This window comes from Salvelinus fontinalis, chromosome 10 (genome assembly GCF_029448725.1).
Source record: "Salvelinus fontinalis isolate EN_2023a chromosome 10, ASM2944872v1, whole genome shotgun sequence".
Classification (NCBI taxonomy): Eukaryota; Metazoa; Chordata; class Actinopteri; order Salmoniformes; family Salmonidae; genus Salvelinus; species Salvelinus fontinalis.
The window spans coordinates 1,895,696-1,967,784 of NC_074674.1; the positions used below are offsets into that span (position 1 = coordinate 1,895,696).

A 72,089-nucleotide genomic window follows, 5' to 3' on the forward strand; every position below is an offset into this window, starting at 1 on the left:
ACCCTGTTGGAAGGTTGAACCGTCGCCCCAGTCTGAGGTCCTGAACGTCCTGGAGCAGGTTTTCATCAAGGAGCTCTTTGTACTTTGCTCTGTTCATCTTTGCCTCGATCCTGACTAGTCTCCCAGTCCCTGTTAATGAAAAACATCTCCACAGCATGATGCTGCCACCACCATGCTTCACCGTAGGGATGGTGCCAAGTTTCTTCCAGACGTGATGCTTGGCATTCAGGCCAAAGAGTTCAATCTTGGTCTCATCAGACCAGATAATCTTGTTTCTCATGCTCTGAGAGTCTTTAGCAGAAAAAGTCAAATCAAACAATGAATTTGCGTGCAGCAAACAACCTAGCCTGGCTACCCATCTACATCGTTTCGGAAAAATGGACATTCCTTCTCCACGATGAGTCTGGATTTGCCTCCCTCCCATATGATTTGTAGAACACAAAGAACATTCTGACCGTTCTGATTGGTCCCAGAATCCGATGGATTGGGCCAGAGCCGGTCTACATGATGACTTCATCAATTTTGATACTCTGATTAGTTAGATTTGTTAGAGACGATCCAATCGTGGATGAATTGGTTTTGTAGAGCGCCCCTCATTTTAACGTTACACAAACGTCTACTAGGATGGCAGATTCAGACTGAATGTATGTAGCGATTGATAGAGGAATTGATTTAGGGTGAGCTCTGGAGTAGGTTTTCATCAAGGATGTCTCTGTACTTTGCTCTGTTCATCTTTGCCTCAATCCTGACTAGTCGCCCAGTCTCTGTTGTTGAAAAACATCCCCACAGCATAATGCTGTCACCACCATGCTTCACCGTAGGGATGGTGCCATGTTTCCTCCAGACGTGACGCTTGGCATTCAGGCTAAAGAGTTCAATCTTGGTTTCTCATGGTCAGAGTCTTTAGGTGCCTTTTGGCAAACTCCATGCGGGCTGTCATGTGCCTTTTACTGAGGAGTTTCTTCCATCTGGCCAATCTACCATAAAGGCCTGATTGATGGAGTGCTGCAGAGATGGTTGTCCTTCTGAAAGTTTCTCCCATCTCCACAGAGGAACTCTAGAGCTCTGTCAGAGTGACCATCGGATTCTTGGTCACCTCCCTGACCAAGGCCCTTCTCCCCCGATTGCACAGTTTGGCCGGGCGGCCAGCTCCAGGAAGAGTCTTGGTGGTTCCAAACTTCATCCATTTAAGAATGATGGAGGCCACTGTGTTCTTGGGGACCTTCAATGCTGAAGAAAATGTTGGTACCATTCCCCAGATATATGCCTCGACACAATCCTGTCTCGGAGCTTGCAACCTCATGGCTTGGTTTTGCTCTGACATGAACTGTCACGGTGGGACCTCATATAGACAGGTGTGTGCCTTTCCAAATCATGTCCAATCAATTGTATTCACCACAGGTGGACTCCAATCAAGTTGAAGAAACATCTCAAGGATGATCAATGGAAACAGGATGCACCTGAGCTCAATTGAGTCTCATAGCAAAGGGTCTGAATACTTATGTAAGTAAGGTATTTCTGTTTTTTATTTTTAGTACATTTGCTTTGTCATAATAGGGTATTGTGTGTAGATTTCTGAGGATTTATATATTTTTTATCAATTTTAGAAGCCTGTAACGTTACAAAATGTGGAACAAGTCAAGGGTTCTGAATACTTTCCAAATGAGATGTATGTGTGCTGGTTAATGGTATAGCCCAGGGTTTCCCCTATACTCATTCATATTGTTGCCACCGCTGCAGAAAATATGTCATTCTTTATATATACAGTATATATACACAGTATATATATATATATATATACACAGTATATATATATATATATATATATATATATATATATATATATATATATATATATATATATATATATATATATATATATATATATATATATATACAGTATATATATATATATATATATATATATATATATATATATATATATATACACACTGCTCAAAAAAATAAAGGGAACACTTAAACAACACAATGTAACTCCAAGTCAATCACACTTCTGTGAAATCAAACTGTCCACTTAGAAGGCAACACTGATTGACAATACATTTCACATGCTGTTGTGCAAATGATAATGATAATGATAATAAGATGGCGCCGACCGAGATGGCCGCCTCGCTTCGCGTTCCTTGGAAAATATGCAGTATTTTGTTTTTTTATGTGTTATTTCTTACATCGGTACCCCAGGTAATCTTAGGTTTCATTACATACAGTCGGGAGGAACTACTGAATATACGATTAACGTCAACTCACCATCGTTATAACCAGGAATATGACTTTCCCGAAACGGATCCAGTGTTTTGCCTTCCACCCAATACAATGGATCTGATCCCAGCCGGGGACCCTATGCCACGCCGTAAAAGGGGCAAACGTAGCGGTCTCTTGGTCAGGCTTCGGAGACGGGCACATCGCGCTCCACTCCCTAGCATACTACTCGCCAATGTCCAGTCTCTTGACAATAAGGTTGATGAAATCCGAGCACGGGTAGCATTCCAGAGAGACATCAGGGATTGCAACGTGCTCTGCTTCACGGAAACATGGCTAACTCAAGAGACGCTAACGGAGTCGGTGCAGCCAGCTGGTTTCTTCATGCATCGCGCCGACAGAAACAAACATCTTTCTGGTAAGAAGAGGGGCGGGGGGGGTGTGCCTTATGATTAACGAGACGTGGTGTGATCATCATAACAACACACAGGAACTCAAGTCATTCTGTTCACCTGATCTAGAACTCCTCACAATCAAATGTCGACCGCATTATCTACCAAGGGAATTCTCTTCGATCATAATCACAGCCGTATATATTCCCCCCCAAGCAGACACATCGATGGCCCTGAACGAACTTTATCTGACTCTTTGTAAACTGGAAACCACACACCCTGAGGCTGCATTCATCGTAGCTGGGGATTTTAACAAGGCTAATCTAAAAACAAAACTCCCTAAATTCTATCAGCACATCGATTGTGCTACAAGGGCTGGAAAAACTCTAGATCATTGTTATACTAATTTCCGCGACGCATATAAGGCCCTCCCCCGCCCCCCTTTCGGAAAAGCTGACCACGACTCCATTTTGTTGATTCCAGCCTACAAACAGAAACAACAAGCTCCCGCGCTCAGGTCTGTTCAACGCTGGTCCGACCAATCTGATTCCACGCTTCAAGACTGCTTCGATCACGCGGATTGGAATATGTTCCGCATTGCGTCCAACAACAATATTGACGAATATGCTGATTCGGTGAGCGAGTTCATTAGGAAGTGCATTGACGATGTCGTACCCACAGCAACGATTAAAACATTCCCAAACCAGAAACCGTGGATTGACGGCAGCATTCGTGTGAAACTGAAAGCGCGAACCACTGCTTTTAACCAGGGCAAGGTGACCGGAAGCATGACCGAATACAAACAGTGTAGCTATTCTCTCCGCAAGGCAATCAAACAGGCTAAGTCCCAGTACAGAGACAAAATCGAGTCGCAATTCAACAGCTCAGACACAAGAGGTATGTGGCAGGGTCTACAGACAATCACGGATTACAAAAAGAAAACCAGCCCCGTCGTGGACCAGGATGTCTTGCTCCCAGACAGGCTAAACAACTTTTTTGCCCGCTTTGAGGACAATACAGTGCCACTGACACGGCCCCCTACCAAAACCTGCGGGCTCTCCTTCACTGCAGCCGAGGTGAGTAAAACATTTAAACGTGTTAACCCTCGCAAGGCTGCAGGCCCAGACGGCATTCCCAGCCGCGTCCTCAGAGCATGCGCAGACCAGCTGGCTGGTGTGTTTACGGACATATTCAATCAATCCTTATCCCAGTCTGCTGTTCCCACATGCTTCAAGAGGGCCACCATTGTTCCTGTTCCCAAGAAAGCTAAGGTAACTGAGCTAAACGACTACCGCCCCGTAGCACTCACTTCCGTCATCATGAAGTGCTTTGAGAGACTAGTCAAGGACCATATCACCTCCACCCTACCGGACACCCTAGACCCACTCCAATTTGCTTACCGACCCAATAGGTCCACAGACGACGCAATCACCATCACACTGCACACTGCCCTAACCCATCTGGACAAGAGGAATACCTATGTGAGAATGCTGTTCATCGATTACAGCTCAGCATTTAACACCATAGTACCCTCCAAACTCGTCATCAAGCTCGAGACCCTGGGTCTCGACCCCGCCCTGTGCAACTGGGTCCTGGACTTCCTGACGGGCCGCCCCCAGGTGGTGAGGGTAGGTAACAACATCTCCACCCCGCTGATCCTCAACACTGGGGCCCCACAAGGGTGCGTTCTGAGCCCTCTCCTGTACTCCCTGTTCACCCACGACTGCGTGGCCATGCACGCCTCCAACTCAATCATCAAGTTTGCGGATGACACTACAGTGGTAGGCTTGATTACCAACAACGACGAGACGGCCTACAGGGAGGAGGTGAGGGCCCTCGGAGTGTGGTGTCAGGAAAATAACCTCACACTCAACGTCAACAAAACAAAGGAGATGATTGTGGACTTCAGGAAACAGCAGAGGGAGCACCCCCCTATCCACATCGACGGGTCAGTAGTGGAGAAGGTGGAATGTTTTAAGTTCCTCGGTGTACACATCACGGACAAACTGAATTGGTCCACCCACACAGACAGCGTCGTGAAGAAGGCGCAGCAGCGCCTCTTCAACCTCAGGAGGCTGAAGAAATTCGGCTTGTCACCAAAAGCACTCACAAACTTCTACAGATGCACAATCGAGAGCATCCTGTCGGGCTGTATCACCGCCTGGTACGGCAACTGCTCCGCCCACAACCGTAAGGCTCTCCAGAGGGTAGTGAGGTCTGCAGAACGCATCACCGGGGGCAAACTACCTGCCCTCCAGGACACCTACACCACCCGATGTCACAGGAAGGCCATTAAGATCATCAAGGACAACAACCACCCAAGCCACTGCCTGTTCACCCCGCTATCATCCAGAAGGCGAGGTCAGTACAGGTGCATCAAAGCAGGAACCGAGAGACTGAAAAACAGCTTCTATCTCAAGGCCATCAGACTGTTAAACAGCCACCACTAACATTTAGCGGCCGCTGCCAACATACTGACTCAACTCCAGCCACTTTAAAAATGGGAATTGATGGAAATTATGTAAAAATGTACAACTAGCCACTTTAAACAATGCCACTTAATATAATGTTTACATACCCTACATTACCCATCTCATATGTATATACTGTACTCTATATCATCTACTGCATCTTGCCATCTTTATGTAATACATGTACCACTAGCCACTTTAAACTATGCCACTTTATGTTTGCATACCCTACAGTACTCATCTCATATGTATATACCGTACTCTATACCATCTACTGCATCTTGCCTATGCCGTTCTGTACCACCACTCATTCATATATCTTTATGTACATATTCTTTATCCCTTTACACTTGTGTGTGTATAAGGTAGTAGTTGTGGAATTGTTAGGTTAGATTACTCGTTGGTTATTACTGCATTGTCGGAACTAGAAGCACAAGCATTTCGCTACACTCGCATTAACATCTGCTAACCATGTGTATGTGACTAATAAAATTTGATTTGATTTGATTTGAAATGGAATAGACAAAAGGTGGAAATTATAGGCAATTAGCAAGACACCCCCCAAAACAGGAGTGATTCTGCAGGTGGTGACCACAGACCACTTCTCAGTTCCTATGCTTCCTGGCTGATGTTTTGGTCATTTTTGAATGATGGCGGTGCTTTCACTCTAGTGCCAACATTCCAAAGTATCCCTTTAAGTTTCAGGGAATTACAATGAATTTAAATGTGTCTTTGAGGCTGAATGTTAGAGTATAACTAGCATATGTCCCCATACAAAAAGAATGACCATATTTTCAGATAAAAGAGCACAGAGGTGCTACTGTACAACAGTTAATGTGACTCAGGCTCACACACAGGTAGTGAAGTCAAGCCCCATTACTGAATAACACAAGGTTACAAAGAATTCTGTGCTGCATCTTGCAGTGTTGTATTCAAACTCAGCGTTCTTACTCACACACTCCCACATAGAGGGTGTGAAGTAGTGCTCATTGGGCAGAGCTAATATTCTTTACTGTCAAAACACATCCACTAACGCAGAAGAATCATACAGAAAATTGCCATGGAGAAAATAGCTACGATTTGCAGGTATCAGAGATCACTGCAGTGGTTCTCAGTGAAACTCAACCAAAATTGCACATCTGTCAAATTGCCACTTCAGCACCTAAGTCAGGATATGCAAATTGCCCAACTACATGAACAAGCATTCTGAAAAGAACTGGAGTGATAATGAAATACATTCCGTGGTGTTTTTCCACCATTGAATTGCTGAGATTTCCTTAAAAGCATCCTCCAACGCAAAGACCATTATAAACTACAGTGCAAAGTGTAATTCCATCCTCGAAAAAACCGCAACACAAAACAGGACCGTGTCAAGTTCCTAGAATGCAGAATAAGCCAAATCTAACAATGAATTTGCGTGCAGCAAACAACCTAGCCTGGCTACCCATCCACATCGTTCCGGAAAAATGGACATTCCTTCTCCACGATGAGTCTGGATTTGCCTCCCCTATGATTTGTAGAACACAAAGAACATTCTGACCGTTCTGATTGGTCCCAGAAACCGATGGATTGGGCCAGAGCCGGTCTACATGATGACTTCATCAATTTTGATACTCTAATTAGTTTTGGTTGGTTTTGTAGAGCGCCCCTCATTTTAACGTTACACAAACGTCTCCTAAGATGGCAGATTCAGACTGAATGTATGTAGCTATTGATATCAGAGGAATTGATTCAGGGTGAGTTGTCAGATAAACAACCCTCATCCTGTCTCACACATCCCCTCAGAGTTCTGCACCACAACAGCAGGGGAAAACGTTTGGCTACGGCATCGTAGCCAGAATCTGAGAGCCTTGCAAGGGATCGGTGAGCAGTGACATCGATGTGCTACGGAGGATCTACATGCAGGCAGGACGACACTCGAGACAAGCTGCTTTAGAAGAGACATCCTAAGGGAGGGCACAAGCATTTTTTTGCAATGCGGCATAGGGATGGATTTTTCTGTGCGTATACTATTCCAAATCAGCATGAATCTCTCTACCAGGGGAACAGCTGTAGAGACAGACAGTGTGAATTGCCATATAGGAGTGTGCTCCAGCTTTTACCAGCATGGGCCCCGCACAGAGCAATGTGATGGATGGACACCCAGACAGCTGCTAAACATCTCAAGATTTACACATTGCCTGATGCGTCACTCACTGACCGATTGCGCCCAAGTAAGTCGCAGGTCTGGCATCAATGTGACACGATAAGCAAGAGGGACTGGGGAAGAAACAGCAGACCCTTCTTCTTCTTCATCTTATCCCAGGTCCTTGTTTTGTAAAAGGTGAATCCTTTCTCTGCCTCCTTTCCCTTCAATCATGCTCTTATTCTACAGAGCCATTCTCCTCCTGCTGCTTTCTGTCAGAGGAGACTGGGAGTCTTTATTGAATGATGGCTGTGTTTGGCATGGCTTTAATACATCTGATCCCTAGGGTGACTGGCCCTAACAACACAGTACTGATGGGTCCTTTCTAAATCTGCTTTACAGCAGCGGGCCAACATTGGTGCATTTCTGTTGGGGTTGCCATTTGTTTCCATGGACTACTAGGTGTACCTGCATAATGTATTATCCTGACAGGCTGATATCCTGTTTCATATCTCTAAGGGCATAGACTACACTGGCCACATCTTATTTAACAGCACAGTTGGAGTATTCTGCCCTCCTGTGGGTCACAGAGTAACAGTGTGTATCAGCGGAAAGTTTCAACGTACCGTTCCACTTCCCAGCGTGGGAGATAAGAGACAGGACTTCCTCCACACAGTATCTCCACTAGCTTCTTTGCTCCTCCGACTATTAGCTTTCCTTATCAGCCGATTACACAACTCATGGTGATGCTTGACACAGTTAACATGTAATAAACAAAAATGTGTGAGTTCACAACACCTGTGCTAAATCCATGTACAAACTGTGCCTTGCTGTATTAAACTTATGCAGCAAAAAAAAAAGTATTCTATTCTACTGAGCCATTTACTTTATGTTCCTATTCTTATAATTGTGTTATTTCTTATTGTTGTTCCATTGTGGAGAAGGACCCTGCCAGTAAACATTTCATTGGATGGTGGGTAGCATGCATATCTTGTACATACGACTATTAATGCGACTCATACAGGACTTTCCTGTGTAAACTTACTGAAAATGCAAAGTCCCTTCCAATACTCACTGCATTGGGTTATGACTTGTTATGCAAATTGGACTAGAAAGACAAACTGACTCATTACAACAGGCTGTGTGGCCAGCATATCTAACATAGCATTGTGATGTCTAGCTCTCTCTGGTTTAAGCTCATTTAAACATGGGCTATTCCCAGAGAGCCACACACTCCCACATCCAAAGTGTTGCTGCATCCTGAGAACCACTAAATCTTCTGCTCTCGCTCCCTCTCTCTTCTCCAGATCTCCTCTCACTCTTTCTCCAGATATCCTCTCTCTCTCGCTCTTCCACAAATCTCCTCCTCTCTCCCTCTTGCTCTTCCACAGATCTCATCCTCTCTCTCTCTCCCTCTTCTCCAGATCTCCCCTCTCTCGCTCTCCCCCCACCAGATCACTTACAGATCTCCTCCTCGCTCCTCCAGATCTCCTCCTCACTCACTCTCTCTCCTCTAGATCTCCTCCTCGCTCATTCTGTCTCTCCTCCAGATCTCCTCCTCACTCACTCTCTCTCCTCTAGATCTCCTCCTCGCTCATTCTCTCTCTCCTCTAGATCTCCTCCTCGCTCATTCTCTCTCTCCTCTAGATCTCCTCCTCGCTCATTCTCTCTCTCCTCCAGATCTCCTTCTCACTCTCTCCTCCAGAACTCCTCGCTCTCTCTCTCCTCCAAATATTCTACTCTCTCCTCCTCTCTCTCACTCTCTCCGCCAGATCTCCTCCCTCGCTCTCTCTCCTGCAGATCTCCTCCCTCGCCATCTCTCTCCTCCAGATATTCTCCTCTCTCTCATCCAGATCTCCCCCGCTCTCTCCTCTTTGCTCTCTCTCCTCCAGATCTCCTCCCTCGCCATCTCTCTCCTCCAGATATTCTCCTCTTTCTCATCCAGATCTCCCCCGCTCTCTCTCTCCTATTTGCTCTCTCTCCTCCAGATCTCCTCCCTCGCCATCTCTCTCCTCCAGATATTCTCCTCTTTCTCATCCAGATCTCCCCCGCTCTCTCTCTCCTCTTTGCTCTCTCTCCTCCAGATCTCCTCCCTCGCCATCTCTCTCCTCCAGATATTCTCCTCTTTCTCATCCAGATCTCCCCCGCTCTCTCTCTCCTATTTGCTCTCTCTCCTCCAGATCTCCTCCCTCGCCATCCCTCTCCTCCAGATATTCTCCTCTTTCTCATCCAGATCTCCCCCGCTCTCTCTCTCCTCTTTGCTCTCTCTCCTCCAGATCTCCTCCCTCGCCATCTCTCTCCTCCAGATATTCTCCTCTTTCTCATCCAGATCTCCCCCGCTCTCTCTCTCCTATTTGCTCTCTCTCCTCCAGATCTCCTCCCTCGCCATCTCTCTCCTCCAGATATTCTCCTCTTTCTCATCCAGATCTCCCCCGCTCTCTCTCTCCTCTTTGCTCTCTCTCCTCCAGATCTCCTCCCTCGCCATCTCTCTCCTCCAGATATTCTCCTCTTTCTCATCCAGATCTCCCCCGCTCTCGCTCTCCTCCCTCACTCTCTCTCCTCCCTCGCCATCTCTCTCCTCCAAATGTTTTCCTCTTTCCTTCAGATCTCCTCCTCTCACTCCTCCTCTCCTCCAGATCTCCCACTCTCCCCTCCAGATCTCCCACTCTCCCCTCCAGATGTCCTCTTCCTCCCTCTCTCTCCTCCAGATGTCCTCCTCTCGCTCTCCTTCTCCTCTCCCACAGAACTCTCTCACTCTCCTCTTCCTCCTCTCTCCAGATCTCCTCCTTCCTCCTCACTCCAGATCTACTCAATCGCTCTCTCTCCTCCTCGCTCTCTGCCCTCTCTCCTCCAGATTTCCTCACTCTCGCTCCTCCAGATCTCCTCACTCTTTCTCTCTCGCGCCTCCTCGCTCTCTCTGCTCCAGATCTCCCTAGCTCGCTCTCCTCCTTGCTCTCCTCCCTCTCCTCCATATATTCTCCTCGCTCTCTCTGCTCCAGATCTCCATCGCTCTCTCTCCTCCTCACTCTCCTCCCTCACCCTCTCTCCTCCAGATCTCCTCCCTCGCCATCTCTCCTCCAGATATTCTCCTCTCCAGATCTCCTCCCTCACTCTCTCCTCCAGATCTCGCTCTCTCCTCCAGATCTCCTCCTCCCCCTCCTCCACCTCTCTCTCGCTATCTTCCTCTCTCCCCTCCAGATCTCCTCCTCTCTCCTCCAGATCTCCTCTGTCGCTTTCTCCTCCAGATCTCCTCCTCTCGCTATTCTCCAGATCTCCTCCCTCGCCATCTCTTCTCCAGATATTCTCCTCTCCAGATCTCCTCCCTCACTCTCTCCTCCAGATCTCGCTCTCTCCTCCAGATCTCCTCCTCCCCCTCCTCCACCTCTCTCTCTCGCTATCTTCCTCTCTCCCCTCCAGATCTCCTCCTCTCTCCTCCAGATCTCCTCTGTCGCTTTCTCCTCCAGATCTCCTCCTCTCGCTATTCTCCAGATCTCCTCCCTCGCCATCTCTCCTCCAGATATTCTCCTCTCCAGATCTCCTCCCTCACTCTCTCCTCCAGATCTCGCTCTCTCCTCCAGATCTCCTCCTCCCCCTCCTCCACCTCTCTCTCGCTATCTTCCTCTCTCCCCTCCAGATCTCCTCCTCTCTCCTTCAGATCTCCTCTGTCGCTTTCTCCTCCAGATCTCCTCTGTCGCTTTCTCCTCCAGATCTCCTCCTCTCGCTATTCTCCAGATCTCCTCTCTCTTGCTCTCTCCTGCTTTCTCCTCCAGATCTCCTCCTCTCGCTATTCTCCAGATCTCCTCCTCTCTCTTGCCCTCTCCTCCAGATCTCCTCTGTCGCTTTCTCCTCCAGATTTCCTCCTCTCGCTATTCTCCAGATCTGTTCCGTCTACGTGGCATCTAAGCAGCCTCTCAGGATTCATAACCATTTGCAGTTATTTTGGGCTGTTATTCTCTGTTTTTAATAGGTACCAATCAGATACCCTTTGTCAATCAGCTGTTAGTGCTGCTTGTTTTCTTCAGTAATTTCCAATGTTCCCTCTTCCTGGATTTTAATATTATCCTTCTGGATATAAATACAATCAATCAATCTCAAGTGTTTCCTCAAGAAAATAGCACAGAGACCCACATGGGATTTCCACCATAATGCCTTGTATTCCACATAATGCCTTGTATTACTGTCATGTGCACATGGGAACCTACGGCATAAAGCAAATCATTCCAGTTAGTAAGCAAAGTTCAACAGAGCCAAAGCCCCAGAATGAAATACATAAAGCAGTGATCCCTGAAGGTGTAGAGAAACAAATATCTCAACAGTGACCTTTTTTCCTCTTCGTCATCCAGGGAAGCGATCTCTGTTTGGCTGTATGTACAGCTGGCATGCGGCTGAGTCACGCGTCAGGCCTGATTAAAAGCAGCAGTGCTCTCCGGGCAGGGCCCATTTCTCTGGCAGGGCCAGGAGTGCAGTGGGCCAGGGCCACTGTGCTCAGTCTATGGACATGACCTTGGTGGGGCATGATGGAGAAGGAGACACACAAGCCAGAGTGACACATGATGTTTATAACCCCGCCAACACACACACACACACACACACGTCATCTCCAACTGGGCTCATCATCACCTCAAGCACAACTCCCTGTCTCCTTCACTGCATATTGACTGATATGCTTTGACTGAAGCATTTCTGAAGAGAATCAAATCTACTTACAAACCAAATACTGCTGCATTAGTTAAGTCTCTACAGCTGTCATTCAAATATTACAATTATATTAACAATGTACATGATGGAAAAAGGCTATCCAGTAGCTTCCATTTAAAAAAAACTAATTGCGTAAATATATCTATTTATTTTATCCCTCAACAGGCAACAGTCTAAGGCTGAGTTTCCCTCATTATAAGTACAACAGAAACAGTTCCAGTGAGATGAAGGCACCACTCTGTCGGCTGTGATGTGACAGAGAAAATAACATCAGGTCTAATGCATCACAGCTCTGGAGCAGGAAGCAACCATGTTTCTTAGGACAACAGACGGTTCAATGTTCACTGCAGTAAAATCCTTAGGGTGGTAAACTAAAGACATCCAGCAGCTTTCAACATACAAACTGTTGCTTATAAATAAGCTTTGTTCAAAGGCTGGGACATACACAAGTGTGGTGCTGAAATTAGATACCATCTCACTGAGTAGAGCAGCAGTCATCTCATCTGCTTCTAGATAGAGATGAATAGAACTAAGAAATCAGTGTGTTTTACTATTGTTTGGATTCACAGTATGGCAACCGAAAGAGAGACCAGTGGAAATCAGATCATTCTTTCTACCCGCTCCATCATACATTCACATTTTAATAATTTAGCAGTTGCTCTTATCGGGTGATTCAAACCAGAAACCTTTCGGTTACTGGCCCAACGCTCTTAAACGCTAGGCTACCTGCCATCCCTTCCCTAATAACTCATTACCATTAACATGTTGATTGTCACTGGCCATTAGACAATTACAAGGTAATCTCTGTCACGTCTACACTGTTAATTTGCTCCCTTCTCACGGCAATTAAAACACTAGCACTAGGCGAGAAGACATGTCATTAGTGGCACTGTGAGAGAAGGAACATGGGGGAAGGAATCCAACAGTCATCCTGGTCCTTCCAGAGCCACCTCCTCACATGCACTATATGGAGTTGTATGACACATCCAGATTATGGGATTGTTGTGTTGTTTTTATACTCAGGCTGCCCTTCTGGTCAGGCCTCTCACCAAAAAAAGATAGGATTTTTATCTCAAGTGACAAATGGCTAAAGAAAGGATCAACACAAACAAAAATATGTAATTGATGGGAATAAGAAGCTTCTTCTGTATCCGATAGGCTACCTCTTTACTCTGTTTGAACAGGGCTGATTATCAGGTAGCTGTAGGCTACCTCTTTACTCTGTTTGAACAGGGCTGATTATCAGGTAGCTGTAGGCTACCTCTTTACTCTGTTTGAACAGGGCTGATTATCAGGTAGCTGTAGGCTACCTCTTTACTCTGTTTGAACAGGGCTGATTATCAGGTAGCTGTAGGCTACCTCTTTACTCTGTTTGAACAGGGCTGATTATCAGGTAGCTGTAGGCTACCTCTTTACTCTGTTTGAACAGGGCTGATTATCAGGTAGCTGTAGGCTACCTCTTTACTCTGTTTGAACAGGGCTGATTATCAGGTAGCTGTAGGCTACGTTTGACCACTAATCAGATGGCCCAGAAAGACACAAATCAAACAAATCCCATCTGTAAGCTATTTAAACATAACATGTAAATCAGATCACCCTAGGAGGCTAATCGGTCAGTGCGGTGCAGGTCCAAGTCTGAGTGGGTGAGGCCCTGCTGCTGGATCAGTTTGACCACTGGGGTGTGAGGTGCAGGTGGGATGATGCTACATCATTAAAACGAGAGAAAAGTGAAATAAACAATATCTTTGTTTATGATCTAGTTCGCTTGCATTGGTAATGTAAACATCTGTTTCCCATGCCAATAAAGCCCTTTGAATTGAGAGAGAGAGCTGTGGACAGTTGGTAATAAAGCGCATCACACTAGGACACCTCTACCGGCTGACAGTAAGGTGCCGATGGTGTGTTACCCTTAACGGGGAGCTGAGAAGATACACCACCAGAGGCCTGAAGTGGCCTTGTGTATTTAAGTTCTCACAGACAGGGAGATGCCCCCAGGTGTGTGTTAGAGAGAGAGAGTCTCGCCAATGTCTGGAGCAGAAGCTTACTTCATTCCAGAGGAAACAAATGCGGTGAAATGACAAAAATGGTCATGATTATATACTCTACATTATTGGAGGGACTGTGCGTCACCTAAAACACAGAGCACCACCTTGACAATAGTTTCGCCAAGTGTAAAACTGTCCCGTTGCCTACATCTGCTTATAGGCTACTACACGTCACTGTCTAATTCACACTATTCACTATTGCGTGATGTGAGCCAGCAAACAAGCTAGATCTGCGGGCAAGCTTGCCAAGCCATTACTACCCGCATGCAATTAAGCGACTTTATGCTCTCACAGATATATATATATAGATATAGATATATATATACACACATCTATGAGTTTGACTGTACTCTCCCCTCAATTGATGCTACTCTAACCCAGTCAATACATAAAGAAACGGAATGACTCCGAGAAGCCTCATTTATAGCATAAATATAACGCATGTCCTATTACTTGACGACAGACAATGATTATTTAATGATTGGAAAGCAGGATATGTGTAGGCTAGTGCAGACAATCACAGGTCTGGTGATAGCGAGAGAGATCCGTCCTGCTAAATCAAACCACGGGTCGGAGTCTACGGATACAATATTTACTGCAACACATGGAACAATATGTCAATGTTTATTTATCGAGGTCATTCCGCAGAGAAATGTGTAGTGGTCTCACCTGGGCATTATTCTGTGCTCCAACACCCGATAGAAAGACAACGTGGTTTGTTAGAATTATCCCGGGGTTCGGGGCAGAATTCCTGCGGTCTTTTGAATATTTACATGGAGGTGATATGCTGCAGACTTCTTCGTCTTCCGGAAGGACAGACTTCAGACTCACATGCCGTTATGAGCCCAGCCGATCCACCTGAATCCCCGCATTAGACAATGGTTGTCTTCCTACGCCGCACTGAAGGTAGCAGCAGAAGCATCAATCCCCGTACTCACTGGTGCTGATTGTTCCGTATATGGTTGAGGGCGCGGTCAGCAGCAGTTGACCAATCATTTGGACTCCCAATGAAACTTACATGTGCGTTGCCATGGAGGACAATCACACCGTTAATGGGTTCAAGCTGTATCTCCCTATTATCCGATCAAATAGAGCCACCGCATTGGAACATTTTGAGAGCATTATCGTAACCACCAAATGAATTGATTAACTCAAGGACAGCTGTTATAACGGTGGCAACTTTCAGCATGAGCATTTTGAATATAACGTCCCCAAACCTTTTCATTGTTACTTTTAAATGTTTCATGTTATGTAGCCTATTTCACATGCAACATACTCTGGCCTTCATGTAAATGTTACACACGATAATTGGCCTCGGAGCCGTGCTCCATCTGTTCCACAAAACTGTTAATGCAGTGTGACAAGGTCATATGGGTTGGAAATCTCCCTCAGTAATAACCTTGTTTCAGTAGGGGAGAGTGGGAGGGAAAGTTGTGGCCTTTTTTCCACATTCAGCATTACTCGTCAAGGGGTAAGGAGGTAAGGGGGAAATATAGGGGTAAGTTGAGCCAGCTACAAAGATCTGCACTGAATAAAACATTACCACTTCTTTTTAAAAACATGTCTTAGTTTCCCAAACACAATCCCTTTGTCTTTAATAATTTTAAGCATCTTTTAAACACAGACAGAACACCTAAAAAACAAACCCGTTGTACTTTTTTAAACACTTAACATAGGCCAAGCCCTGTTACCTCATATCCAAATGGTAATGCCTTGCATTATGCCTGAGAAGAAAACACTAACATTTGCCTCAATTTACCCCAAGGCAAACATTTTTACGATATTATCCCACACAGCTACAACGACGCACTTTAATGCTAGGTTTAGGACCTAATATTGAAGCTTAGAGACCAACTACTTTGGTTTAGATACAAACAACAGGAAACCTCAACACATTCATTTGACTTGGTGAAATTCCATTTTGGATCTAATTTACCACTTTTTCCATGTGGTTTCTTCCTTCAGACTCCATGAAATGACCACGCTCTTCCTAGATCTTTGATCCAATTTTTAATTCTGTGTATGTTTGAGGTTGATCCAGTGGTAGGATTGGAACAGTGAGGCTGACAATGAAAATGTTTTTTTCTCACAGCTTTTATTAGCAAACATGAAGATAAATAGCCACTGAAAACTGTACAAGTATTTACAAAACAAATTGGTCATGGCAACCAAAGGATATACACGAATAACACTCTTCAACCAAAACCCAGCAGTTTGCTGTGACATGATTTAAGTACACATACCCACAATGCATCAGCCAATGGGAGGAAGACTTGACACAAAGATCAATTAACATTCATAATGCATTAACTACAATACAACACGTTCAGTTCATAGACACGTGTTTATACAGCACACATGTCAATAAACTCTAACACAAGTTTCTTCTCTCTTTCACAGATGATTATCAATCAAAAGAGCATCGCTAACCACACAATTACAATTAATAAATGTGTTTCTTATAAATCATTAACCGTTTGCAATGTCTGATTATTGATACTAAGGCCCTGCTTTAGATGAGGTGACAGTGGACATGAGGAGGATCATCACAGTATGGTTTCCTAGAAACAAGGGTGGCTCAACTTAACCCTTTGGCTCAACTAACTCCACTCGCCACTATAGGGAACGCTACCACAATAGGAACAGGACTAGCCATTGTGAGATGGCTTCAGTTGTCACAGGCCAGTAATAGCCTACAGGATACCCGGTGTGGTTACTATGGTGACAAATCCTCAGCTGGACCCAGGTAGCCTACCATAGTTGGCAGGAGTCATCAACACCTGAAGGCTGTGAGTTTGCAAAATGAGTGGTTCAAATAAGGACAGCACAAAGCGTTAAACGTTTACACCATTTTGCAGACGCTCTTATCCAGAGTGACTTACAGGAGCAATTAAGGGCAGATGGAAAGAGCTTTCACCGATTCAGTTCAGGGATTTGAACCAGCTACCTTTTGGGTACTGGCCCAATGCCGCCAGGTTACTTGCCTCCAACACGATCAATATCTTTTATTCTCACAGTATCTGCAAAAGTTCATTGCAACAAAATGCTTTAAATTGGAATCTGTTTGAAAGTGGAAAAAATGAATTTAAACTGGGTTTCAGAGCAGAACATTTATTTAGGATAAATCACAATATTTTTACATGACACCACATTCATTATTTTTGATCAGTTTGGAATATATTTCAAAATGATAGTTTAAAATGTAGCCTGTATTTGTGCTGCTCTCCCATTTTACAGTGTCACTGAAGCCCATATGTATAAAGGTAGAACAAACGTGTGGAGTAGTTTCTGTACAATGATATTACTATATTTATAATTTTATATTCTAAAATAATTACAGTATGCATGTCTTTTAAATTGTACCACAGGATTGTCTAGTTGAGGAAATAACCTCAATTGATCTTGTCATTAACAATCCACTCACACATTTTTCCTACTCAACTAGACCACACAAACAGGGAATGTAAAAAGGCAGTGGTAGCCTACACTATCCAGTGTTGTGACACACAAACAGGAAAACACTAAAAACAGGGAATGTAAATAGGCAGTGGTAGCCTACACTATCCAGTGTTGTGACACACAAACAGGAAAACACTAAAAACAGGGAATGTAAATATGCAGTGGTAGCCTACACTATCCAGTGTTGTGACACACAAACAGGAAAACACTAAAAACAGGGAATGTAAAAAGGCAGTGGTAGCCTACACTATCCAGTGTTGTGACACACAAACAGGAAAACACTAAAAACAGGGAATGTAAAAAGGCAGTGATAGCCTACACTATCCAGTGTTGTGACACACAAACAGGAAAACACTAAAAACAGGGAATGTAAAAAGGCAGTGATAGCCTACACTATCCAGTGTTGTGACACACAAACAGGAAAACACTAAAAACAGGGAATGTAAAAAGGCAGTGATAGCCTACACTATCCAGTGTTGTGACACACAAACAGGAAAACACTAAAAACAGGGAACGTAAAAAGGCAGTGGTAGTCTACACTATCCAGTGTTGTGACACACAAATAGCCCCATCTAGTGGAGAAGCAATCTTCTGCAGTCATGAACCACATACAAATACACACAGGGATATGCATATACTGTAGGTTTACCTACTGTGAAAGCTGTGAGCAAATAATATGATGTTGAAGGATGAATCAATCAGATGAAGGATGAATCGATCAGAAAATGTAAAAAATCCTTCCTCAGATGCGAAATGCTCTTAAACTGGAAAATTGGAATGTTTCTAACATCTGTTGTATCTTCAAACAGGAGCATTACGTTTCCATCACACTGAGATCTTCAGAGTGCCGTTGCTGCCGGGAACATGGGCAGTCATTGTTGTTTTTGTCCTCAATGTTGGTCTTCATTCTGATATAAAAATGAACTAGTAAGTAGACTACAAAATTAATTCAAGGAAAATATAGAAATGCAATGTAAACGGGATGTGCTTAGATATGATATGCTTAGAGACCACTTCAAAACACCTGCAGACAGAACATAATGGTCCAATTCTGACCAGAACCTTTTCTTGCACTTGGATTACTAAAACACATATACCCTGTATTCTCCTACACCTCTTACCTCCTCAAAGGTGGACATCAAACACTTCATCCCCCGGGGAGTCAGGAGCTTCCTCTGTAATGACTGGGGAGAGAGAACAAAGTCTATCTGTGTTAAGGGCACCACATCAGCCATATTGGAGAACAGCAGCGTTCAAAAGCATTTGCACTGAGTAAAAATACACACCTGTAACTATGGTAACTATGTATCTGTTCATGGTTATACCAAGAGGTCTACGGGTAGAAAACTAGATTCAGCCACTGAACGGACCGTAATTATAATAATTTGTACACTGTAAATTGACCACAACTAAGCCCAAAAAGAGATTGTATTTAAAAATAACAATAAGTTCATACCTTGATGACATTGAGATATGATCATGTCTCTTTTTGTATTCGTGGGAATACTAGTTGAACATATTTCCCAAATGAAACAAATATTGAGCTGAATTTTTTGGGGGGGACCCAAAAAATCACTCGTGGACTGATTTTGGCCCGTGGGCCACCTATTGCGGACCCCTGATCTACGGTATAAAAGCTTATAGGCTTATGAATATGAATATATTCATGTGAGAGTGAGCCATTAATCTTTATTACTATGACAATGTTTCAAGTAGATTGGACAGGAGCAAAAGCTCATTTGTGCCAGCTACTGACATGAGATAATATGCACTAAATTGGCTAAATATACCATACCTAACCATACCTAACCATACCTAACTGCAACAAGCTGTACAAAGTACTGTACCAGTCCTTGTGCTTCAAGACTACAGTAAGTTTGAAACATCCAGGTAAAGATTTGAACATAAAGGAAAAGAGAGGTGAATTGGGAGGTGTGCTTGTACCTGTATGTTGTACAGTGTGTAGCGGCTGAGCTATAGTAGGCACACTGAAGGAACGGGAGTGTTGGGGAGAATGGTATTCGTGACAGGTGCTCTGTGTTCGTTTGCGGCACTCCACAGCAAGGCGGCTGCGACAATCTTTGTGGCAGCTCACCCCACAGGCTAGAATAGAGAAGAGGGGTTGAATCTCTTACATCTGAAAACAGACAGCATTGGTACTGGCATTGCTATTGTATTGTTATATATCTAGCCTTGGCTTCCTATAGGCATTGTAATATGGCTTTTGTGTTTAACTACACAATGTGTCTTGGAAAGGTCTTGGAAATGTCTTGGAAAGGTTTTGGAAAGGTTTTGGAAAGGTTTTGCTCAACTTCTTACTGTGTACACTAATCAGTGTCTGTCTCAATGAGCAAGAGTATCTGGTAAATAACTATAATCCTGAAATATAAATAAGCAAATAAGCAATATAATGTTGGTCAACATTACACAACATTGTGCGAGGGGTGCGATAGGTGCAGAATACCCGACAGAGATCATTTTATTTGTGTACCTTTACACTTGTATCTTTGTTTGTAAAATCTCCACATCTGAAAAATACAATACATCTGTTACATATCATATTTAGCATTAGAAAAAAAGACAGGTTAATGGTGACTTTGTAAATGAAACTGATTGTTGAATAATCTTTTATCCAAATTTCACATGCATTAATTTCAAAGCCTTTCGTCAACAGTGAGCAGTTAATTAAGTCTTGTTTGTAACTGTCACTTCAGCTTTCTCAGGAGTCAACAAGAGTCAACTGCTGACAGCTTGATTGGTTCACAATGATAAGTACAGAACAGACCTGAAGTGGGGCACCATAGGCTACAGTATTACAGGAAATTAAATGAAGTGTCCTCATAATAACAGACTAAACATGAGTGAGAGACAGAACGAAACACTTGAAAAAAGGAAACAGAACTGTTGTGTTTGGGTGGAAGCCATCAGAAAATGTGAGATCAGGAAGTCAGTTCTTTGTTTTGTTAAGCAATGTCACCAATAGAACCATTATCTTTCCACATCCAAAATGGTGTCCTCTAAATACCTTATTCCAAAATATCCACTATTCTGGTCACAATATGTGCTTCCTATAATATGGGTACCTTAACATCATTTGTATATACAGGTCCTCATAATAATTGGTTTATACCTAATTGTTTCATTTATTTATTTACTTACTTACTTATTCACATATATATTTTTTGTTTCTAATAGCTTTTACATGGAGTTGTACACAATTGAAGCATAGGCATCATTGTACTTACCATGCCTTTACAGTGATGGCAACGCATAGGCTTCATGCAGGGCTTCTCTGAAAATGTGTGGATGAACCCCATCTTGCTGTTCAGTAAAGAGCTGGCCTTGGTGAAATAGTCAATCATCTCCTCCTGACTTATTCTGCCGTCCCTGAGAGGGTGAGGGGTCAAAGGTTGATATTACAGTAATAGCAAGATGCTCTGTGTGACTTGTGGATCTAAAGATAGTTGAAATGTTGGCCATCAATAGTTATGACTTGTCAAACTCACTGATTCTTATCCAGGTCGTCAAACTTGCAGAGGTATGGGAAGTTAGTCCTAATGATCTCAAATTCCTCCTGAGTGACGTAGCCGTCTCCATCAGTGTCAAAATTCTTAAACACAGACTGAAAAATGACCAAATGTAAGTTCTCATTGCCATCTTTTATAATTACATTTCATATTTCAAATATGTTGAACAGCCTACCTCTACCATCTTCTGTATGTGTTTACTGATGATGGTGGGGTCAGCTTTGGGCTTCACTGAAGATGCCCACTCTTCTATCATAGGTGGGCTTGGGGTAGACTGGCAAACCAAAATAAATATTTGACAATAATTAATATTTCCTCTAGATTACATACAAGCTCTGTGTCTGTGTCCGTGTCCGTGTCCGTGTCCATGTCTGTGTCCGTGTGTCCCTGACACACACTCACCAATGGCCTGGCTGTGCGGGGCTCCCTCTGCAGGGACAGCTGATAGATCTCTTCCTCTGAGTGATACTGGTCCAGAGACACCTGAAAGGACCCAAACACAAACTGTTCAATCAAATGCCAACAGGTTAAACAAATCTACCAAGTCGTACAGTATCAGTCAACAGGGCCAGACCATGAGCAGGTTGAGCAGATCCATGTTGGCATCGACGCTGGGTGGCATGGTCTGGATCAGCGCAAGCTCCTGGAGGATGGCATACAGCTGTTGGGTCTTGGCCAGGTTGACCTGCGTCTTCTCCCGGTCACTCCAGTCGGGCAGGGCTACGTGCACAGCAATCAGGTCCTTGAGGTGCACGCCCAGGATGGGGAAACGGAAGCCTGTGCTCTCTGAAAAGCGCTGGCGGTACTGGCTATAGTTCCCACAGGATGTCACAAGCTCCACCAGGTTGTTGAACACCTGAGGCAATAAGGATGTCACATAATGTTGGACATCACATAGCTAGAGCCAAATAATAGCACACATTTTGACGTAGATCTACATTCAAAATGCAAATGTTTAGTTGTAATTGGTAAGTAAATAAAATAAAATAATTATGATCGAAACTGTTTACCTTGCTCACATCGTTGCTGATGTGTGACTGTGTGTCTTTGAGGCGTGAGATGGAGCTGTTACTGAGACCCCCCACTACTGCCATCAGAGTGTTGAAGTTCTGCAGCTGTAACAACCTCTGCAGAGACCAGATACAAAAATATAACCCATCTTAGCCCTAACAGAGCCAACAAAAAACTGCATGGAACCCAAGACAGACCAACTTCTAGAGGGAGTTTCGATTCCATTCACTGAGAAGCAGTGGCACTAATGGACTTCTCTTTATCTGAGGGATGATTCACACTGACTTGGGAGATGACTCAGTTAACAGGGAGTGGACTTTTTCTGACCTGGTAGCTGACTTTTCTGACTCGGTAGTTCAGCCTGATCTCATAGTAAGATAGTAAGGTACATCCGCGAAACACTCAAATTAGTATGATATGTTATGTTTAATATGGTTACATAAGACAGAACACAGCTAACTTGAGCATTTCAGCTAATAAACAACTTTAACTAGTTACTACTTTTTAGCTACTTTGCAACGTCCTAGCATATTAGCTAACCTTCCCCTAACCTTAACCCTAAACTTAAGCCTTTTAGCTAACGTTCCCCTAACCTTAACCCTAAACTTAAGCCTTTTAGCTAACGTTCCCCTAACCCTGTAACCTTAACCCTAACCCCTATCCTTAACTCTTAGACTAACTAATGCTAGCCAGCTACCTAATGTTAACATTAGCCACCTAGCTAACATTAGCCACAACAAATTGGAATTCGTAACATATCCTAAATATTTCAAATTCACAGCATATTCTAACACATTAATACATACCATACGAAATGTAACATCATTCTAAATGGAATGTCTTGGATATACAGTACATACAGAATAATATGAAACGCTCTTAGACCAGGTTGGTGATTATTTTTTGACTTGGTAGTTGACTCTTTCTGAGCTGGGAGTTTACACTTTCTGATTTGGGAGTTGACCCTTTGTGACCTGGAAGTTGACTCTTTCTGACCTGGTAGTTGAGCTTTTCTGACCTGGGAGTTGATTCATTGACCTGGGACTGGGAGTGATTCATTGACCTGGGACTGGGAGTTGATTCATTGACCTGGGACTGGGAGTTGATTCATTGACCTGGGACTGGGAGTTGATTCATTGAACTGGGACTGGGAGTTGATTGACTGACCTGTGCGACCCTAATAAAGTGGGAGATGACTGCAGCCCTCTGGGGGGCGGTGGGCTTGCTGAGCACCATCAGCTGGATCCACTGAGACACGCTGTTGAAGAGGGTGATGAAGCGTTCCAGGATGGGGTTATCCACTGTGCAGCCATGCATCACAAAGCTGTGGTAGTCCTGGAACTGGAGGGCAAAGGACCATTTTAAAAACAATGTCCAATATGCAAACACACAGTCTATCTTACTTAAACCACAAATACAACAACTACTGCATAATTCAGCCAAAAGCAAAGTCACCTGGGTGAGACCCATAACGAAGCTGGCGAACAGAGCCACCTGCTGGCCACCCACTCACCAGTATCCGACAGAAGGACTTATACTCCATGTAGGTGAGGTGCTCTGCTAGTTCAGATGAGTCCAGGTGATCAAAGAGGAGAGACGTCTTCCTCTTCTTGAAATCAGACTGAGCTGGTTGGCTCACCTGCCTACTCCACTCATATGACGGCCTAGGGAAAATAAGAAAGGAAGCTCAACTATCAGTAGAAATACTGCGAGAGTGGCCAAATGTAGAAGCACTAATGCACTCTGAAAACTGTTCTACTGTATCATTGAATGCTAAGCTGTCACTGTGTCACTGTGGAGGAGACTGTGCCTGCCTGGCTGGTTAGCTGCTACAATGCTTGTATGATTGCCTGGCTGAAGACAGGGGGCACTTACACACTGTCAACGTTGATGAGTGTGCTCTGGTGCTCCTCTCCCTGCTGAGCCAGCTGCTCCTTCAGCCCTCTGATCTGCTCTGCCAGCTCTGGGTTCAGGTCAAACTCTGCTGGGAACTCGCTGATCCAGTACCTTACGGTGCAGTATGGAGAGGAGAGGCGGGGTTTACAGGGACAGAAAGGTAGGACAGGAGAAGTTAGTGTTGTCATTTCTGGCTCGGAGCCAGAGAGTATGGAAATCATATACCTACATGGAGATTGTATACCTACATGGAGATCATATACCTACAGTGGCAAGAAAAAGTATGTGAACCCTTTGGAATTACCTGGATTTTTGGATAAATTGGTCATCAAATTTGATCTGATCTTCATCTAAGTCACAACAATAAACAAACATAGTGTGCTTAAACTAATAACAAACAAATTATTGTATTTTTATTGTCTGTGTTGAATACATCATTTAAACATTCACAGTGTAGGTTGGAGAAAGTATGTCAACCAGTAGGCTAATGACTTCTCCAAAAGCTAATTGGAGTCAGGTGTCAGCTAACCTGGAGTCCAATCAATGAGACGAGATTGGAGATGTTGGTTTGAGCTGCCTTGCCCTATATAAAACATTCACAAAATTTGAGTTTGCTATTCACAGGAAGCATGGCCTGATGTGAACCATGCCGCGAACAAAAGAGATCTCAGAAGACCAAAGATTAAGAATTGTTGACTAGCATAAAGCTGGAAAGGGTTACAAAAGTATCTCTAAAAGCCTTGATGTTCATCAGTCCACGATAAGACAAATTGTCTATAAATGGAGAAAGTTCAGCACTGTTGCTACTCTCCCTAGGAGTGGCCGTCCTGCAAAGATGACTGCAAGAGCACAGCGCAGAATGCTCAATGAGGTTAAGAAGAATCCTAGTGTCTGGCAAAATATTCTGTGGACAGATGAAACTACAATTGAGTTGTTTGGAAGGAACATGCAACACTGTGTGTGGAGAAAAAAGGCAAAGCACACCAACATCAAAACCTACCCAATTGTAAAGTATGGTGGAGGGAGCATCATGGTTCGGGGCTGCTTTGCTGACTCAGGGCCTGGACAGTTTGCTATCATCGACGTAAAAATGAATTCCCAAGTTTATAAAGACATTTTGCAGGAGGATGTTAGGCTATCTGTCCGCCAATTGAAGCTCAACAGAAGTTGGGTGATGCAACAGGACAGTGACCCAAAACATAGAAGTAAATCAACAAGAGAATGGCTTCAACAGAAGAAAATACGCCTTCTGGAGTGGCCCAGTCAGAGTCCTGACCTCAACCCGATTGAGATGCTGTGGCATGACATCAAGAGAGCAGTTCACACCAGACATCCCAGGAATATTGCTGAACTGAAACAGTTTTGTAAAGAGGAATAGTCCAAAATTCCTCCTGACCGTTTTGCAGTTATGATCCGCAACTATAGAAAACATTTGGTTTAGGTTTTTGCTGCCAAAGGAGGGTCAACCAGTTATTAAATCCAAGGGTTCACATACTTTTTCCAACCTGCAGAGTGAATGTTTACATGGTGTGTTCAATAAAGACATGAAAACGTATCATTGTTTGTGTGTTATTAGTTTAAGCAGAGTGTGTTTCTCTATTGTTGTTACCTAGATGAAGATCAGATCAAATTTTATGACCAATTTATGCAGAAATCCAGGTATTTCCAAAGGGTTCACATATTTTTTCTTGCCACTATACATGGAGATCATATACCTACACGGAGATCATATGTCTACATGGAGATCACATGCCTCCACATTGCTTACAGTGAAATCATATACTGTACCTACAGTACATGTGTTAATGTTGACAGACAAGCACAGAATTAATCTCACGACTAAGACCTGTAGCAGTGCTTCCTCTGTGGCTCCATGATTTTCTATGCTGTATTCACTCACTTGATAAGATGGCAGATTTGTGACCTGAGTTCAGGCAGACAGTTTTCCTCCAGCGATCTGTTGTGTGGTTAAGGAACAAAATTCCACAAAAATTTCCACCAAAAGCATTTGAAATCCCTGGTCTAGTAATCCTTAGGCCCATCACTATTATGGAAAAAATAAATCTCTGCTAGCATCTCGGGACATACATTTAAGAGAACAGTGGTGTGTCATTCATCTGAAAGGATACTTGCTGGAGAGTTTCTTGGCCAGGTCAGCAGAGGAGAGGTACCATGGATGCATCATGAGAAACATCCGGACCAAAGACTCATCATTCAGCCTGCCTTCATAATCTACCAGGAGAGGAGAGACCGAGATACATGGATGAGCTTCACTGTACAAGGCAAGCTGCCACATATTGTGTAAATCATTTATATATAGGCAACTACTGCAGTTGTACAACCAAACAACAATGAAAATGTTATCTAAGCATGTACTGTCTGCAACTATTTACACCAGGAGAGAGGCAAAGGGAGAGTAATCCTGACCAAATGCTTTGATGCAGGCCTCCGTAAGCTCATCGACTGTCGCCGACTGATCTAATTTGATAGACTTCATCCTCCTCTGGTTCTCTCTCCAACAGTCCTCTCTGTACTCTCCTCCGTTGAAACATACACAGTGAGACTGTGATGAGGTGTGGGATTTAGAAGAATGGCTGTGTTCTCTATTCTGTTGGGCAACCTTCCAACAGAGTCCTCTGATGAGTCTGTTAGTCCTCAGGCATGCAGCTACCCTGCTCCAGTCAACAAGCTAAGAAAGTCTCTTCCTCTTTTATGAAAGCTTTTAGTTTGTGTGCTTCCTGCCCCACCTTAAAACAAGAGCATTGGTATAGTCATGAAAACCCCCAAAACCCAGTTGAGAGTAGGCATTTAGCAATTCACTATTCAATTGTTTGCTTACTGATGATAATACAAACAAAACATTTTTGTGACACAAGAACCTGCAATATGGCAATACTAATTCACCCTCCACATAGATTATCTATCTGATTATTCATGATGCAAGGAAAAGATAATCCCAGCCAAATGATTACCCATCAGACAGATATTAAAGTGTGTTGGTGGCTGTTTTCCCAGGTATCAAATACATGTCAACAGTTATCTCAAACACAATTAGAGATTGCACTGTTTTGCACTTGCAAATTGAGTTTAAAAACATTGACTGGTTTTATAATGTGATAATTTATTAGATACAGTACATGAGTCATTAAGAAATGACACCACAACCAGTCTACCAAACTATGTTATATCATACTAATAAAAAAAGGTCTTACCCTCTTGAATTGACCACAGCAGTCTTGTCATAAGATGTGGAAAATCACAAGACTACGAAAGGTGTCTGCACCCCTCCATTGCTTCTTCAAAGCAGTTTGTCTAACTAAGTGACAGTTATATATCCCTTCAGTTGCCTTTTGCTCTCAGTTTCCTTTTTGCTGTGCATTTTAGTGCGGTCACATTTCCTCTTTACAGACCGTGCCCCAAAGTGTCAACCAGTCCTTCTAAATGAAATGCACTTTCACTGTCAAGGCAGTGCTGTTGGTGGTGAGATTTCGATAAAGTATTATTAAGGGAACTTAGTCAGATGAAATAACAAAGCACTTACCTGTTGTAATGGAAATTATATATTATTTGACAATTTAAAATACATAAAGAAGCCACTCCAGGCAACAAATACATGAACCACAACGACAGAGGATTATATACTGTAGAAAAAAAGTTAAAAGATGTCTGTCTATCTTGCTCTACACACACACGCACGCACGCACACGCACGCACGCACGCGCACACACACACACACACACACACACACACACACACACACACACACACACACACACACACACACACACACACACACACACACACACACACACACACACACACACACACACACACACACACACACACACACACACACACACACACACACACACACACACACACAGGCCCTGAGGGTGTTATGCTGGTTTTCTAGTTATTCGGTTGCTCTGAGGTAGCAGATCCCTGACTTCATATACAGTACCTTCAGAAAGTATTCACACCCCTTGACTTATTCCCCAAGAAATTGTGTTACAGCCTGAATTTTTGTCACTGGTCTACACACCATTTTTTTTTTATTAATTACAAATGTGAAGCTGAAATGTCTTGAGTCAATAAGTATTCAACCACTTTGTTACTGAAAGCCTAAATAAGATCAGGTGTAAAAATGGGTTTAACAAGTCACATAATAAGTTTAACATGATTTTTGAATGACTACCTCATCTCTGTACCCCACTCATACAATTATCTGTAAGGTCCCTCAGTTGAGCAGTGAATTTCAAATACAGATTCAACCACAAAAACCAGGGAGGTGTTTCAACGCCTTGCAAAGAAGGCCACCTATTGTTAGATGGGTAAACATTTGAAAAAGCAGACATTGAATATCCATTTGAGCATGGTGAAGCTTTTAATTACACTTTGGAGGGTGTATAAACACACCCAGTCACTACAAATATACAGGCATCCTTCCTAACTCAGTTGCTGGAGAGGAAGGAAACTGCTCAGGGATTTCACCATGTGTCACACCCTGATCTGTTTCACCTGTCTGGTGATTGTCTCCACCCCCTCCAGGTGTCGCTTATTTCTGTGGTGTATATATCCCTGTGTTTCCTGTCTCTCTGTGCCAGTTCGTCTTGTATGCCTTTCAAGTCAACCAGCATTTTTCCCGTACCCCTGCCTCTATTCTCTTTTGCTAGTCCTCCTGGTTTTTGACCCTTGCCTGTTTTTCTGGACTCTGTACCCGCCTGCCTGACCATTCTGCCTGCCCTGACCTCGAGCCTGCCTGCCAATCTGTACCTCCTGGACTCTGAACTGGTTTTGACCTTTTGCCTGTCCACGACCATTCTCTTGCCTACCCCTTTTGGATTGTTTAATAAATATCAAGACTCAAACCATAATTCTCCCGGGTCTGCATCTGGGTCTCGCCTTGTCCCCTTATACCATAAGGGTAATGGTGATTTTAAAACAGTTACAGAGTTCAATGGCTGTGATAGAAGAAAACTGAGTATGGATCAACAACACTGTAGTTATTCCACAATACTAACCTAATTGACAGAGTGAAAAGAAGGAAGCCTGAACAGAATAACAATATTTTAAAACATGCATTCTGTTTGCAAAAAGGCACTACAGTAATACTGCAAAAAATGTGACAAAGAAATTCACATTTTGTTTTGAATACAAAGTGTTATGTTTGGGGCAAATCCAATACAACACACTCTCCATGTTTTCAAGCATAGTGGTGGCTGCATCATGTTATGGGTATGCTTATAATCATTAAGGACTGGGTATCAGGTTTCAGGTATGACCCAGATGCAGACAGTGTTGAAGAAACAAAAGTTTATCTCTAGTACAGGGCCAGGCAAATAACAGGTCAAAGGCAGACGGAGGTCAGTAATCCAGAGAGGGTGCAAAAGGTCCAGAACGGCAGGCAGTCTCAGGGTCAGGGCAGGCAGAACGGTCAAAACCGGGAAGGACTAGAAAACAGGAGCAAGAACAGACAGGAGCAGGAGAACAAATGCTGGTAGGTGTCACGAAACAAATCGAACTGGCAACAGACAAACAGAGAACACAGGTATAAATACACAGGGGATAATGGGGAAGATGGGCGACACCTGGAAGGGGGTGGAGACAGGCACAAAGACAGGTGAAACAGATCAGGGTGTAACACTGGGGAGGATTTCAGGATACAAAAATCCACAGAATGGAGCTAAGCACAAGCAAAATCCTAGAGGAAAACCTGAGTCAGTCTGCTTTCCACCAGACACTGGGAGTGTTGAGGTTACTGTAAACTTGGTATTGTTTGATTGGTCAATAGTGGTTGGTTTTGGGTTGCAAGGTTACACCTTCAGATGTTATAAATGGAATGAAAAACTTTTGTTCTCTCTCTTATCCTGTATCCAGTCCATGGAGGAAGGCTAGATTATCAATTCTAATTTCCTGGGCTTCTAGGCTTCTAGCCTAGTAACCATCTCTTTGTTCATGCTTTGTCCTGTAAGTTAACCTTAGGATCTATATGCCTAGAAGTATGCTTTGTAATGGTTGTTAATGCTTTGTAACTTAAGCTTTATGCCTTATGTGAATTCATTCATTGTACAATGTTAATTAAATATCTGCCTTTGATATAGACAATTCTCAGACCAATTATTGCTAGTCAACGTCAGCTCATTGCCTCATGCTTGCTTGTATATTTTAATTATCTTTATGGAGTCAGGTTAACATTTTAATAGGCTAATTGCTTAGTCTCATTACGAGTCACATGTGAGGTATTTATAATATCATATGTAATGTTTGTCAAATATGACTGCCCACTACACATTTATTATACAGCAATTCCAGATGAGCTGTTGTACTCAGAGACAATCTCAAACAGACAGTAACTGTGCACAAGCTGTCAAGCTCTAGGTTCCTGTTCCATCTGTCCAGGCCAAGGGGTCATTTCCTATGACCCGACTATGACCCATGACCCTACGCTACTGTTGTGAACATGACAACTATAGTATAGGGACATGTAATGTTCTGTATAATTTTTCTTTCTGTATAATTCTATTTAATTGTAGCTGGTTTACATCCCAGTCTTCACTGGGATCAATGTCAAAGGAAGGAGGGTTTTGACTACTGGAAGTCAATGGAGTAGAACTGTACTGCATTCTTTCATGTTGTCAATGATAAAGAATGGATTTTAAATTTGAGAAATGCAAACATGTTTTTTGTTGTAAGTATTTGTAAAAAAAAAAAAAAAAAAAAATCATACTTATTATGACTGTGATACTGTGGTTGTCTCACCTAGCTAACTTAAAACCTCTTGGAAATAGGGGGCACCAGTTTATTCTACGTTTATTTATTATGTCTTTTGGAATTTTGGGGGAATATTTCGTTCCATGCGCCAAGAGTTCATGGACATGTGCGCTCCACCATGCTAGCCAAAGTTGCTAATCCAACTGCTCTTAAATACAAGTAAAACCAAATGCATGCTCTTCAACCGATCGCTGCCTGCTCCTGCCCGCCTGTCCAACATCACTACTTTGGACGGCTCTGACTTAGAATATGTGGACAACTACAAATACCTAGGTGTCTGGTTAGACTGTAAACTCTCCTTCCAGACCCACATCAAACATCTCCAATCCAAAGTCAAATCTAGAATTGGCTTCCTATTCCGCAACAAAGCATCCTTTACTCATGCTGCCAAACATACCCTTGTAAAACTGACCATCCTACCAATCCTCGACTTCGGTGATGTCATTTACAAAATAGCCTCCAAAACCCTACTCAATAAATTGGATGCAGTCTATCACAGTGCCATCCGTTTTGTCACCAAAGCCCCATATACTACCCACCACTGCGACCTGTACACTCTCGTTGGCTGGCCCTCGCTTCATACTCGTCGCCAAACCCACTGGTTCCAGGTCATCTACAAGACCCTGCTAGGTAAAGTCCCCCCTTATCTCAGCTCGCTGGTCACCATAGCAGCACCTACCTGTAGCACGCGCTCCAGCAGGTATATCTCTCTAGTCACCCCCAAAACCAATTCTTCCTTTGGACGCCTCTCCTTCCAGTTCTCTGCTGCCAATGACTGGAACGAACTACAAAAATCTCTGAAACTGGAAACACCTATCTCCCTCACTAGCTTTAAGCACCAGCTGTCAGAACAGCTCATAGATTACTGCACCTGTACATAACCCATCTACAATTTAGCCCAAACAACTACCTCTTTACCTACTGTATTTATTTATTAATTTATTTTGCTCCTTTGCACCCCATTATTTCTGTCTCTACTTTGCACTTTCTTCCAATGCAAACCAACCATTCCAGTGTTTTTTAGTTTTTATTTTACTTGCTGTGTTGTACTCACTTCGCCTCCATGGCCTTTTTATATTTTATTTATTTATACATATATCTGTTTGCCTTCACCTCCCTTATCTCACCTCACTTGCTCACATTGTATATAGACTTATTTTTTTTCACTGTATTATTGACTATATGTTTGTTTTTACTCCATGTGTAACTATGTGTTGTTGCATGTGTCGAACTGCTTTGCTTTATCTTGGCCAGGTCGCAATTGTAAATGAGAACGTGTTCTCAATTTGCCTACCTGGTTAAATAAAGGTTAAATAAAAATAAATAAAATAATTCGACAGAAGAAATGGACATTCTAAAACAAAACAACGATTTATTGTGGAACTAGGACTCCCTGCACTGCATTCTGATGGAAGATCATCAAAGGTAAGCGAATATTTATGATGTTATTTCGTATTTTTGTGGAATATGTTGGCTCCAACATGGCGGAGAATGGCTGGGCACTGTCTCAGATTATTGCATGCTGTACTTTGTACTAAAGTGATTTTTTAAAATCTAACACAGCGGTTGCATTAAGAACCAGTGTATCTTTCATTTGCTGCACAACATGTATTTTTTAGCAAAGTTTATGATGAGTTTTTTGGTTAGATTACGTGACTGTCCAAAATTTCTCCGGACAATTTGGTGCATTTTGGCGCCATATTCACAATGTAAAACCAGGATTTGTAGCTATAAATATGCACATTTTTGAACAAAACATAAATGTATTGTATAACATGATTGTCACGTTCCTGACCTGTTTTCTGTTGTTTGGTATGTGTTTAATTGGTCAGGGCGTGAGTTGGGGTGGGTAGTCTATGTTATGTGTTTTCTATGTTGGGTTAATGGTTTGCCTGGTATGGTTCTCAATTAGAGGCAGGTGTGTGTCGTTTCCTCTGATTGAGAGCCATATTAAGGTAGGTTGTTCTCACTGTTTGTTTGTGGGTGATTGTTCCTGTGTCTGTGTATACCACATGGGACTGTTTCGTTTGTTCGTTCGTTTTAGGTAGTCTGTTCCTGTTCGTGCGTTCTTCGTCTATATGTAAGTTCGTTTGTTTCAGGTCTGTTGCCTTTGTTTATTGTTTTGTAGTTTGTTCTAGTGTTTTGTCAGTGTTTCGTCTGTGAAATAAATTCAGTATGTATTCATCACCCGCTGCGCCTTGGTCCGTTCAATCACCACAAGACGAACGTTACAGAATCACCCACCAAACCCGGATCAAGCAGCGGGTTAACGGGCAGCAGCGACAGCAGCAGTGGGTCAAGGAGGAATGGACATGGGAGGAGATTCTAGACGGAGAAGGACCCTGGGCAGAGCCAGAGGAGTGTCGCCGCCCCAAAGCGGAGCTGGAGGCATGAAAAGCGGAGAGGCGGCATTATGAGGCACTAGCAAGGCAGAGCGGCTGGAAGCCCGAGAGGCTCACCCAAAAATTTCTTGGGGGGGGGGCTAAAGGGGAGTGTGGCGAAGTCAGGTAGGAGACCTGCGCCAACTTCCCGAGCTTACCGTGGAGAGCGAGAGTACGGGCAGACACCGTGTTGTGCGGAAGAGCGCACGGAGTCTCCTGTACGTGTGCTTAGCCCGGTGCGGGTTATTCCACCTCCCCGCACTAGCCGGGCTAGAGTGAGCATTGAGCCAAGTGCCATGAAGCCGGCTCAACATATCTGGCCTCCAGTACGTCTCCTCGGGCCAGTGTACATGGCACCAGCCTTACAAATGGTGTCCCCGGTTCGCCAGCATAGCCCAGTGCGGGCTATTCCACCTCGCCGCACTGGCAGGGCTACGGGGACCATTCAACCAGGTAAGGTTGGGCAGGCTCAGTGCTCAAGGGAGCCAGTACGCCTGCACGGTCCGGTATATCCGGCGCCACCTTCCCGCCCCAGCCCATTTCCTCCAGTTCCAGCACCCCGCACTCGCCTTATGGTGCGTGGCTCCAGCCCAGTACCACCAGTGCCTACACCACGCACCAGGCTTCCAGTGCGTCTCCAGAGCCCTGTTCCTCCTCCACGCACTCTCCCTGTGGTGCGTGTCTCCAGCCCAGTACCACCAGTTCCGGCACCACGCACCAAGCCTCCTGTGCGTCTCCAGAGCCCTGTACGCACTGTTCCTTCTCCCCGCACTCGCCCTGAGGTGCGTGCCCTCAGCCCGGTACCTCCAGTTCCGGTACCACGCACCAGGCCTATAGTGCGCATCGAGAGTCCAGTGTGCCCTGTTCCTGCTCCACGCACTAGCCTTGAGGTGCGTGTCTCCAGTCCGGTACCACCAGTTCCGGCACCACGCACCAGGCCTACTGTGCGCCTCAGCAGGTCAGAGTTGGCCGTCTGCCCAACGCCGCCTGCACTGCTCGTCTGCCCAACACCGTCCTGAGCCATCTGTCTGTCCAGCGCCGTCTGAGCCATCCGTCTGTCCAGCGCCGTCTGAGCCATCCGTCTGTCCAGCGCCGTCTGAGCCATCCGTCTGCCCAGCGCCTTCTGAGCCATCCGTCTGCCACGAGCCATTAGAGCCGCCCGTCTGTCCCGAGCCATTAGAGCCGTCCGTCAGTCAGGAGCCGCTAGAGCCGTCCGTCAGTCAGGAGCCGCCAGAGCCGCCAGCCAGTCAGGAGCTGCCAGAGCCGCCAGCCAGTCAGGAGCTGCCGGAGCCGCCAGCCAGTCAGGAGCTGCCGGAGCCGCCAGCCAGTCAGGAGCTGCCGGAGCCGCCAGCCAGTCAAGAGCTGCCGGAGCCGCCAGCCAGTCAGGAGCTGCCGGAGCCGCCAGCCAGTCAGGAGCTGCCGGAGCCGCCAGCCAGTCAGGAGCTGCCGGAGCCGCCAGCCAGTCAGGAGCTGCCAGAGCTGCCCTACAGTCATGAGCTGCCCTACAGTCATGAGCTGCCCTTCAGTCATGAGCTGCCCTTCAGTCATGAGCTGCCCTTCAGTCATGAGCTGCCCTTCAGTCATGAGCTGCCCTCCAGTCATGAGCTGCCCTCCAGTCATGAGCTACCCTCCAGTCATGAGCTGCCCTCCAGTCATGAGCTGCCCTACAGTCATGAGCTGCCCTACAGTCATGAGCTGCCACCCAGTCCGGAGCTGCCCTACAGTCATGAGCTGCCACCCAGTCCGGAGCTGCCACCCAGTCCGGAGCTGCCACTCAGTCTGGAGCTGCCACTCAGTCCGGAGCTGCCACTCAGTCCGGAGCTGCCACTCAGTCCGGAGCTGCCACTAGTCCAGAGTTGTCCCTCTGTCCTGAGCTACCTCTTTGTCCTGAGCTACCTCTTTGTCCTGAGCTACCTCTCTGTCCTGAGTTGTCTCCTCAATTTAGGAGGGGCGTTGGTGAAGGTTCCTGGACCATGGTCGGGGGGGAGGGTCGCCACTCAAGGGACGCTAAGGAGGGGGACAAAGACAGTGGTGGAGTGGTGTCCTCGTCCACCGCCGGAGCCGCCACCGCAGACAGATGCCCACCCAGACCCTCCCCTTGAGTTTTAGGGGTGCGCCCGGAGTTCGCACCTTGGGGGGGGGGGTTCTGTCACGTTCCTGACCTGTTTTCTGTTGTTTGGTATGTGTTTAATTGGTCAGGGTGTGAGTTGGGGTGGGTAGTCTATGTTATGTGTTTTCTATGTTGGGTTAATGGTTTGCCTGGTATGGTTCTCAATTAGAGGCAGGTGTGTGTCGTTTCCTCTGATTGAGAGCCATATTAAGGTAGGTTGTTCTCACTGTTTGTTTGTGGGTGATTGTTCCTGTGTCTGTGTATACCACATGGGACTGTTTCGTTTGTTCGTTTGTTTTAGGTAGTCTGCTCCTGTTCGTGCGTTCTTCATCTATATGTAAGTTCGTTTGTTTCAGGTCTGTTGCCTTTGTTTATTGTTTTGTAGTTTGTTCTAGTGTTTTGTCAGTGTTTCGTCTGTGAAATAAATTCAGTATGTATTCATCACCCGCTGCGCCTTGGTCCGTTCAATCACCACAAGACGAATGTTACAATGATGTTATAAGACCGTCATCTGATGAAGTTGTTCAAAGGTTAGTGATTCATTTTATGTCTATTTGTGAGTTTTGTGAAAGCTACCTTTGCGGTGGAAAAATGGCGGTGTATTTTTGGATATTGTGGTGAGCTAACATAAATATATGTTGTGTTTTCGCTTTAAAACACTTAAAAAATCGGAAATATTGGCTGGATTCACAAGATATTTATCATTCATTTGCTGTACAACATGTATTTTTCATAAATGTGCATAACTTTGCCTGTCTTCTATTGGTTGAGATGCACTGCATAAGCCTTCCCCTGGGTGTCAGCGAATAGAGGGCCTTGAAATGGAGTCTCTACGCAGATCAGAAAGTCTATAAATGGATTGGAATCGATGTGTCCCTCCTTTTGATTCTTCGCGCTGACGCACTGAGGACCTTGGCATGTCGTTTTAGAAGCTCCCGTTTTAGCTTCTAGTTATATCCGGCTCTGTTTTTATTCGATATAGGCTTTAAAGACATCATAATCTTGTTATTTTAAACCGATTTATATCAGTTTATGTCAGTATATTGCGATTTTCGGGTATTTCATTTTCTGGCGTTGTAGGAAGTTGGGTATCTCTCTCTCGCATGCTAATGTTTACTGCTAATTGCAACGTGGAAGACAACATTCTACAACCTAGCAACGATTCTTTTGGACAAAGGACACCTATCCCAAGATTCTGATGGGAGTTCATCAAAAAGTAGGAACTATTTATGCTGATAATTCGTTGTTCTGTTGAAAAAAGTAAAATGCATAAGACGCCATTACTTGCAGTGTAGCCTTGCGTTATCGCACCCTGTATTGCGCAGTAACGTTCAGTTTAAAAATGTAATTCAGCGATTGCATTAAGAACTAATTTGTCTTTCAATTGCTGTCCAACCTGTATTTTTTTAGTCAAGTTTATGAATAGTTTTCGATAAGAATAGGTGCCTTTCCAAGATGGCGCCGGACAGATTGCTTGAGTATTTGGACACTATTCTCATTGTATAAGCACGATTTGTGTCGCTAAAAATGCACATTTTCGAGCAAACTCTATATGCATTGTGTAATATGATGTTACAGGACTGTCATCTGAAGAATTCTGAGAAGGTTAGTGAAAAAATTAATATATTTTGGTGGTTTATACGTTATCGCTCTTTTTGCCTTGAATCAATGCTGGGGTGATGTTTGCACATGTGGTAAGCTAATATAACGCTATATTGTGTTTTCGCTGTAAGACACTTAGAAAATCTGAAATATTGTCTGGATTCACACGATCTGTGTCTTTCATCTGCTGTACGCTGTGTATTTTTAAGAAATGTTTTATGATGAGTAATTAGCTAATACACGATGGTCTCTGTAGTTATTTTAGTCGCTTTGGTGAGAGTTGTGATGGGGGCTGCAATAGTAAACTCTGATTTATACCTGAAATATGCACATTTTTCTAACAAAACCTATGCTATACAATAAATATGTTATCAGACTGTCATCTGATGAGGTTGTTTCTTGGTTAGTGGCTATTTATATCTTTATTTGGTCGAATTTGTGATAGCTGCTGATGGAGTAAAAAAAATGGTGGAGTATAGAAGTGGTGTCTTTTGCTAACGTGGTTAGCTAATAGATTTACATATTGTGTCTTCCCTGTAAAACATTTAAAAAATCAGAAATGATGGCTTGATTCACAAGATGTGTATCTTTCATCTGGTGTCTTGGACTTGTGATTTAATGATATTTAGATGCTACTATTTACTTGTGACGCTATGCTAGCCTATGCTAGTCAGCTTTTTTACTGGTGGGGGTGCTCCCAGACCCGGGTTTCTGAGGAAGTAGAGGTTAAGATGAGTGCACTAACCGTAAGTCGCTTTGGATAAGAGCATCTGCTAAATGACTAACACATAAATGTAATGTGACCTACCATTCTCTGCCAGTGCCTCTACCGGACCTTAAAAAAATAAAAACATTTAATGTAACATTTAATGTTGATTTAACTAGGCAAGTCAGTTAAGAACAAATTCTTATTTACAATGACGGCATATACCGGCCAAACCCGGACCAATTGTGCGCCACCCTATGGGACTCTAGCCCTGAGATGCAGTGCCTTAGACTGCTGAGCCACTGCATTTCCTAGCTCATACAAATTCACTGTTCACCTTTCTATGTAAATACATATGCCAACATGTGCATATGACAACGAGAGAACATTTTTGGACGCAGATGGTCAATGTAAATTTCAAGTGGTGTTGAGTTGTTGGAAATATGGAATGTTTGGCTCATGTGACCTACCGATCCCTGCCAGCACCTCTCTATCAGACTTAACCCTCCCATTCTGTTCTTTGTTATATTTTTGCCCTTTTCGTGAAGTATTGTAATCTTCTGTTTTCAGACAGCGTTAGAATTGTTGAGGTCTCTTACAACCAGAAACAAATGCTTTGGAAATTGTTAACATACGTGTATATTCTATGAGTTTCAGTTTTTCTATCAGTTTTCATTATGAAACAGCTTCTACAGTAAGTCAACTCACTGCAAGGAAAAGAGGCAGTAATGATTATACCATCCTAATGCAGAAAGGTCACTGAAACAAACACTGCCCTTCCCTTAAAGCTGTGGGACTGTTTGCTTTGTGTCAGGCTTCAAGTGTTGTCTACTGGCTCCTGACATTAACCAGACATGCCTTCCAAATATCATGGCCTTTGAGACTGGGTCACAGCTGCTATTAATGAACCAGGCCTCCATGATAGCGCCAAAGACAGTACAGTATGAAGATAGGCAGAAACTGCTTCTCCAATAGAAATCCCATATCACACGTGTAGGCGATGTCATGGTTAAGTTGGTAAGCTAAACCAATGTAGAGATACACGTCATCGGGTCTAACGGTTGTCTCGCACCAAACTGTGCATGTGCAGGCCATCAAATCAAAGTTATTCATTCAATACAAAGTTGTTTTTGACGAAATGAAAAGTGTGTCTCTTCCACGAGTAATAACATGTTCCACGAGTAATAACATGTTCCACGAGTAATAACATGTTCCGCGAGTAATAACATGTTCCGCGAGTAATAACATGTTCCACGAGTAATAACATGCTCCGCGAGTAATAACATGCTCCGCGAGTAATAACATGTTCCACGAGTAATAACATGTTCCGCGAGTAATAACATGTTCCGCGAGTAATAACATGTTCCACGAGTAATAACGTGTTCCACGAGTAATACCATGTTCCGCGAGTAATAACATGTTCCGCGAGTAATAACATGGTCCACGAGTAATAACATGTTCCACGAGTAATAACATGTTCCACGAGTAATAACATGTTCCACGAGTAATAACATGTTCCGCGAGTAATAACATGTAATAACATGTTTCACGAGTAATAACATGTTCCGCGAGTAATAACATGTTCCGCGAGTAGTAACATGTTCTGCGAGTAATAACATGGTCCATGAGTAATAACATGGTCCATGAGTAATAACATGTTCCACGAGTAATAACATGTTCCGCGAGTAATAACATGGTCCATGAGTAATAACATGTAATAACATGTTCCACGAGTAATAACATGTTCCACGAGTAATAACATGTTTCACTACTATTTAAGACATCGGCTCGAATCTAGGTTGTGCCTTTAGATTTCGATAAAATTAACCACACTCAAACCCCAAACCTCAGCCATCCAGGACCTCTATATCAGGTTGTGTGAAAGGAAGGCCCGGAAAGTCGTTCAAGACTCCAGACCAACAAGTCATACACAAGTCATACACTGTTCTTCTGCACAGCAAGCAGTTCCGGTGCATCAAGTCTGACACCAACAGGCTCCTGAACAGCTTCTATCTCCCATGCCATAAGACTGCTAAATAGCTAACAAAATAGCTAACAAAATAGCTAAAAAACTATCTACATGTACTATCTGAGTTGTCCCTTGTATTTTATTCTTATTTGTGCACTGTCTCTATGCACACTCACAGGGTCCTACCTACACACTCACACACACTGTCACTCCAACACACACACTGTCTCTATGCACACTCACAGGGTCCTACACACTCCCACACACTGTCACTCCAACACACACACTGTCTCTATACACACTCACAGGGTCCTACACACTCACACACACTGTCTCTATGCACACTCACAGGGTCCTACACACTCACACACACTGTCTCTATGCACACTCACAGGGTCCTACACACTCACCCACACTGTCTCTATGCACACTTACAGGGTCCTACACACTCACACACACTGTCACACCAACACACACACAAACCCTCACTCCAAAATTTCTCACTCACAATAATATGCACATACATTTAAAGTGACTCTACACACACGCACACCCACTGGCATACAAGCTGCTCCTACTCTGTTTATCTTATATTGTGTTGCCTAGTCACCTTACCCTTATATTCCTGAACATTGTGTATATGCTACTGGAACTGACCGTGTATATAGTATGCTTACTTACTTCATCGTGTTCTTCTTATTTTTATATCTCGTGTTTTTGTTCTAACTTGTTATTTGTAGTATTACATGGTTATTGATGACTGCATTGATGGGTTAGAGTTTGTTCTAACTTGTTATTTGTAGTATTACATGGTTATTGATTACTGCATTGTTGGGTTAGAGTTTGTTCTAACTTGTTATTTGTAGTATTACATGGTTATTGATTACTGCATTGTTGGGTTAGAGTTTGTTCTAACTTGTTATTTGTAGTATTACATGGTTATTGATGACTGCATTGATGGGTTAGAGTTTGTTCTAACTTGTTATTTGTAGTATTACATGGTTATTGATTACTGCATTGTTGGGTTAGAGTTTGTTCTAACTTGTTATTTGTAGTATTACATGGTTATTGATTACTGCATTGTTGGGTTAGAGTTTGTTCTAACTTGTTATTTGTAGTATTACATGGTTATTGATGACTGCATTGATGGGTTAGAGTTTGTTCTAACTTGTTATTTGTAGTATTACATGGTTATTGATTACTGCATTGTTGGGTTAGAGTTTGCAAGAAAGGCTTTTCACTGTACTTGTGCACTTGACATTAAAAACTTTGTCTGTTTCGCAAGTGTTTTCCGGGAGTCTGGTTTAGAAACTCTGTGGTTGTAGAGAGAAATACACATAGATGTCTGGCCACATACTAGTAGAATAAATTCATAGGAGCATTCCTATTGTACATTTTATACCAGTAGAACACTGTTCACACTTGAGTCGACCCCGCGGTAATCTCGACATTATTTTACCCCATAAAAATACACCTCAATCCACCGCATCCGCCGACGTCGGCCTTCCATATCTGTGGTAGAAGGTGGCAGAGCTTCAGCTGTGTTTGTCAGACCAGGAGACATTCCGAAAATCTGCCTTCTCATAAAAACGTCCGTTTTGCTCTACGACACCCACAAGCATCATGGGACTCGTCTGAAGTCGGTACCGCCGATCTGCCAGCTTCTATCTGTACCGTCCGAACAGTTTGGGCTACACACTAATATGTACAATAGTACCCACCATTGAAAGGTGAGACTCTTAGGAACATACAGGTCGGTTGTTTTGCTTTAGGATGCACACACGACTCGTCTTTAGGTAGCCAGGTACAAGTTTAAAAAGTATGGAAGTACCTTGGGGGCAAAAAAGGGGTTAAATATGAGTCAATTAAAAACAAAATAAAAATCTGTGCTTTCTTATCTCTCAGATAGGCCTAAATCAATAGACACGTCAAAACCTTTATGTTTTTTACCATCTGTTTTGTCATTTATGAAATGTTATTCAATGCGTATTATTCAAAGTATTTTTTTTCATGACAATTCAATTCAGATTAATTTAGTTTATAGGCTGCAAGATGTGAAATAGGCCTTAATCTAAATATTTGAAAATATTCCTATGTAATAATTGGGACTGAGTAGTGATTGGCTTTCCCTTTTGAGTATGCTCCGCCTTCTTCTTAATATTCATGATCACTCTTATAAATAGGTGAACATGACCCATCCATGTGGGTGCTTCTGTAGTCGTATCTGAACTGGCTGGACGTGCACCTGAAGTTGTATTGGAACAAGGAAGCCAGGGGTAGAGCATCATGTCAAAACCGTTGTCAGACCACGATAAAAGGAAGCAGATCTCCGTGAGAGGTCTTGCTGGTGTGGAAAATGTCGCTGAACTGAAGGTCGCTTTCAACAGGCATCTCCATTTTACACTGGTCAAGGACAGAAATGTGGCAAACAAACGGGATTACTACTTTGCTCTCGCCAACACCGTGCGCGACCACTTGGTGGGCAAGTGGATCAGAACCCAGCAGTACTACTATGAGAAAGATCCCAAAGTAAGTTCCACTGTTGAAATGTTCATATCATCTGTAGCCTCCTAAAATCCATAGAATAGAATAGAACAAATAAAATGGAATATAAACTAATATAATATAAACAAAAATAGTAAAATCTAATATGGTATAAACTAATATAATAGAAACTAATATGATAGAAACTAATATAAACAAAGAGAGAAACAAATGGAATAGAATGGGATGTCAAATTTCCCCTTTGGTTTCACAGTACCATCTAGCAATGAAAAATAGACATCATTAGTAATTTATCATGAAGAGCATTCCATGTTAACATAAGTATATGGGAAATATATGGGCATACTGTGAGAACAGTAAATAACATAGTCATTTTACATTCTAGTGGTCTTGGTCATACCACACAATATTTGACAAATTATTTATTATTGTGTACCTCTGACCTCAGGTGATAATCCCACTGTTCCAGTGGCCAGTGTTATTGGCAGGATAATAGGCAATTTAGGACATATGGTTTGAAAATATCATATTTTTACATTTCAGTTGTCAGATTATTTTACCCAGAGCTACTTAGAGTAGTGAATGCATACATTTTTAAAACTTTTTTTTCATACTGATCCCACATGGGAATTGAACTCATAATCCTGGTGTTACAAGTGCCATGCTCTACCAACTGAGCCACACAAGATCATAAGAGCTTCAAGGCAATTTAATATCACACCTATCACACATCCTGTATACTCTTATCACGCATACTGTATACTCTTATCACGCATACTGTATACTCTTATCACGCATACTGTATACTCTTATCACGCATCCTGTATACTCTTATCACGCATACTGTATACTCTTATCACACATACCGTATACTCTTATTAAACATCCTGTATACTCTTATCACGCATACTGTATACTCTTATCACGCATCCTGTATACTCTTATCACGCATACTGTATACTCTTATCACGCATACTGTATACTCTTATCACACATCCTGTATACTCTTATCACGCATACTGTATACTCTTATCACACATACCGTATACTCTTATTAAACATCCTGTATACTCTTATCACGCATACTGTATACTCTTATCACGCATCCTGTATACTCTTATCACGCATACTGTATACTCTTATCACGCATACTGTATACTCTTATCGTGCATACTGTATACTCTTATCACGCATACTGTATACTCTTATCACGCATACTGTATACTCTTATCACGCATACTGCATACTCTTATCACGCATACTGTATACTCTTATCACGCATCCTGTATACTCTTATCACGCATACTGTATACTCTTATCACACATACCGTATACTCTTATTAAACATCCTGTATACTCTTATCACGCATACTGTATACTCTTATCACGCATCCTGTATACTCTTATCACGCATACTGTATACTCTTATCACGCATACTGCATACTCTTATCACGCATACTGTATACTCTTATCACGCATACTGTATACTCTTATCACGCATACTGTATACTCTTATCACGCATACTGTATACTCTTATCACGCATACTGTATACTCTTATCACGCATACTGTATACTCTTATCACGCATACTGTATACTCTTATCACACATACCGTATACTCTTATTAAACATACTGTATACTCTTATCACGCATACTGTATACTCTTATCACACATACTGTATACTCTTATCACACATACTGTATACTCTTATCACACATACCGTATACTCTTATTAAACATACTGTATAATCTTAACACACATACTGTATACTCTTATCACACATACTGTATACTCTTAACATGGAGTGAAATGACACATTTGAAGCCTGGTTGTATGATTCACTACTGTAAGTTTTTTTTACTAGTCATTCCCCAGCAACATGCTGCTGTCCACAGAGGGCCTCTGTCCTGATTTACTTCTCTTTGCCAACTGTTGCATTGCTGCATTAATGCAAGCGGTATCACCATGACATTTCCAATTTACTAGTGCTCCTCAGCCGTGATGATCTGCCAATGCTGTGCTGTAATACTAAACCTCTCTGTGACCTTCTCCCCCCGTTCACCCAGTTCATCCTAGAGTCGATATAGCTACAGCTGTAGGAGTAGCAGAGGTGCCAATTGACATCAACGAGTGTAAAGGAGCAGGGGAAAACTTTGTTTCCATACCCTCATTGATAGTTTTTATCAGACTGAGCCTTCTATTTAGTTAATTCGTTTTATCAGACTTAGCCTTCTATTTAGTTAATTCGTTTTTATCAGACTGAGCCTTCTATTTAGTTAATTAGTTTTTATCAGACTGAGCCTTCTATTTAGTTAATTAGTTTTTATCAGACTGAGCCTTCTATTTAGTTAATTAGTTTTTATCAGACTGAGCCTTCTATTTAGTTAATTAGTTTTATCAGACTGAGCCTTCTATTTAGTTAATTAGTTTTTATCAGACTGAGCCTTCTATTTAGTTAATTAGTTTTATCAGACTGAGCCTTCTATTTAGTTAATTCGTTTTATCAGACTTAGCCTTCTATTTAGTTAATTCGTTTTATCAGACTTAGCCTTCTATTTAGTTAATTCGTTTTTATCAGACTGAGCCTTCTATTTAGTTAATTAGTTTTTATCAGACTGAGCCTTCTATTTAGTTAATTAGTTTTATCAGACTGAGCCTTCTATTTAGTTAATTAGTTTTTATCAGACTGAGCCTTCTATTTAGTTAATTAGTTTTATCAGACTGAGCCTTCTATTTAGTTAATTAGTTTTTATCAGACTGAGCCTTCTATTTAGTTAATTTGTTTTTATCAGCTTGAGATTTCTATTTAGTTAATTAGTTTTTATCAGACTGAGCCTTCTATTTAGTTAGTTAGTGTTATCAGACTGAGCCTTCTATTTAGTTAATTAGTTTTATCAGACTGAGCCTTCTATTTAGTTAATTAGTTTTATCAGACTGAGCCTTCTATTTAGTTAATTAGTTTTATCAGACTGAGCCTTCTATTTAGTTAATTAGTTTTATCAGACTGAGCCTTCTATTTAGTTAATTAATTTGATCAGACTGAGCCTTCTATTTAGTTAGTGTTATCAGACTGAGCCTTCTATTTAGTTAATTAGTTTTATCAGACTGAGCCTTCTATTTAGTTAATTAGTTTTATCAGACTGAGCCTTCTGTGTAGTTGTGAATCAGCCTCTTCCATAACTACCGTATTCATGAAACATCCTGACAGACAGTGAAAGCTAGTCAGTAAAGATGAACAGGATGTAAAGAGATCTTCTTGACACATAAAAAACTCTATCAGATATCAATATAAAAAACTCTATCAGATATCAATATAAAAAACTCTATCAGATATCAATATAAAAAACTCTATCAGATATCAATATAAAAAACTCTATCAGATATCAATATAAAAAACTCTATCAGATATCAATATAAAAAACTCTATCAGATATCAATATAAAAAACTCTATCAGATATCAATATTGGAGTGAAAGGGACTGAATGATTGAAACTTCAACCAGTGCATGTCAAATTTGCACTATGAAATGAATTGCTAATCTTTTAATTCACATGTTTCATTGAGTATTGACTGGTTCATTTACACATATGATATCATAATACATTAATCATCTAATGAAACCACACACACTTTAGTTTTAGGATTAAAAAAATAATTTTCTCATGGGCATGGGGGAGGTATGCTGCGTACTGTATTGTGCAATGGAAATATCTAGACGGACACTCCTGACCGGCAAACCTATATTTAAATCTCAGAATTGGCTCAGATTAGGTTACTGTTAGGGTCAGGGTTAGGGTCAGGGTTAGGGTCAGGGTTAGGGTCAGGGTGAAGTTAAGGGTCAGGGTCAGGGGGAGGGTGAGGGTCAGAGTGAGGGTAAGGGTCAGGGTAAGGGTCAGAGTGAGGGTAAGGGTCAGGGTTAGGGTAAGGGTAAGGGTTAGGGTTAGGATAAGGGTCAGGGTGAGGGTCAGGGTGAGGGTAAGGGTCAGGGTCAGAGTGAGGGTTAGGCTCAGGGTCAGAGTGAGGGTAAGGGTCAAGATCAGGGTTAGGGTAAGGGTGAGGGTGAGGGTAAGGGTAAGGGTCAGGGTTAGGGTAAGGGTCAGGGTCAAGGTTAGGGTGAGGGTGAGGGTCAGAGTGAGGGTAAGGGTAAGGGTCAGGGTCAGAGTGAGGGTAAGGGTCAGGGTTAGGGTAAGGGTCAGAGTGAGGGTAAGGGTAAGGGTCAGGCTTAGGGTGAGGGTGAGGGTGAGGGTCAGGGTCAGAGTGAGGGTAAGAGTAAGGGTCAGGGTAAGGGTCAGGGTCAGAGTGAGGGTCAGGGTCAGAGTAAGAGTCAGGGTCAGAGTGAGGGTCAGAGTTAGGGTCAGGGTAAGGGTCAGGGTAATGGTCAGGGTAAGGGTCAGGGTGAGGGTCAGGGTCAGAGTGAGGGTCAGGGTCAGAGTAAGAGTCAGGGTCAGAGTGAGGGTCAGAGTTAGGGTCAGGGTTAGGGTCAGGGTAAGGGTCAGGGTAAGGGTCAGGGTGAGGGTCAGGGTCAGAGTGAGGGTGAGGGTAAGGGTAAGGGTCAGAGTGAGGGTAAGGGTGAGGGTCAGGGTCAGAGTGAGGGTGAGGGTAGGGGTCAGGGTGAGGGTCAGGGCCAGAGTGAGTGTGAGGGTGAGGGTAGGGGTCAGGGTAATATTTAAGAGATGTCTTGACCCAACATATCATATTTGTACCCAAATTGTTACCAATTTTGTGATCGATGTTCATATCTGTTTAGTACACATTTAGCTGCACATTTACACCTCTTTTGGAGGGTTCACTCATACACTGTACCCCCAGAGTACAACATTAAGTCATTTATTAGACTTGATACACTAGACCTCTACATACTTGATACTCTAGTGTATCAGTACCCTCCCTGGTACAGCTACAGTATGTTTTCAGACCTCTCTTTCACCATTCATGAGTATCACACATAGACTAACCTTTACAACAACCCCAGCTGAAGCTATTTTTGCCTGAGCCAAAATGCCAATGTTATGTAACACCAACAGCAATCTGTCTCCCGTAGCACCTATCACCTCTCTTCTCTGTCCTTTGCCCCCTCCTCTCTGCCCTCCCCCTCCTCTCTGTCCTCTCTGCCCTCCTCTCTGCCCTCTCCTCTCCCCTCTCACCCCTCTACTCTCTCTGCCAGAGAGTGTTCCAGACCTCCCTATCCAACACCAAGAGAACAACATGTGAAATGTCAAAGGCTAAACTACTGTAAGGCTCAGGTGTCAGATTTCCACACGCAGTCGTTCACCAAGTGTTCAACAGTCCTTAAAATAATTCAATGCACTTATTAAAACAGCAGACTGTAACTCATTGGGTTAGAGACTTAATAAGATGGCCATACTCATAATATTGTCTCTCCTCTGGATGTTGGCTCTGCTACGGTATCCCACTCTCATCTCTCTCTCACTCTATCCCCTCATCTCGTCCTCAGCGTGTGTACTACATCTCCCTGGAGTTTTATATGGGTCGCACCCTGCAGAACACTATGGTGAACCTGGCCCTGGAGAACGCTTGTGATGAGGCCATATACCAGGTGAGGGATGCTCACAGTCATACAGATAGCTTTTTCATTGCTGTGGCTCACCACGGCTGTCAAACTGACTGCACCTTCTGTAACATAACTACATTTTCTACCCTCATTCATTTTTTGGGGGGTTAAAATATCTACCCCTGTTTTAACTGAATGTCATGGCCACAGAGCTGTGATTTTAACCTGACTTGACCTGAACCCCTTTGTTCCGTAGCTGGGGCTGGACATGGAGGAGCTGGAGGACATGGAAGAGGATGCTGGCCTGGGAAATGGTGGTCTTGGCCGTCTTGCCGGTCAGTTGCTTAGCTACTTGCTCTCACAGAGAGAGTGCAACATTCATGTGCCTTAGACAATTGTATGAATTATACTAGAATTATCAAAACATTAAAATAACTATATAACATGATTATAAAGATGATAAGTTAATTTAGCCAGTGTAACCCTAACCTAAGCCTTCCCTGGTCATCAGCATGCTTCCTGGACTCAATGGCTTCTCTAGGCCTTGCTGCCTATGGCTATGGTATCCGCTATGAGTTTGGCATCTTCAACCAAAAGATTGTCAATGGCTGGCAGGTAACCTATATACACTCCTATGCTTTTGAACTTTTCAAAATTTAGCAGATCCAGAGCAACTTACAGTTAGTGCATTCATCTTAAGATTGCTAGTTAAGACAACCACATATCACAGTCGTAGCAAATACATTTTCCCTCAATAAAGTAGTTATCAACAAAGTCAGTGCTAGTAGGAACATATTATATTTGTTGTATAACCCAATGATTGACAGGTTGAGGAGGCCGATGATTGGTTGCGTTACGGCAACCCCTGGGAGAAGGCCCGCCCTGAGTACATGCGCCCCGTCAAGTTCTATGGCAGGACTGAGCACACCCCAGATGGTGTGAAATGGGTTGACACTCAGGTGAATAAAGGACAGGGGTCGGGGTGTGATTGAGCATAGGAGGGATTGAGATTGAGCATGTGTGTGTGTGTGTGTGTGTGTGTGTGTGTGTGTGTGTGTGTGTGTGTGTGTGTGTGTGTGTGTGTGTGTGTGTGTGTGTGTGTGTTACGGCAACTGGATGCAACCAATGAACCATCAATGAATATGGATTCTGTTAGCAGGTTTCTTTAAGTTCAGTCTCTTGTAATTGTGTTGACAGATAGTGCTGGCTCTGCCATATGACACCCCTATTCCCGGCTACAGAAACAACATTGTCAACACCATGAGACTGTGGTCTGCTAAGGCCCCATGCGACTTCAACCTGAAAGACTGTAAGTCTACACGTTGCTCGGCTAATTGTTTTCACCTTGACTGGCTGCATTCCACCATTTCATATGCTTATTTTGTCAAATCTGAAAATGGCTAACATGGCTACTCATGTAGCATGACATAATTGGCCACTGGGAACCATTATCCTTAGGGTGTGTTTTTCCCTTTCTCAACAGTCAACGTTGGTGGCTACATTCAGGCTGTGTTGGACAGAAACTTGTGTGAGAACATTTCCCGCGTGCTGTACCCCAACGATAATGTAAGGATAGATTTCTCTCTAATATCCTTGTGCAGCGATTATATACTGTATATACTGTACAGTGCATTCGGAAAGTATTCAGACCCCTTCCCTTTTTCCACATTTTGTTATGTTACAACCTTAATTCTAGGTTGTAGAATATGCAGGTCAGATGTGCAGGTCAGTGTGGATTCACCACTACATGTGTTTCTCTCCAGTTCTTTGAGGGCAAGGAGCTGCGTCTGAAGCAGGAGTACTTTGTGGTGGCCGCCACTCTGCAGGACATCGTCCGTCGTTTCAAGGCCTCGAAGTTTGGCTCCAGAGAGGTCGTCCGCACAGACTTTGCCGAGCTACCAAACAAAGTGAGAACCCACTATTGGTTATTCTAACATATACTGATATGTTTTCATGTCACTTACAGTTGTGGTACCCTTGCACGATTCGCTCTCTTTATTTTAAAATAAGTTGAAATTGAAAACTTTTGTTTAATTTACAACGTATTTGTTTGATTTGCATTGACACCGGACCCAAAAAATTATAATAAAAACGGATATTTTTATTTTTCTAATCAAAAAATGGCCTGGACTAAATTATTCAAAATTCCAATGAATTTGGCAATTGTGTCATTTATCTCACCTGTGGTAAGTTACAGGTGCCTACAGAATAAAAAGAACCATTCAACCTGTTTTGAAAAGAGAAAACTGAACATTTTGCTCCATTGTAAAGTGCAAGGATGACAATATTCTGTGACTGCAACTGTCTCCGTGTCACTGGTTTAAGTATAGTTGTATTGATGACTTGATCTGATGTGAATGTGTGATATAATAAAAAGAATAACAATGTACTCGATGTCTTTCACATCCAGGTTGCCATCCAGCTGAATGACACTCACCCTGCCATGGCTATTCCTGAGCTGATGAGGGTCCTGGTTGATGAGGAGAAGCTGGGTTGGGACAAGGTGAGTGGAAGCTGATGAGGGTCCTGGTTGATGAGGAGCTGGAATGATTTATACACTAGATGACTGATGAGGGTGCTGGTTGATGAGGAGCTGGAATGATTTATACACTAGATGACTGATGAGGGTGCTGGTTGATGAGGAGCTGGAATGATTTATACACTAGATGACTGATGAGGGTGCTGGTTGATGAGGAGCTGGAATGATTTATACACTAGATGACTGATGAGGGTGCTGGTTGATGAGGAGCTGGAATGATTTATACACTAGATGACTGATGAGGGTCCTGGTTGATGAGGAGCTGGAATGATTTATACATACACTAGATGACTGATGAGGGTGCTGGTTGATGAGGAGCTGGAATGATTTATACACTAGATGACTGATGAGGGTCCTGGGTGATGAGGAGCTGGAATGATTTATACACTAGATGACTGATGAGGGTCCTGGTTGATGAGGAGCTGGAATGATTTATACACTAGATGACTGATGAGGGTGCTGGTTGATGAGGAGCTGGAATGATTTATACACTAGATGACTGATGAGGGTCCTGGGTGATGAGGAGCTGGAATGATTTATACACTAGATGACTGATGAGGCTCCTGGTTGATGAGGAGCTGGAATGATTTATACACTAGATGACTGATGAGGGTGCTAGTTGATGAGGAGCTGGAAAGATTTATACACTAGATGACTGATGAGGGTGCTGGTTGATGAGGAGCTGGAAAGATTTATACACTAGATGACTGATGAGGGTGCTGGTTGATGAGGAGCTGGAATGATTTATACACTAGATGACTGATGAGGGTGCTGGTTGATGAGGAGCTGGAATGATTTATACACTAGATGACTGATTGAGGGCGCTGTGTTGAAACCACCTTGCCTCCATCTTGGCACTCCCTCACCATTGTAAACAAATATTTTAAAAGCTATAGAAATATATGTATTAATGTCTATATGTGTTTTTGCCACATGTATTCATGTATATTCAGACAACTTAATGCATATTTAAAAATGATATTATATGAGCTAAACATACAAATAAAACATGAAACAAATTGATGACTAATGTTACTGTCCGCACAACAACACAAACATACTTAAATTCATAATGATACCAGCAGGGGGCAAACAATACCAGCATAGTAGAATGTGTTGGCTTGGCAACACACCACAGATAAAGACTTAGAACAAATGTAAAGCTAGGACTACTAAGACTACCGTTAATGTATCCTACTTCTGTCTAGAGAAGGTCAAATGAACCATGAGGTATATAAACTGTATTATCTTACCTCTGTCCCTGTGTGTGTCCAGGCCTGGGACGTGTGTGTCCGTACATGTGCCTACACAAACCACACCGTGCTGCCTGAGGCCCTGGAGCGCTGGCCCATTGACCTGTTCCATCACCTGTTGCCCCGTCACCTGGAGATCATCTTCGAGATCAACCGTCGCTTCATGGAGGTACGTGAGGCCGATGGCACACAGACCAACGCTAGCCTACCATAGAGAAAGTGTTCATCACAGATCAGTGTTCCTTTATCTAACTGAAACTATTGTACCACGCTGTATTATTATATGCTAACTTTATTGAAATCCAACTTTGTTACAGAATATTAATGTCTACCTTGTGGAAACCTAAACCTTTGTTTCACCTGTCCCTCCAGTACGTTGCCTCTAAGTTCCCTGGAGACCACGACCGTCTGCGCCGCATGTCTCTGATTGAGGAGGGAGGATGCAAGAAAGTCAACATGGCTCATCTGTGTATCGTTGGTTCCCATGCTGTCAACGGCGTGGCCCGCATCCACTCTGAGATCCTCATCGCCACTCTGTACGTGTCCTACACAAACACAAATACATTTAAATCATCATATTTAAATGGCACAAACGCAACACATTATGATACTATTGGTGATGCACATTTTGATTGGATTTGTTTGAAGAGCTAAAGTGAACTAGTTTGATATTGTTTGTGCTACTATGTGCAGGTTCAAGGACTTCTATGAGTTGGACCCACACAAGTTTCAGAACAAGACCAATGGGATCACCCCCCGTCGCTGGCTGGTTATGTGCAACCCCGGCTTGGCGGAGGTCATCGCAGAGGTGCGGGATTGTTGCAAAAGCGTTAGCATTTAGAATGGAGTGAGAGGTTTTCACTGGATGTAGCCATTTGTCTATATGAAGAAACATATATATATATTAATCCTTATATTTATAGAATCTTTTATAATATCAGTGTAGTTAAATAGATGTTTCTGTTCTTGATGATAGTATCAGTAAGCGGATACTTGCACACTAACATTTCTCATGTCATCCCATTGGTCAGAAAATTGGAGAGGAGTTTATCCGTGACCTTGACCAGCTTAAGCGACTGTTGAAGTTCGTTAATGATGATGCTTTCATCCGTGACATCGCCAAAGTCAAGCAGGTGAGTCTCACTAAGTTGTCACCTCTGGTGTTTACTAAGATCCTGTAACAGCCTACTGTGTGTCTGTGTTAACTCCACGCCCCCATCATATCCCCCCTTATGTAGGAGAACAAATTGAAGTTCGCTGTGCACCTGGAGGAGCACTACAAGGTCAAGATCAACCCCCAGTCCATGTTTGACTACCAAGTCAAAAGAATCCACGAGTACAAGAGACAGCTGCTCAACTGTCTGCACATGATCACCTACTACAACCGTTAGTACTACCTTGGCACTCACTCACTCACTCACTCACTCACTCACTCACTCACTCACTCAGTCACTCACTCACTCACTCACTCACTCACTCACTCACTCACTCACTCACTCACTCACTCACTCACTCACTACCCCTCTGTCTCTTTCTCAGGTATCAAGAAGGAGCCCAACAAGCACTGGACCCCAAGAACCATCATGGTCGGAGGAAAGGTATGTTTGGTGCCCCTCAGCCTTTACAGCCACCAGCGTTTAGTTACAGGAAGTACATATAGAACAATAACTCCCATCCACAACTCACTGTTATTATGCAACGTCCTCTCCCCCCTGCTTTTCTCCCAGGCTGCACCAGGCTACCACACAGCCAAGATGATCATCCGTCTCATCACAGCTATCGGTGAGGTTGTCAACCACGACCCCGTTGTCGGCGACCGCCTCAAAGTCATCTTCCTGGAGAACTACAGAGTCACCCTGGCTGAGAAAGGTGACTAACTAACTAACCCGTAACTCCATGGGTATCTGTTGTTGTAACGTATATTCTTCTTGTACTGCATCCCTATGCTTATAGTTTTGCTCACCCTCCTTGTCTCCTCCCAGCCATCCCCTCTGCCGACCTGTCTGAGCAGATCTCTACAGCTGGCACCGAGGCCTCTGGCACTGGTAACATGAAGTTCATGCTGAATGGTGCTCTGACCATCGGCACCATGGATGGAGCCAACGTGGAGATGGCTGAGGAGGCCGGAGAGGAAAACCTCTTCATCTTTGGCATGAGAGTGGAGGATGTGGACGCAATGGACGCCGGCAAAGGGTGAGCATGAGCACATGGACATGGGGATCGGAAGGCAGAGAGGACACTGGGTTAGGGTAAGGGACAGGGAAGTAAGGAGAAATTGATCCACAGGAATGGGAGTGTTGTAAGCGGAGAAGGGGATTACAGAGGCTGTGCAAGTCAGGATACAGAGGCTGTGCCAGTCAGGATACAGAGGCTGTGCCAGTCAGGATACAGAGGCTGTGCCAGTCAGGATACAGAGGCTGTGCCAGTCAGGATACAGAGGCTGTGCCAGTCAGGATACAGAGGCTGTGCCAGTCAGGATACAGAGGCTGTGCCAGTCAGGATACAGAGTTGACAGTGAGGTCAGAGGGAGATAGACAAGTGACAGGGCAGACATACTGTCTGGCCAGGTCTCCCTTGTATCTCAACGTTTAAGATAACACATGTTTTTCTGTTTAAGATAATAGAGAGACATCCTTCTGAACAGCGAGATTTAAACACTGCCTTTGTCTTGCACAGATACCACGCCTCTGAGTACTACAACCGTATTCCCGAGCTGAAGCAGGCCATGGACCAGATTGCTGGCGGCTTCTTCAGTCCCAAGGAGCCTGACCTCTTCAAGGAACTTGTGGACCTGCTGATGCACCACGACAGGTAATCACATCAACACACACACTCACTCACACTCGCTCACACTCACACAGAGGGCCGTGCAATGACCTTTGGTGGGGTAGGTGCTCAAAGTTTAAAAAAGGGCACACTCACTCATCACACAATGTAGAAGTAGCAAGCTAGAACCACAGATGAAAGGGAGTTAAGCATCTTTGCCCCTGTTGGGGTGGGCTATACTAGCTGATCATCAGTAATACAGGTCAGATGAATCAGCTAGTTAGCTAGGCTACGCTGTCAAAACAAGCCCACTTTTTCCCCCCTACTCTGACAGTCTACCTGCAGTTGCCCCTTCCCTGGCCCTGACTGTGAGATAGAACACATGCTAGCAACCCCAAAGTAACCTACTGGTGGTCTTTTTTTAATTCGCCACTAGGTGGCGGTAGGTAGCTCGCACAGGCAACGAGGATGAGCACAGCAACCCACTGCGCCAGTGGCAGAAGGGTGGGGAGGGTACTTTTTTCAAGATTTATGAGTTGATGAGAAATTATCTAGTTTGATAGGCAAGTTGTTGCATTTAACATTACAAGATAGAAAATAGATGATTTCAAATGTTATTTCATAGTTTTGATGTCTTCACTATTATTCTACAATGTAGAAAATAGTAGAAATAAAGAAACTCTTGAATGAGTAGGTATGTCCAACCTTTTAATTGGTACTGTATATATGTTTTTTATACCCCACCAATCAAAAAGGGCAGGCTTTATGTGTGCAGACGCACCTCAAATGTATTTTCTTGTATTTATTCATATCTAATGTTTTATGTACAGGTTCAAGGTGTTTGCTGACTATGAAGCCTACATCAAATGCCAGGACAAGGTCAACCAACTGTACAAGGTCAGTGTTATGTCTAAATCGCATAGGTCCTAGGTCACCTGGTTGAGGTATCTGTCCATACCTTCTCAAATATTGCACTGCAAAAAGTGAAATCTAAGCAAGCCTAAATATCTTATATTGAGTGATCATTTTTCTTATTTCAAGACATTTTTCAAGATATTTTACCTTAAGACGATAAAGGTAAAATATCTTGAAAGAAGATAAATTACTCGTATTAAGCCTTTTTTATGTTGCTAAGAAAAAACAAAAAAAAGCACACTCAACTTAAGTGAATTATCACTCAATATAAGATATTTAGGCTGGTTAGATTTCACTTTATGCAGTGTGATCTCAACATAATCTTTCCTTCCTTCCTGTCTGTCCCTCCGTCTCTCTCTACTAACAGAATCCCAAGGAATGGACCAAGATGGTGATCCATAACATTGCGGGCTGTGGTAAATTCTCCAGTGACCGCACCATTGCCCAGTACGCCCGAGAGATCTGGGGCATGGAGCCCAGCCTGGAAAAGATCCCTGCCCCCGATGAGAAACTCAAATAAGCTGTCAGTCCAATCCCATCTCCACCACTGACCCTATGTACTGCTGTTAGGAGATAAGCACCGTTAGATACGTCTGAGGAAAATGGCAAATAATTTCTCAAAGCACTTGAATGACTGTAATGATTGATGCCTGTCTAATTTGTCTCATACACAGAGTTCTGGCTATTCACATGGCTCATACCTTATTGTGACAGGTCTTGAGACCAGAATAGCAAAAAATGAAAAAGGAAGCAATGCCTTCTGTTTTGTAAAAATAGAGAGGTGAATTTACCGGTGTTCTCTGTTCCGTCACTAATCAGACCGTGCAGGTGGTTACAATCTAAACTGCTGTTGTGGAGAAGACATAAGAGTTGTGTGGTGGGTTTTGTGTTTGGTTGTGCATTCTGGAGTGTATCAAAATGTATGTATGCTTGGATCCATTCTGAATGAGTTTCTGTGCTCTTAAATGCAAGAGTAGGTTGAGCTGTGTGTCTTTTATCTTAGCTTGAATGCTGTCAGTATCGTGCATGCATTCTCAAAGCATAGACTCTAGTCCACGATGAGAACATGCATTCTCTTAGGGTACTGCCATGATCGTGCTGTGTTTGTCCCTCTTAGCGGACAATAGACACTGGCCCTGATCGGACAGCTCAGAGTCTTCTCTTTTCTGTCCATAAAAACACATGGATGGGTTTACCCCTCTACACCCCATCTACCTTATATATATGGCAGTGTTGGCTGGTGAGGGTAGAACGGCTCATAATAATGGCCGTAACGGCCCGGATGGAATGGAAACCATGTGTTTGATGTAGTTGATACCATTCCAGATATTCTGCCCAGACATTAATACAAGCCCGTTCTCGCCAATTAAGATGCCAGCAACCTCCTGTGATGTATGGTGCCTAACCCTCTGAGGGGACATAGGCCTGCAATAATATGTTGATCTGAATCTCCCACAGAAGGTTTGCTGAAGGGAGGACGGCTCAAAATAATGACTGGAATGGAGTGACATGAATGGTATCAACAACATGGAAACCCTGTGTTTGATACTATTCCGTTCCAGCCGTTACTATGAGCATGTCCTCCCCAATGAAGCTGCAACCAGCCACCTGTGGATCTAGTCTTTTTACTTTTTAATTGGGTAGAAAAAAACAATGCTAAACAGCTTTCTGTTTGTCAACTTGCGTATGTTTCGTCTTTACCTGAAGAAACCAACGTTTCCATGTAGTCTATTTGAAGGCCTCTGAGGGCTAGCCTGGGAACCAGTGAAGCAGAGCAGCGGAGGGGTGGGATAACACAGCTGCTCCACAGTTGGAGGAAGCATGTCAGTGTTTTGATGTTGGGACCCACATAATGGCCTTGCCACCCATTCTGAAACCCAGCTCCTTGTTTGTTTCACCTTACGGCTGTCAATAATGCCAACTGTGGCCAATGAAGCCTCATCCTCCGACCACGTCTTTTCAGGATGTTCTAGTCTAGTTATACAACCACATTAAAGTATACTAGACACTAAGGCCTTTTGTCTTTTCTTCACCAGGCACAAACATTCCACTACCAGCATGTGCATTCTAGAGATGTTGCATCTTAGAATTGAAGACACATGTCCCCGAACTGAAATTATGAAACAAGTATAGTTGCCACCTCCCACTGGGCACAAACTGGTTGAATCAACGTTGTTTCAACGTAATTTCTCAACGTATTGTGACAAGTTATCCCAAAAAAGTCAACTGTTGTTTTGAGGGGAAATTTCAACCACAGGGTTATGTCATCATGGTAACCAAATTTTGACATAGATTAACCTTTAATAAAATATGTTGAATTTGTACCTTTAAAACAACGTCTGATCTTCAATGTTACATCCACTATCAGGAAAAAATATATAGGCTGTGCAGCAGCTCTTACTGGAAAAAAATATTATTTATTGCTACCCTCTGGTCTCACATCCAGGTATTTTTTTGGTCTTTTACATGATATGCAATTGGTAGTTACAGTCTTGCCCCATCGCTGCAACTCATCTACGGACTCGGGAGAGGCGAAGGTCGAGAGCCATGCGACCTCCGAAACACGACTCTGCCAAGCAGCACTGCTACTTGACACACTGTTCGCACCAATGTGTCAGACTCACGGGGGTGGGCAACTCCAGCCCTCGTGGGCCTGATTGGGGTCACACTTTTTCTCCATCCCTAGCAAACACAGCTGATTAATCAAATTGCATTCTAAACTGAAGATCATGAATAGGTGATTATTGGAGTCAGGTGTGTTAGTTCGGGCTGGAGCAAAACTGTGACACCAATCAGGCCCTCGAGGACAAGAATTGCCCACCCCTGTCAGAGGAAACACCAGCCTGCTGGCAACCATGTCAGCTTGCAGGTGCACAGCCCGCCACAAGGAGTCGCTAGAGCGCAATTGCGACAAGGAAACCCAGGCCGGCCAAATCCTCCCCTAACCAGGATGACACTGGGCCAATTGTGCTCCGCCTCATGGGACTCCTGGTCATGGCCAGCTGTGACACAGCCTGGGATCGAAGCCGGGTCTGTAGTGATGCCTCAAGCTGATGCCTTAGACTGCTGCGCCACTCAGGAGGCCCTTGCATCAAGGGTTTTAACCAAGCCCTGCTTAGCTATGATATTTGTCACTGACTATTACCAATGTGCTATTATGAGAATGATTGTTGAGCGATCTCCACTTAAAAATAAAATAGATTCACAGTGGCTATCAAAGTCATTCCAAAGGGTAGATTTAAAAGACCAAATTAAATGTGACCTTTCATTATCACTCATATACACTACCAGTCAAAAGTTTTAGAACATCTACTCATTCAAGGATTTTTCTTTATTTTGACTATTTTCTACATTATAGAATAATAGTGAAGACATCAAAACTATGAAATAACACATATGGAATCATGTAGTAACCAAAAAAGTGTTAAACAAATCAACATATATTTTATATTTGAGATTCTTCAAAGTAGTCACCCTTTGCCTTGATGACAGCTTTGCACACCCTTATCATTCTCTCAACCAGCTTCATGAGGTAGTCACCTGGAATGCATTTTAATTAACATGTGTGCCTTGTTAAAAGTTAATTTATAGAATTTATTTCCTTCTTATTGCATTTAAGCCAATCAATTGTGTTGTGACAAAGTAGGGGGGGGGGGGGGGATAAACAGAAGATAGATCCTATTTGGTAAAAGACCAAGTCCATATTATGGCATGAACAGCTCAAATAAGCAAATAGAAAAGAAAGTCCATCATTACTTTAAGACATGAAGGTCAGTCAACATTTCAAGAACTTTGAAAGTTTCTTCAAGTCGCAAAAACCATCAAGCCCTATGATGAAACTGGCTCTCATGAGGACCGCCACAGGAATGGAAGACCCAAAGTTACCTCTGCTGCAGAGGATAAGTTCATCAGATTTACCAGCCTCAGAATTTGCAGCCCAAATAAATGCTTCACAGAGTTCAAGTAACAGACACATCTCAACATCAACTGTTCAGAAGAGACTGCGTGAATCAGGCCTTCATGGTCAAATTGCTGCAAAGAAACCACTACTAAAGGACACCAATAATAAGAAGAGAAGAAACACGAGTAATGGACATTAGACTGGTGAAAATTTGTCCTCTGGTCTGGAGTCCAAATTGGAGATTTTTGGTTCTAACCGCCGTGTCTTTGTGAGACACGGTTTAGATCAACGGATGATCTCAGCATGTGTATTTCCCACCGTAAAGCATGGAGGAGGAGGTGTTATGTTGTGGGGGTGATTTGCTGGTGACACTGTCTGTGATTTGTTTATAATTCAAGGCACACTTAACCAGCATGGCTACCACAGCATTCTTTAGCGATACGCCATAACCATCTGGTATGGGCTTAGTGGGACTACCATTTGTTTTTCAACAGGACAATGACCCAAACAGACCTCCAGACTGTGTAAGGGCTATTTTACCAAGAAGGAGAGTGATGGAGTGCTGCATCAGATGACCTGGCCTCCACAATCCCCCGACCTCAACCAAACTCAGATGGTTTGGGATGAGTCGGACAGCAGAGTGTAGGAAAATCAAGTGCTCAGCATATGTGAGAACTCCTTCAAGACTGTTGGAAAAGCATTCCAGGTGAAGCTGGTTGAGAGAATGCCAAGAGTGTCCAAAGCTGTCATCAAGGCAAAGGGTGGCTACTTTGAAGAATCTCAAATATAAAATATATTTTGATTTGTTTAATGCTTTTTTGGTTACCACATGATTCCAAATGTGTTATTTCATAGTTTTGATGTCTTCACTATTATTCTACACAGTAGAAAAAAGTAACAATAAAGAAAAACCCTTGAATGAGTAGATGTTCTAAAACTTTTGACCGGTAGTGTACCTGTATGGTCAATGATGCCATATAGGCCTATATAACACTTGAAAGTCATCAACAGCTATTGTTTCAATTCAACACAGAACTCAATTAAAAATAGACAATACAACAGGCCGAGATAATTTTTATGATATTTAGGGCTCGATCCAATCTGTATGGCTGAAGCGTTACAGATTGTGCAATTGAAATGTAAAGGTAATTTCCGATTGATCCGACATATGCAGCACTTACCATGAACACAGTCTCCGCTAAAGCAGGAACATAGCCTTTAAATTTCAATCAAGTTGTAACACTGAACTTCAGCGATACAATTTGAATAGAGTCCTTATATATTATCAAAGATGATGGATATACTGACAAGATACACGTCTCTCCGCCATAACAATGGCAGTCGTTGTCCACAAAGCGGCACGGCGGGCTGTTTAGCTCCCGCCTATCCTTTCTTTGGATTGGTGGATACATCTCATTATTGTAATATTCTTTGAATATTTGATGAGGATTGTTGACATTAATTGCCCGTATTCAATGGAGACAGATACTATGCTACTAGCCTCATGACATGAATATGCATAGCCATCTCGAGACAACTCCAATATAAAGTGTTTTCTCTCAAAGTTGCCGGGATGTCACTCATAAGTATACTCATAACAACTTAAGCATTACGAAACTTCTATTAGATCAGATAAACCTGACATAGCAAATAACGCAATTTCGACACTCTCTCATTGACCTCCATACAAACACTCCTTGCTTGGTGGGCGAGACAACGAAAAAAACACCGTCTGCTGGAGGGAGACAGATTGTCTGCTGAATTAGGCCTCTCTCTTCCTCTCTGATGATATTGAATTGTGTTTGGTTGTGAACGCAACCAAACATAAACATTTGAAGGATATTTTTCTTAATTTAAAGTTAATTTAAAGTCTCAGTTGATGTAGTCCTATTCTTTAACTTAGATTTTTGGTTGAGATGGAGACACAATTAAATATCACTTTTGAAATACAATAAATTGCCTTTTAACTTACGACAAGATCACAAATTATACTGTATGTTTGATTCACGTCGCCAACTCAACCAAAAATCGAAGTTAAATTATGGGATTAAGCCAGTGGCTCAGATGTAATTATCCAAGTAGTAGACACATCTCCGTTACATGTTGAAATTTGGTTGAGTTGTCAACCAAATCTTACAAACTAATATAACATTTACCTTAAAATGAGTAACACATCCATGGCCACATTTTGAGGTTACTGTAACTATACATTTCTTATGTTCAAGAGAGCATGCACAGGTCATCACAGATCAGTGGAGATCTTCACATTGCTGTAATAATCTGCTCAGAGTCTTGAACACGCTTTGATCAATTGCACCATGTACTTTTAATGTAATCTCAACTGCGATCTAGGTAACTTGGTTGTGCTATTAGAAGAAGACCAGTGATAACACATTATTATGTTGAAGAAATAAACAAAATATCTGACATTGTATTCCCCTTTAAAAGTTACTGTGCTTTTAAATGGTTTAAAGCATAGCCATAACACATTGGAAATTCAACTAACTTTTGGCTGTCTTTTTGAGTGACGTTGAAATAGAAGCTGTTTGAATTGGCACTTAAACCCTTACAAACTTTTACAGATGCACAATTGAGAGCATCCTGTCGGCCTGTATCACCGCCTGGTACAGAAACTGCACCGCCCGCAACCGCAGGGCTCTCCAGAGGGTGGTGCAGTCCGCCCAACGCATCTCTAGGGGCAAACTGCCTGCCTTCCAGGACACCTACAGCACCCGATGTCACAGGAAGGTCAAAAAGATCATCAAGTACAACAACCACCCAAGCCACTGCCTGTTCACCCCGTTATCATCCAGAAGGCGAGGTACAGGTGCATCAAAAGCTGGGAGCTGTTGTCATAACTCCCCGGTGACGATCTGAAGGATCAGTTTTCTCTCTCTAGTAGAGGGACTATCGATCACTACAGAATAAGAGCAAATCATAGCCGTAGAATTACTATTCTGCAGCTGGAAATGACGTAAATCTTGTAAGAGAATACCGACAACCGCGGAATCATCTTTTCTGTGCAACGACCATCTGTACGCCTGACGTATCCATTACAACAGAGCCGCTGAGAAAGCTACAACCACGAAAGACATTGTGACTTCTGGGGAAGTTAACCTGTTTGGCGTGCAAGCCCGACGCCGGTACACTTATGACAACAGCCAGCTCAAAGTGCAGGGCGCGAAATTCAAAAGACATTTTTTTAAAATATTTAACTTTCACACATTAACAAGTCCAAGACACCAGATGAAAGGTACACATCTTGTGAATCAAGCCAACATGTCCGATTTTTAAAATGTTTTACAGGGAAGACACAATATGTAAATCTATTAGCTAACCACGTTAGCAAAAGACACCACTATTTTTACTCCATCAGTTTTTTACTACATCAGTAGCTATCACAAATTCGACCAAATAAAGATATAAATAGCCACTAACCAAGAAACAACTTCATCAGATGACAGTCTGATAACATATTTATTGTATAGCATATGTTTTGTTAGAAAAATGTGCATTTTTCAGGTATAAATCATAGTTTACATTGCAGCTACAGTCAGAAATTGCACCGAAAAATTACAGACACCAACGCCAAATAACTAAATACTCATCATAAAACATTTCTGAAAAATACATAGTGTACAGCAATTGAAAGACAGGCATCTTGTGATTCCAGACAATATTTCCGATTTATCAAGTGTTTTACAGCGAAAACACAATAACGCGTTATATTAGCTTAGCACAATAGCAAACATAACAACAGCATTGATTCAAGGCAAAAATAGCAATAACGTATAAACCACCAAAATATATTAATTGTTTCACTAACCTTCTCAGAAGTCTTCAGATGACAGTCCTGTAACATCATATTACACAATGCATATAGAGTTTGTTCAATAATGTGCATATTTAGCGGCACAAATCGTGCTTAGACAATGAGAATAGTGTCCATAACGTCAAGCAATCTGTCCGGCGCCATCTTGTAAAGGCACCTTTTCTTATCGAATACTATTCATAAACTTGACAAAAAAAATACAGGTTGGACAGCAATTGAAAGACAAATTAGTTCTTAATGCAATCGCTGAATTACATTTTTTAAATTAACCTTACTGCGCAATACAGGCTGCGATGACGCAAGGCTACACTGCAGGAAATGGCATCTTGTGCATTTGACATTTTTCAACAGAACAATGAATTATCAGCATAAATAGTTCTTACTTTTAGATGAACTCCCATCAGAATCTTGGGAAATGTGTCCGTTGCCCAAAAGAATCGTTGCTAGGTTGGAGAACGTCGTCTTCAACGTTGCAATTAGCAATAAACAATAGCCATGTGGGCCAGAGATACCCAACTTCCTAAAATGTCACGAAAATAAATACCAGAAAATCGCAATATACTGACATAAACTGATATAATTTGGTTTAAAATAACAACATTACGATGTCTTCAACACCTATATCGAATAAAAACAGAGCCGGATATATCTAGGAGCTAATACGGGAGCTTCTAAAATGACATGCCAAGACCCTTCCTGCGTCAGAGCGAAGAGTGGAAAGATGGGACACTTCGGTTCCAAGCAATTTATAACCTTTGGGACCTACGTAGAAACTCCATTTCAACTCTCCCTATTCGCTGACACCCAGTGGAAGGCGTATGCAGTGCATCTCAACCAATAGAGGACAGGCAAATTAATACACAGGTCTCAGAACAGCCAGCAAAATTCTGCATTCTGACATACACATAGGAAAATTGCTCTAAGTCCAGTTCTGTTTCACCCACAGATATAATTCAAACGGTTTTAGAAACTAGAGAGTGTTTTCTATCCAATAGTAATAATAATATGCATATTGTACGAGCAAGAATTGAGTACGAGGCCTTTTTGAAATGGGCACCTTTTATCTGGCTACTCAATACTGCCCTTTGAGCCCAAAGAGGTTCAAGAAACTCTCTGATGTACTGACTCTCCAGCAGATGGAGCGGCGATTCCAACTGGTGAAGACAACAACGACAACCGGGGGTAAATATATACATATACAAATATTTTCGAATTAGCGGCCGTTCATGTGCAAAGGATTAGCATTTCAATGAATTTAATTATCAACTGTGTGTAGGGAATCTATTTTGTCTTTTCCTGTCCCCATCGCTCTTTCCTGTCTCCACCCCTTTCCATTTTCTACCAAGTCATCATACCGGTTTAGCCCACTAGGGACTTATCAATGCATTGTGTTAGTAACCAATGACTATATTGTTTGTTTATGTATTTCTGTGATTTGTTTAGTTAGTTAGTAAATAAATAATTAAGCCAATTTGTAAATCATTGAGTCATTATGGAGACTAGGCTTCGTACAAATATCAAAGGGTTTGCGACATTCAGAAATGAGGCTGAAGAGGTAATAGTGTAACATTAATAGAAGACTAATTGATAAGATATGAAAATATCTGAAGAGTCGATTCGGGAAATAGAGACTCTATAAAAAAAATCCCGTGGTGCCCCGACTTCCTAGTTAATTAATGTTTACATGATTCATTTAATCACATAATAATAATTACACATAGAGAATTTATTTGATAAAATAACAGTCTTCACATTTTATGATAGGTACAGACACAACACTGTTAAAAAACAATCACTAGCACGTTAGTGGCTCCTGCCCTACATACATAGACTTGAAATCACTGGCCACTTTAATAATTGAACACTAGTCACTTTAGTAATCTTTACATATTTTGCATTACCCATCTCATATGGATATACGTACTGTATTCTATTCTATTCTGCTGTATCTTAGTCTAAGCTGCGCTGACATTGCTCGTCCAAATATTTATATATTCAGAATTCCATTCCTTTATTTAAATTTGTGTGTATTGAGTGTATTGTTGTGAAATTGTTAGATATTACTTGTTAGATATTACTGCACTTGTCCGCTTATTATGACGATCGTGACCAAGGCGCAGCGGGATATGAAGACATCTTCTTTTATTAAAGATGACGAAACACAAAACGAACACTTTTACAAAACAAAACAACAAACGACCGTGAAGCTACAAACGTAAGTGCATACACAAGCTACAAACGTTCAACATAGACAATTACCCACAAACACCTAAAGCCTATGGCTGCCTTAAATATGGCTCCCAATCAGAGACAACAATAAACAGCTGTCTCTGATTGAGAACCAAATCAGGCAACCATAGACTTTCCTAAACACCTACACTGAACACTACCCCATACCTACTACAAAACCCCCTAAACAATACACACACCCTAAACTAGATAAAACACACAAACATCCCATGTCACACCCTGACCTAACTAAACTAATAAAGAAAATCAATATAACAGAGGCCAGGGTGTGACAGCACTGTTGGAGCTAGAAACACAAGCATTTCTCTACACCCGCAATAACATCTGCTAAACACGTGTATGTGACCAATAACATTTCATTTGATTTGATACACATACACCGGCTTACCTCACGTTCCCACACTGTGTGGCAACTCAACACCGACACACATTGCAGTCTCTCTGACGATAGGATCCAAGCTGTTACCAGTATTTCTGCCAGAGATCTGTAATGCATTAAAAGACATGGAGACGAAATGAGTCACCAGTTACTCCAGACAGTCTTCTCCATTACACATCTACATGCCTTGTTTCAACAGTTGATTACAAGACAAATGTATATTCATCATGTGTACTTTATAAAAAGTTGCTGTTTACTTTATAAACAGTTGTCACATTGACATTCCCAGGAAATTAGCGAAAAGTTTAGCCTTCTTAAGGTGTCGATGACTATTCGCACCACCTGTACAAACACATAGTGCATCGAAACCTACAAGGTCAAACTCTCCCTCACTGAATTTTAAGCTGTTTTAACAGCATAAAAACTAGAGTTGATGTCCGCACCCCCCGCAGAAATTTAATTGGCATAATAAAAAATATCCCAAAATCCCCAAAATCCAAAATCCGAGATATCCATTTTTTTTCTTCATGGGTTGCGTTTCAATCCACTGCATCCGCCAATGGAGGCCTTCCACATCTGTGGAATTACAGTGATGTTTGTCAGACCATGAGACATCCCGAAAATCGGTCTTCTCACGAAAACGTCTGTAGCACCAGAACGGTTTGGCCTACAAACTAACATGAAAAAGGAATGGTGAGACTCTCACGAACACGTACATGTCTCTCCAGGACGCTCTAAAACTAGTCTGAAGGTAGCTCGGTACTAGCTTAAAAATGAATGGAAGTATAGTTTAGTGTTAAATATGGGTATAAAAATTAAATAATAATATCCTGATCTATCTTATTTCTCAGATATAGGACAGACACAATTAAAACAAACTTCCTTTTGATTAAGTGTTGGACTACCTGTTTTTCCATGAATTAATCTGTTATTCAATTTGCTTCTGTGGGCTAATAGCAGTAAACACAAATTCAAATTTTCAATAAATGTTTTGCTATATTTTTGGATACCTAAAGGGGTCACATAGCTAATTTACCATATTAATACAATTTCATATGTTAGCTTAGTAAAGCCCTTGTCTTTTACTCCATAATTACCTAAGGCTGGAACAATACATTGGGAACTCTTGTTCAGTGTGTTTCTGCATAACTCAGGCTAAACTGGTCTGGAATTGTCTGGTGGCACCTTACAAGTAGAGAATCATTCATTCTGACAACTCATGCTGTTTCTTATTGGAGCAGAGCAGATTCCTCCAAACCAATTGCCACTGTGGTAGATATCTGTAACTCGACTAGCAAAGTTTCTTACTTATAGACAGTACATACTGTATACATGCATGGATAGCTAAGGAAAATACTACTTCCAGAGAATGACTAATAATACTTTAATATCTTCAGTATAGCTGTACGTCTTTCACCCTGTCCTCTGGCTCACTCTCTCAGGTCAAATGTCTAGACGACCCCCCTCTGTTTCTCCCAATTCCTGTTAATATAATTTGATCATTACTTTGTTCCTTTGTCAGAAGTGTCCCAAAGTATTGCTAACTCACGGTACTCTGGGTCCAAATGTCAAACGAGTGGAATAACCGGATGGGATATTGTGAGTGGGGTTCTGGTCACTTATTGCACTTATTGGCCACAGATTGTCTTAAGAAACACAATGTGAGACATGAAGTAGAAAAGTAAATACATTAGCACAACAGAACACCTTTCATACTATTTATGGATACATTCAACTCCATGATATAGAGTATGTCTGGATACGTTCAACTCCATGATATAGAGTATGTCTGGATACGTTCAACTCCACGATATAGAGTATGTCTGGATACGTTCAACTCCATGATATAGAGTATGTCTGGATACATTCAACTCCATGATATAGAGCAGGGGTGTCAAACTCATTCCACGGAGGGCCTAGTGTCTGCAGGTTTTTGGTTTTTCCTTTCAATAAAGCCCTAGACAACCAGGTGTGGGGAGTTCCTAACTAATTAGTGATGTTAATTCATCAATCAAGTACAAGGGAGGAGCGAAAACCCGCAGACACTCGGCCCCCCGTGGAATGAGTTTGACACCTGTGATATAGAGTATGTCTGGATATGTTCAACTCCATGATATAGAGTATGTCTGGATACGTTCAACTCCATGATATAGAGTATGTCTGGATACGTTCAACTCCACGATATAGAGTATGTCTGGATACGTTCAACTCCATGATATAGAGTATGTCTGGATACGTTCAACTCCATGATATAGAGTATGTCTGGATACGTTCAACTCCATGATATAGAGTATGTCTGGATACGTTCAACTCCATGATATAGAGTATGTCTGGATACGTTCAACTCCATGATATAGAGTATGTCTGGATACATTCAACTCAAATGATATAGAGTATGTCTGGATACGTTCAACTCCATGATATAAAGTATGTCTGGATACGTTCAACTCCATGATATAGAGTATGTCTGGATACATTCAACTCCTTGATATAGAGTATGTCTGGATACGTTCAACTCCATGATATAGAGTATGTCTGGATACGTTCAACTCCATGATATAGAGTATGTCTGGATACGTTCAACTCCATGATATAGAGTATGTCTGGATACGTTCAACTCCTTGATATAGAGTATGTCTGGATACGTTCAACTCCATGATATAGAGTATGTCTGGATACATTCAACTCCTTGATATAGAGTATGTCTGGATACGTTCAACTCCTTGATATTGAGTATGTCTGGATACGTTCAACTCCATGATATAGAGCATGTCCGGATACGTTCAACTCCTTGATATTGAGTATGTCTGGATACGTTCAACTCCATGATATAGAGTATATCTGGATACGTTCAACTCCTTGATATTGAGTATGTCTGGATACGTTCAACTCCATGATATAGAGTATGTCTGGATACGTTCAACTCCTTGATAGTGAGTATGTCTGGATACGTTCAACTCCATGATATAGAGTATGTCTGGATACGTTCAACTCCATGATATAGAGCATGTCCGGATACATTCAACTCCTTGATATAGAGTATGTCTGGATACGTTCAACTCCATGATATAGAGTATGTCTGGATACGTTCAACTCCATGATATAGAGTATGTCTGGATACATTCAACTCCATGATATAGAGTATGTCTGGATACGTTCAACTCCTTGATATTGAGTATGTCTGGATATGTTCAACTCCATGATATAGAGTATGTCTGGATATGTTCAACTCCTTGATATTGAGTATGTCTGGATACGTTCAACTCCATGATATAGAGTATGTCTGGATACGTTCAACTCCTTGATATTGAGTATGTCTGGATACGTTCAACTCCATGATATAGAGTATGTCTGGATACGTTCAACTCCATGATATAGAGTATGTCTGGATACGTTCAACTCCATGATATAGAGCATGTCCGGATACATTCAACTACATTTGGTTGACCTCAGGTCTCCCACTGGAAGCCTGAGGTCGGGGGAGCGGGGGAATCTTTCAAATAGCGCACCTCTAACTTTGTACAGTACTAATGCAAATAGTAATACAATTAGTTGTGCAATTTAGTTTGTGTGTTTCTTGTTTGAAGTGCAATAGTGTAATCATCAGGTTCTCTTCTTTATAAGTGTATTGTTCTATTTGTGTATTTGTGTGATATTGTAACGGCTGTCCTCCTCCTCTTCGGAAGAAGAGGAGGAGTAGGGATTGGACCAAAGCGCAGCATGATAGTTTGACATAACGAATTTATTAAAGAAAAGACGAAACACGATAAACACTTGAAATGATTACCAAAATAACAAAACGATGTAGACAGACCTGAACATGGAACTTACATAAATACACGAAGAACTCACGAACAGGAACAGACCACATACACAAACAACAACGAAACAGTCCCGTGTGGTGCTACATACACAGACACGGAAGACAACCACCCACAAACAAACAGTGTGAACAGCCTACCTTTATATGGTTCTCAATCAGAGGAAACGTCAAACACCTGTCCCTGATTGAGAACCATATAAGGCTAATTTCCAATGACCTAAACATAGAAACACAAAACATAGAATGCCCACCCCAACTCACGCCCTGACCAACTAAACACATACAAAAATAACAGAAAACAGGTCAGGAACGTGACAGATATATGATTTGTTCAATTGAGTTTTATTTGTGTTTTTTTGTTAGCAATAGGGCAATAGTGTAATAATTCAATTATATTTTTTATTTGTATTTATATACTACAATATGTTTCTATTTGTCTTTGTTACTTCTTTTTGATATTTATGAGTCTTATTTTTGTATATATTTTTTATATTAATATAGTTTTATATGTTATGATCACTTATTTCTGTTGTTCCAAATGTCTGAATAAAAATGACAGTTAGTGCAGAATGGTGCTTTTTTTGTTGGTGGGGGGGCTGATGGGGGGGTTCGCCCAGGGAGCCATACAACCTAGAACTGCCACTGCTTACCAGTGTGTTCCCTGTGCTCAAGTTTTTGGTTTTTCTTAGTCTTCCCAGTTCTGACCTTTCTGCCTGTCCTGACCTTGATCCCATCCTGTACCTGCCTGACTCTGATGTGGATTACGACTCATTGCCTGCCTTGACCTACCGATTGCCTTCATTCCTGTACCTGCCTGACTCTGATTTGGATTATGACTCTTTGCATGCTTTGACCTACCGATTGCCTTCCGTCCTGTACCTGCCTGACTCTGATTTGGATTACGACTCTTTGCCTGCCTTGACCTACCGATTGCCTTCCGTCCTGTACCTGCCTGACTCTGATTTGGATTACGACCATTTGCCTGCCTTGACTTACCTTTTGCGTGCCCCTTGTACTGTAATAAACTCTGACACTCGTACTATCCACCTCTTGTGTCTGCATCTGGGTCTTAGCCTGAGCCGTGATAGGTGAATATTTCCAGATTGACAGCCAATTGACAGCCCCTTTTGTAGGCCTGTGGATCTATCCTCCCCCCAAAAAAGAAAAAACACTTAGTTGGTGTCTCAACTTACTATGGTGCAATTTCAAAATGTGTTTGTATATCGGCAGGTTTCCTATTGCTATGTGAGCGACACGAATACGCAGGGAATCATGAAGCATGTGCAGAAAGAGAGTTTAATAACAATGATGAAAGGCAAATGAACAAAACAGGAGATGCATACTCTACATGAAAGCAAACCAATACTGTCTGATGACTGAGGCTACTGAGGGCTAAATAAAGGGAAGGTAATGAAGGTGATGATGTGTGTAATGATGGGGAGCAGGTGTTTGTAATGATGGGGAACAGGTGTGTGTAATGATGGGGAGCAGGTGAGTGCAATGATGGGTAGCAGGTGTGTGTAATAATGGGGAGCAGGTATGTGTAACGATTGGGAACAGGTGTGTGTAATGATGGGGAACAGGTGTGTGTAATAATGGGGAACAGGTGTTTATAATGATGGGGAGCAGGTGTGTAATGATGGGGAGCAGGTGTGTGTAATAATGGGCAACAGGTGTGTGTAATGATGGGAATAGGTGTGTGTAATAATGGGGAGCTGGTGTGTGTAATGATGGGGAGCAGGTGTGTAATGACATTATATAATGAACAACAAAAAAAGAAAATGATAAATGGAAGAATGACATATTACACCTGAAATAAAATCCTGAATGGAAATGTAGCTTGTCAATTACGCTGATTTAGTTAAAACATTTAATTGCAAATATTACTTACCCAAATTATGCCTACAATCTTCAGTGAAAATAACATGATTGAAGACCAACTTTTAATGAATTACCACATTGTAAATTAAAATGATATGGATTACAACAACATTTGTGATAGACAATTAAAATATCATTATGATGACACACTTTACATCTGTTTCTTTGGTTAAGATAGCAACTTCCAAATAATAAGAAATTACTTTCCCTATTTCTTTCCAATTCAGACGTAGGCGCTTCAATAAAGTACAATATGCCACTGTCGGCCGACTGGCCGACTTACTTTAGCCTGTAAGTAAATATAAAGGTTCACTATTGATTGTTATCACGTTGTTCTACAGATAAATAAATAATCTCCGCTATCCTCACAACATTGTAAATGTTACTCTTCACTACTAGCCTAACAACGAACAGTTCGTCACGCATACACAATCATGCACAATCACGCCAAGTTGTATGCTGTTTGTAGACTGTTGTTTTGTTTTTGAAAAGGTTAAATAAAACAATTCAAATATAATTTGTGCAACTTTAAATAACTTTTTTTTTTAGATCATTTGATTAAAAATAAATTACGATTTGGTTAAAAATGTTAAATGGACAAGAAATTGTGATATTTCATTATTAAGACAAGTAAAATCATTAACGGATTACATAAATCGGAAACTAAAAATGTATCCTACACCATGACTTTTCCATTCATAAAATGTGTAGGGTTGCCATATTAGAGTTTCTATGGTAAACTATGCAATACTTTATTTCAGTTGTAAGGAATGATTGTCAAATAGATAAATCGCCCTTAGTCTGCTAAAATCGCAGGATTCCACTTCTCATGATAACTACTAGAGGGTCAAATAGTCTTGAAAAAATTTGCGCCCCCCCATGTACTTACCACAAATGCCTCATTTGCAAAGTTCGGCGTATTGTACATTGCTCTCTGTTACTCTTTTTATGTAATGGCATTAGCAGAGTATACATGATCCCAATTCTAAGACAGTGACAGTTTGAAAAAACAAAAAAGTAGATTGTGTTGATTTATAGGGACACTGAACCATGTTGCGCGCCGTAGTTTAAAAAGTCTGTGGATTGTGCTCAAACGAAAAAGTAATACCTTAATTCCTCCATCTTTATGCATCTTTATGCACCT

General features: G+C 42.4%; 2 protein-coding genes across 2 annotated transcripts; one reads left to right on the top strand and one right to left on the bottom strand.

Moving 5' to 3' along the window:
• Positions 1 to 17,046: 17,046 nt before the first annotated feature.
• On the bottom strand, positions 17,047 to 27,192 carry LOC129863348 (RAS guanyl-releasing protein 2-like). Its single transcript, XM_055935263.1, has 17 exons — positions 27,057 to 27,192; positions 26,272 to 26,591; positions 25,974 to 26,076; positions 25,745 to 25,801; positions 23,824 to 23,955; positions 23,462 to 23,612; positions 23,116 to 23,289; positions 21,948 to 22,064; positions 21,512 to 21,793; positions 21,340 to 21,420; positions 21,113 to 21,211; positions 20,917 to 21,032; positions 20,656 to 20,797; positions 19,902 to 19,938; positions 19,355 to 19,513; positions 18,532 to 18,594; positions 17,047 to 18,318 (listed from the first exon to the last, which is right to left on the bottom strand). Exons 2-16 carry the CDS (start codon positions 26,339 to 26,341, stop codon positions 18,536 to 18,538), a joined length of 1,779 nt encoding a protein of 592 aa, XP_055791238.1. The 5' UTR covers positions 26,342 to 26,591; positions 27,057 to 27,192; the 3' UTR covers positions 17,047 to 18,318; positions 18,532 to 18,535.
• A 14,401-nt stretch (positions 27,193 to 41,593) lies between these two features.
• On the top strand, positions 41,594 to 56,891 carry pygma (phosphorylase, glycogen, muscle A). Its single transcript, XM_055935264.1, has 20 exons — positions 41,594 to 41,912; positions 47,350 to 47,451; positions 47,663 to 47,741; positions 47,918 to 48,021; positions 48,234 to 48,365; positions 48,604 to 48,715; positions 48,890 to 48,972; positions 49,170 to 49,313; positions 49,817 to 49,909; positions 51,221 to 51,367; positions 51,571 to 51,734; positions 51,892 to 52,006; positions 52,230 to 52,331; positions 52,437 to 52,584; positions 52,738 to 52,796; positions 52,926 to 53,067; positions 53,181 to 53,391; positions 53,875 to 54,009; positions 54,795 to 54,861; positions 55,247 to 56,891. Exons 1-20 carry the CDS (start codon positions 41,670 to 41,672, stop codon positions 55,397 to 55,399), a joined length of 2,535 nt encoding a protein of 844 aa, XP_055791239.1. The 5' UTR covers positions 41,594 to 41,669; the 3' UTR covers positions 55,400 to 56,891.
• Positions 56,892 to 72,089: the final 15,198 nt, after the last annotated feature.

Excerpts from the sequence above, each read along its gene's own strand:
- LOC129863348 (XM_055935263.1), bottom strand. The coding sequence starts at position 26,341 with ATGAAGTCTATCAAATTAGATCAGTCGGCGACAGTCGATGAGCTTACG. Across the intron at positions 19,514-19,901 it reads ACAAAGATACAAGTGTAAAG|CCTGTGGGGTGAGCTGCCAC; the intron begins GTACACAAATAA and ends TCTCTATTCTAG. Across the intron at positions 18,595-19,354 it reads ACACACTGTACAACATACAG|TCATTACAGAGGAAGCTCCT; the intron begins GTACAAGCACAC and ends CTCTCTCCCCAG.
- pygma (XM_055935264.1), top strand. The coding sequence starts at position 41,670 with ATGTCAAAACCGTTGTCAGACCACGATAAAAGGAAGCAGATCTCCGTG. Across the intron at positions 52,332-52,436 it reads ACATCGCCAAAGTCAAGCAG|GAGAACAAATTGAAGTTCGC; the intron begins GTGAGTCTCACT and ends CCCCTTATGTAG. Across the intron at positions 52,797-52,925 it reads CCATCATGGTCGGAGGAAAG|GCTGCACCAGGCTACCACAC; the intron begins GTATGTTTGGTG and ends CTTTTCTCCCAG.